This window comes from Phaenicophaeus curvirostris, chromosome 10 (assembly GCF_032191515.1).
Source record: "Phaenicophaeus curvirostris isolate KB17595 chromosome 10, BPBGC_Pcur_1.0, whole genome shotgun sequence".
NCBI classification, from domain to species: domain Eukaryota; kingdom Metazoa; phylum Chordata; class Aves; order Cuculiformes; family Cuculidae; genus Phaenicophaeus; species Phaenicophaeus curvirostris.
Window position 1 is genome coordinate 27,316,361 of NC_091401.1, and position 67,457 is coordinate 27,383,817.

The 67,457-nt window shown below is 50.1% G+C and overlaps 6 protein-coding genes and 1 long non-coding RNA gene across 23 annotated transcripts in view; 4 read left to right on the forward strand and 3 right to left on the reverse strand.

The window, feature by feature from the left end:
• Nucleotides 1-2,598: 2,598 nt before the first annotated feature.
• Nucleotides 2,599-20,444, forward strand: KY (kyphoscoliosis peptidase). Its single transcript, XM_069864736.1, has 12 exons — nucleotides 2,599-2,804; nucleotides 3,825-3,887; nucleotides 5,740-5,802; nucleotides 7,594-7,668; nucleotides 7,829-7,870; nucleotides 8,478-8,528; nucleotides 9,126-9,208; nucleotides 9,837-9,945; nucleotides 12,637-12,754; nucleotides 17,870-18,058; nucleotides 18,644-18,834; nucleotides 19,312-20,444. Exons 1-12 carry the CDS (start codon nucleotides 2,672-2,674, stop codon nucleotides 20,211-20,213), a joined length of 2,019 nt encoding a protein of 672 aa, XP_069720837.1. The 5' UTR covers nucleotides 2,599-2,671; the 3' UTR covers nucleotides 20,214-20,444.
• A 5,378-nt stretch (nucleotides 20,445-25,822) lies between these two features.
• On the reverse strand, nucleotides 25,823-44,748 carry CEP63 (centrosomal protein 63). 6 transcript variants are annotated; one of them, XM_069864720.1, is made up of 13 exons: nucleotides 44,658-44,748; nucleotides 42,268-42,448; nucleotides 41,067-41,162; nucleotides 37,842-37,967; nucleotides 36,865-36,978; nucleotides 34,269-34,502; nucleotides 33,648-33,793; nucleotides 32,904-33,038; nucleotides 32,161-32,275; nucleotides 30,135-30,332; nucleotides 28,423-28,628; nucleotides 27,621-27,885; nucleotides 25,827-26,247 (listed from the first exon to the last, which is right to left on the reverse strand). In XM_069864720.1, exons 1-13 carry the CDS (start codon nucleotides 44,699-44,701, stop codon nucleotides 26,068-26,070), a joined length of 2,040 nt encoding a protein of 679 aa, XP_069720821.1. In that variant the 5' UTR covers nucleotides 44,702-44,748; the 3' UTR covers nucleotides 25,827-26,067. The 6 variants fall into 6 exon arrangements, with proteins under 6 accessions (XP_069720823.1, XP_069720825.1, XP_069720826.1 ...); XM_069864722.1 differs by lacking the exon at nucleotides 32,904-33,038 and having other exon boundaries at nucleotides 25,823-26,247; XM_069864724.1 differs by lacking the exon at nucleotides 34,269-34,502 and having other exon boundaries at nucleotides 25,824-26,247.
• A 1,262-nt stretch (nucleotides 44,749-46,010) lies between these two features.
• Nucleotides 46,011-48,825, forward strand: ANAPC13 (anaphase promoting complex subunit 13). Of its 2 annotated transcripts, none has more exons than XM_069864734.1 (3): nucleotides 46,011-46,050; nucleotides 47,141-47,266; nucleotides 48,420-48,825. In XM_069864734.1, the coding sequence occupies exons 2-3, from the start codon at nucleotides 47,168-47,170 to the stop codon at nucleotides 48,543-48,545; spliced, it is 225 nt and encodes a 74-aa protein (XP_069720835.1). In that variant the 5' UTR covers nucleotides 46,011-46,050; nucleotides 47,141-47,167; the 3' UTR covers nucleotides 48,546-48,825. The 2 variants fall into 2 exon arrangements, with proteins under 2 accessions (XP_069720835.1, XP_069720836.1); XM_069864735.1 differs by lacking the exon at nucleotides 46,011-46,050 and adding an exon at nucleotides 46,326-46,348.
• On the reverse strand, nucleotides 47,633-58,404 carry LOC138724607 (uncharacterized). The gene is made up of 7 exons (XR_011338082.1): nucleotides 58,299-58,404; nucleotides 54,591-54,714; nucleotides 52,189-52,341; nucleotides 51,279-51,597; nucleotides 50,946-51,172; nucleotides 49,410-49,565; nucleotides 47,633-47,973 (listed from the first exon to the last, which is right to left on the reverse strand). It is a non-coding gene; the product is annotated as an uncharacterized lncRNA (long non-coding RNA).
• On the forward strand, nucleotides 51,084-58,372 carry LIPH (lipase H). Of its 7 annotated transcripts, XM_069864729.1 has the most exons (10): nucleotides 51,084-51,194; nucleotides 52,023-52,390; nucleotides 53,098-53,206; nucleotides 53,303-53,404; nucleotides 54,419-54,508; nucleotides 55,671-55,838; nucleotides 56,604-56,699; nucleotides 56,871-56,982; nucleotides 57,212-57,385; nucleotides 58,277-58,372. In XM_069864729.1, the coding sequence occupies exons 1-10, from the start codon at nucleotides 51,143-51,145 to the stop codon at nucleotides 58,347-58,349; spliced, it is 1,344 nt and encodes a 447-aa protein (XP_069720830.1). In that variant the 5' UTR covers nucleotides 51,084-51,142; the 3' UTR covers nucleotides 58,350-58,372. The 7 variants fall into 7 exon arrangements, with proteins under 7 accessions (XP_069720830.1, XP_069720827.1, XP_069720832.1 ...); XM_069864726.1 differs by having other exon boundaries at nucleotides 53,098-53,404; XM_069864731.1 differs by lacking the exon at nucleotides 54,419-54,508.
• Nucleotides 58,405-58,791: 387 nt separating the features above from the next.
• TMEM41A (transmembrane protein 41A) lies at nucleotides 58,792-60,645 on the forward strand. The gene is made up of 5 exons (XM_069864737.1): nucleotides 58,792-58,895; nucleotides 58,946-59,099; nucleotides 59,465-59,626; nucleotides 59,907-60,045; nucleotides 60,130-60,645. The coding sequence occupies exons 1-5, from the start codon at nucleotides 58,792-58,794 to the stop codon at nucleotides 60,348-60,350; spliced, it is 780 nt and encodes a 259-aa protein (XP_069720838.1). The 3' UTR covers nucleotides 60,351-60,645.
• A 1,079-nt stretch (nucleotides 60,646-61,724) lies between these two features.
• MAP3K13 (mitogen-activated protein kinase kinase kinase 13) overlaps nucleotides 61,725-67,457 on the reverse strand; it is a 50,853-nt gene continuing 45,120 nt past the window's right edge. For 4 of the 5 annotated variants that reach the window (XM_069864718.1, XM_069864715.1, XM_069864714.1 and 1 more), the window contains 4 exons: nucleotides 67,219-67,289; nucleotides 65,908-66,205; nucleotides 65,140-65,237; nucleotides 61,725-65,052 (listed from right to left, as the gene is read on the reverse strand). In XM_069864718.1, coding sequence (XP_069720819.1) covers nucleotides 65,016-65,052; nucleotides 65,140-65,237; nucleotides 65,908-66,205; nucleotides 67,219-67,289 — 504 coding nt within the window. In that variant the 3' untranslated portion in view covers nucleotides 61,725-65,015. Of the gene's footprint in view, nucleotides 65,238-65,907; nucleotides 66,206-67,218; nucleotides 67,290-67,457 lie in introns of all 5 variants that reach the window. The other variant, XM_069864719.1, reaches the window with a different exon arrangement.

The following is a 67,457-nucleotide window of genomic DNA, read 5'->3' on the forward strand; positions in this document are numbered from 1 at the left end:
GAAAAAATGCAAAAAAACCTCTCCAAACCCCACTTCCTAATGATCGTTATTTCTAGGAGAGCAACAGCTCCCCACAGATGCTTTCATTGTGCTGGAAACCCATTGTGGCTGAGGGCAGCCAAGGCCGTCGAGGGAAGGCTGCCCACGGGCAGCTGGGCCAGGAGCAGCCAGCTCACCATGAACAGAAAGTGAATAAGACTCTGCTAATTCTTACAGCCCACCAGGAAGGTAAACGCCAGCAGCAACCAAAGCAGCAACTGCCACGTGCTTGGCTGCAGAGGCTCCAGCTCAGAGCTGCCAGGGAAGAAACACATCAGCTTCACATCACCTGGTGCCACCACAACATTCGTTTGGATGCCTGCACCGAGCTCAGCTCATGTTCTAAGCGTGACATGGGTTGTACAAGTAAAACCTTCTTTTATCAATGTCCCCAAACAGATTCTTTTCCTTCTCGCCACTGAGCCATCACCTTTTTGGAACTGGGGAGGAACGAGGTTCAGAGAAGCCCTGGAGGAGGAATGAGCTGCTTGGCTAGAGCAGTGAGGGCCACCACCATCGATGAGAGGCAGCGGCAGAGTGAAGCGGGTCGGTGGGAGGATGCATTGGCCGGAGCAGAGTTTCGTGCAGGACCTGGGCGACACCAGAATTAGTATTTAGCCACATCGATGAGTAGTTCAGGAGATCAGACTGTCCCACCTGGGAAGACGAGGGAGAAGGGACCTGCAGGAACGTGGGCTGCCCCTCGGCCAAGTGGTTGGGGCAGTGAGGAGGAAAGGGTGCTCCTCGCCGCGAGGCAGGCAGGAGCAGAAGGGCTGGGTGACAGGTGAGAGCTGGGTGCTAAAGGCCAACAGGCAGATGGTGAAACTGGGATTAGAAAGTCACTCCAGTCATAAATCTCAGGGACCTGAGCCGGAGACCAGCGAGCCCCAGATGGCTTGGAAAGCCTGCTTGGCAGAGCTGAGCATATCTCAGCGTGCATCCGTCTCTCCTTCCCTCCTCCTCCTCCTCAGGATTAACCACCTCCAGCTTAGCTCCTTGAAGCCAGAGCTGAGACCCTGAACCTAAAACCACTCCAATGCACAAGCTAGAGAGCAAAACCACTACCTGGACCCAACAACATTATCCGTGCCCGGCACAGAATCTTTGCCACGTTACTGGGGGTTACATGCAAGGTCCCACCCCTGACACCCCGACTCTTGTCAAGGATGCTCTGGGCATCTTCCCAGGGTGCAGGACCATGTGGAGGAGCACCAGCAAAGCTGGATGGAGGAAGGCTCCCCACAGCCATGCAAGTTATTTCTGGATCTGCTGAGGGGCTGCTTAGGGCTGGATTTGCAGGCAAGCACAGTGGCATATCGGCTGTCCGTGCTTTGGAAGGGGTTCAGGAACAGAAAAGGAGCAGGAGATTGGGAGGGAGCGGGATTTATATAGAAATCCATGGGGAAAACCCGTGTCTGCAAACACGAGTAACCCAACACTAGGCAGTAGTACCGGCTCCTGCCTGCAGACTCAGCTCAACAGTGTCCCAGCTTGCAGCCAGAGGAGCCCAGTGCTCTCGTGCTCCTGCACAAAAAGTGCTCGTGACACCCACAGAAAGGCACCTTGCCTGTAACAAGCCCCTGACCCCCCTCTGCCAGTCGGTGCCCCCCGCACCCCGCAGCCCTTCCTAATGCTGTTGGAGAGTCCTTGAGCCCACAGGTGCTCTCGCTCCCCTGGGATCACCGGCCAAGCCGGGGCTGGCAGCGCCGCTGGGATGGGGCCAGGGGTAAAATTAGAAAGCGTCTCCCTGCCAGCCCCTTCTCCAAGCTGCAAGGCCAGCTGAGCCCAGTTGCTAACCCGCACTGTAACCCTCCTCGTCCCCCATTTTCTAGGGCTGGGAGAGTTTCTGGAAAGCTGCAGATTTGCTCAGTGTTCCTTTTTGATTCACAGTCTCCATCTCCCTCAGAGAGCCAGGCCCACACGCTGGTGCGGGCAGAGGGAGCTTGGCTCTCTGGGGTCCTCTGGGGCAACCTTGCTGGGTTTTCGGCTCCCTTAGGACAGTCCAGCTTGCACCGTGCAATTCTCTTCGCTACAGTGGCTTTGCACACCAGGCAGCCCCGCAAAGGCTGACTCTCCCCCCCGCAAAGGGCCACTTCTGCCCTGTTTCCAGCCCCTTTTCCTCCGCTGCAGCTGCTGCCCCCCTCTCCCCTCCTCCTGCCCCAGTTATTGTTATTATTTATACTCCTAAGCATCCTCTAAGTTCCCACCAGGGGAGAGGATCAAAAAAGAAAGCCTTTTAAGGATTTCTGCCAGCGCCGGGAAGCGAATCCCCCCCAGCAAACAGCTCTGCTGGGGGATTTGAGTGCAGACAAGTGCTTAAAGCTGAAAAGGGCAGAGCGAGGGGAGGGGGAGCTGGGGGCACACACTGAAACCAGAGCCCCCTGGCCGAAGCGCAGCTCCTTCCTCTGCTTTAGGAAACGGATCCCTCCTGCGGTTTCCTTTCAAAGGTGACTTGTAACCTCTTCATTAGGGTCGGCTTTGGCAGAGCACTCATGGGGCAGTTGGCAGGGCCAGCCCGCTGGTGCTGCGGCTTCGGGAGGAGCGTGCTTGCCTTTCCAAGGGTGGAAAATAAACACGGCAGCTCGCAGCAGCGGCAGCTCCGCAGGAGGATCCGCGCCCTGGCCATGCTCTGATGGGTACTGTGGACTTTAGGACAGATCCCAGCGCAGTAATGATCAATTTGCTGCTTATTGTTCACCCTGAGGAGACAGCAAGCAAGCAGAAAGGGCAGAGCGAGAGGCGGACGTCGAGTGGCCGAGGCGCAGGTAACATCCCACCTGCAGTCGGCGCGAGGGACGGGAGGGCTGCACCTGCACCTGCCCAGTGGACGGTGAAGTGAAGCAGCAGCTTTGAAGCAGGGTTTGGGCTTTATTAATCCTCTCTCTCCTCTTTTCCTTTTGCTGCCAAACCCCCAAACTTCAGATGTGTTGTTGCAAAGCCCAGCGTGCCGCCCCTGCTCCTCCCGGCGCAGCAGAGCCCTGGCTCGTGCAGCACTGCATGCTGCTTGGGGGCCAGCGCTGGTGCACGCAAGCCAGGGTTCAGGAGGAGGTGACACACACGGATACTAATCTGAGGACCATGTTTGCACCTTGCCCTGTCCTGTGGTGGCCCCGAGCTGCGTCCACAGGCGCTCTCGGCTGTGCAAGGGGAGCAGGGGGGAGAGCTCAGCAGTCTCACTCCACACTGGTGCGTACTAGAACGGAGTGCAGGGGCAAAACTGTTTTGTTTGACGCGTGTCTAGGCTTTGTCTCCAGGGATGACTACCCTGAGCCATTTATAGCTACAGTTTGGAACAGTCTCCCTGTCCCAGCTCCTATCCTTCAGGGGATCTTCCAAAGAGCTAAGGCTGTGCTCTGCAACTGTAAAGGGATCTTCCCTGCAGAAGTAAAAGGAGAAAAGAAGAGTATTCTTGCTCTAAAACCTTGGAGAAATAGTAAATTCTCAGACAACCAGTTCCAGGCTACCAATGACAGGCAAAACTAACACAGACGTTGTCTTGATGCTTCACTGGACACAGCACCCAGCACCCACCCAAATACAAGCAAGCCCTATTGAAGCGACTTAGACCTAGAGCACTGCCCCTTCTTCCTCCTGGTAGCTCATACTCCGGCAACAGGGGCTGTAACCAATGCCGCAGGCAAGACAGGGGCAGTGGATCCTGATGCCACCTGGCATCAGCAGAAATGATGGTTTACGTGAAAGGTTTCAGGGAGCCTGGCCTCCAGGCAGTGCCAGAACCCCTCTGCAGGAGGACAGCCTGCCAGACACACATCTGTTTTTTGTAGGTTTGCAGGATGATGGCAATGGCAACAGCAGGCTGCAGCCACCTCACGGGAGAGACCTCAATGGTACGTCACCTTCTCACTCTGCCGATAACTAACCACAGCACACAACCCATCTGCAAGCTTTTGGTGCTCAGCTGTGCCTCTTGAGCATAAACATGCTTGAAATAACCCATCCCTTTCCAGTGCTTTGTGGGGAGACACACGGAGGGCCTGGGGCCACGCACCATGGGAAGCGTCCCCTCCGTGCTCTCCTCTGCCAGGCTGCACATCGGTGGCACTGCAGAGCCCAAGCACAACCACCTGCAGGGGCTTCTCCTCCAAGCTGCTGTGGAGCTCAGCCCTATTTCAGGTGCACAGAGCTCTTACATTTCTCATCCAGCTGATGGCAGGGGGAACTCAGAGCCCCAAATTGCTCAGGTTGCAGACAGAGCTTCCAGAGAGCTCCCCTGCACTGACACGGCTTAAGCATGGCCTGGGGCATGCAAGAAACCTTTCATGTTTCAACCCTTCTGTCCACCAGTGCTTTCTCCATCTCCCCAGCTCAGCACTTAATGAGTGCAAGCAGGTGCGATTGCTGTCCAGGAACAATGTGGCTGCCAGTCCAGACTGTTCCCCTGCCAGTTCCTCACCCTTCTGCCTTTTAGCAGTTCAGAAGGAACATCTGAAGGGCTTACCCCTGCCTGCAGGCAGCCAGGGGAAGGGAATCAGACCATTCAACTCGCTCTCCTGTAGTCTAAGTCTAAGGTGGTATCTATCAGAGAAAAGCAGGGGGCAATGGTAAAGCAAGACACAAGTGATTCTGATGGTACCAGATTGGGGATTCTAGTTACGCCAAACAGGAGCTTTGCTTCCTCAGCCCAAGCAGCAGCCGTACACAAAAGCCATTATGATGCTCGAGAGGAGCCCCGATCCAAGCCCCTGTGAAATCAGTGGGGGCTCACGGACTGTGAGCAAGGAATATTTTGTGGCAAGATACAATTTTGAGTGGCTTGAGTTTTGTGGGTTTGTTGTTTTTTCTTTTTCCACAAATCTAATGGTCTCAGACACCAAATAACAAAAGCCTTGGCTCCGGGAAGCAGATAAATAGCCAATGCCCACTCACTCCTCTATCATGACAGAGACAAGCCAGAGGCTCCATTATGGCTGGTATAGATTATTCACCGCCCTGAGCTAACGGCAGGAGTATTCAGTATGCACACGGGAAACCTTTCCTTGCAGCTCTACCTTAGGCACAATTTAAATCCCCATGAGGATTACTAAGGAATTAAGACAACAGTGGAGCAGGCAGAGCTCTCGCTCCTCCAGCACTGCAGGGGTTAATAAATCCCCCTTTCATCAGCCCGGTTAGCCTCTTGGTGAAGCCTCTGACACTAGAGAGCAGCTGGTGCTGCTGCAATATTTACAAACTGTATTGCATAAGCCTCACCCCAGCCCCATGCCGCACAACCCCACCACACTCAGCCCCGTCCTTGTCACACCACATGGCAGGAACAGCATCCGACCTTCAGGACGAGCTGTGGAAAACAGGTTCCTTGTGCCAGGCTCTGGTGGCTTGCAGGACGGTGATGCCGTGGCAAGGGATTGCCCTGGCAGCCTGGCCAATGTCCACTCCACCTCTGCAAGGTTCGAGCATCCCAAGCTGCCTGGGAGCTGTGGCTCAGGGTCCCCTGGCACTGGCTGACGGCCCTGGCCGACTGCATGAGTGGCAGTGCCTGCTCCAGCCCTTCCCCAGCTTGAAGTATCCCTTGGGATAGGGGGGACCACAGCCAACGGGGGTTTGAAGATGGAGAATGTGGTCAGGCATTTGTGTTGGTACTTACTTCCCAGGTGAGTGAAGGTGCAGTTCTAGTTCACCTCTGTGCCGGGCACCTCTGCTCTCTTCAAGGCACTAAGCTGTTTTCCTTTGTACAACCAGGCCGGCGAGTCTCCAGGGAGCCCTGCGAGAAGACGCAAGCCGTTACTTCTTACACCAACGAAGGTAAGTGGTAACCCAGGGATAATGTTTTTTCAGAGCAGGGCCCCCACTCAAGCTTTCTTTGTAATAAATAATCTCAGAGCACCCCAAAGGAGCAAAAATCCCCACCCCGACCATTTTGTGAGCTTGAGCACAAAAATTTAAGATCCCAGGGGAGCCTAAAGAGTCCTTGGGTCTTTCAGCGTGGCTTCCACCACCCCCCTGACCCCCAGGACACAGTGCAGACGTAGTCAGAAAGCATGGTACAAACCCACTCCTGCCACTATTGGATATTCCATCGCTGATGGAAGGGTACAAGTATTGGAAGAAATAACATTGGCAGGAGTTTTGCTAAAGAGAACTGGTTGCAGAAGCCCTTTCATCCAGCAGATCCTTGCAAGGAGCAATCCCTGCCCTAGAGCTGCGCCCCAGCTCTCACTGGGCAGGGCCTTGTCTCACCACTGAGCACCAGGAGAAACGCAAGCGCTCCTTTGTGGAGGGTGACTCGCTTAGAAATAGTAAAAACATCACAAAACCATCAGTGACCATTTCTTTTTAAAGCAATGGATGCAGCACTTCGAAAAAACCCACCCTCACAGCAAAACATTTCTTCCCAAGATCTCATCTCAACCTCCCGTCTTGCAGCCTCAAACCATTCCCCTCATCCTCTCCCTGCCCTCCCTGACCTAGAGCCCCTCCCCAGCTTTCCAGCAGGCAAATCACCCACAGTTATGCCAGAGATCCCAGAGCTGGAGTCAGGCTTTAGGATTTAAAAGGGGTGGTTGCGGGGGTTACAGGCTTTAGAGTCTTTCTTGCCTTCTGCTTTTGGGCTTTAAAGGACATCAAACTTTTCTGCATAATCACAGGAGAGAAAAACTTTTTAAAAAAGTTAAATTCTGTGGAAAAACTTCTTTGATGAGAGCACAGGCTCCTGCCTAATTAGCTGGTCCCAAGGGCTGGCTCTCAAGGAAAACCTGAGACACCAGGAGACTGGATAAAGCTGTAGGAGGTAGCACGTGCAGTTGGATGGCAGTCCTGAGGTGCGACCTTTGGTCTCCAAAGTAACCACTGGCTGATCCAAAAGGCAGAGCCCGTGAGCTCCAGGGAACCCTGGTGGCTGCAAATCCTTCCCAAATACTCACCCCAAAAAATGCATTCCTAGAAGAGACTCCCTAACTTTTTCCTTTGTCCTTCTCTCTATGAAACTTTAAACATAAGACACCCTCCTCCCCAGATTTCCACCTGAGGTGGTTCTGCAAGCATCACGGCATGCAGAGCACAAGCCCCACGCGCACCTGGACCAGCGCTGGCTCTGCCAGGACACTGCCTCTTCCAGGCAAAGATGTGAATAACACAAGTCAAACCATTTCCATAGCTCTGAGCCTTTTTCTGTTGGATTCCAAGGAAAATCAATGAAAGAAATCGATTCTCTGCTTACTGGATCTCCATCAAGAGCTATTTAATATGGTGATAAGCTTTTTTTTTAAGCTGCCACATAACCCTCACTGAGGGCCTCTGCTTTATTTAAGACCTGCTTTAGCCCCTGATAGGCTGTAACTGCCTGCCTTTTGGGTTTTGAGAGCTACAAATCATGCCAGAGGTGACCAGAGGCTTCCCGGCCATAGAGTTTATCTCAAGGGTGCTTTGTTTTGCCAGGAAAACCAAGTGCTTCGGTACCTTCACAATCACCAGAGCTGCCCCTTCTCTTGCCAAAGTTCAGAGCTCCAGCAATGCCTCAGCAGCCAATCCTGCCCTTCTCCTCTGCATCCTGGTTAGTTTTCCTTCTCTTAGGGAGTTTGTCATTGCTCCTTGCAGGAACCCAAGTGACGGTGGAGATTCATCCCAAGGATTCCACCCCACAACTCTTCAAGAAACTCTCCTTTGGAAAAGGTACAAACTTCAAATCCTGGCAAAGCTGGTCAGGAATCATCTTTCCCTTTATAGAAGTAGGGAAGGCAAGAAGCCCTCTGGGAGCTTGAGGAGATGTTACCCACCCTCAAGCCCGGGCAGGGGTTTGATAACTGCACTGACCACGCCGTGTTTGTTGCAGGTGCCCGGAGGCTGCCCAGCCTCAGAGGTCAGGATAACAAAGGTGAGACTGCTCTGCTGCAGCACGTGTCTCTGAGCTCACCCAGGAGACCAGCTCCCTTCTCCCTCCCGAGACGATGCCAACCCCTGTGGCTGGCAGATGCTGCTGGACCCTGCCAGTGCCTGGGGCTTAAGGATCAAAATCCTCCTGCTTCTGGGGCAAGGGGTCTCCTTCTCCCCGGGCTCTGGGATACGGCAAGTGGTGAGAGCACGGGGCCACAGGCCCCCTCAGAAATCCCCCAGCTGCCGCAGAGCTCTCTGCAGGGTTATCATCTACCAGCTCAGGAGCTCAACGCTCCCTTCTTACGTGCCCGGGAGGTTTGGCAGGACCCAGCCTCAGGCAGCAACAGGAGATGCCCAACTGCCAGGGAACGCAGCTTCTGCCAAGCCGCAGGACACCGGGACACAGAGCACGCTGGAGTCCAGACAGCCCAGCTCACCCCTCCACAGGGTGGTGACACCCGTGTCCACCTGCAAAAGAACGGCCGAAGAAAAGCCTCGATTTCAGGCTTTCCACACCCAGTCCTGCTCCCCAAATTCACTTATTTCTGTTTGTCTTCTTTCTCCCAACAACAACTGCTCACCTCATGCTCCCTTCCACAATTTTCCAGGTTCCCAGAGGACCGAAGCCCCACGGCCACCAGGAGGGAAGGACCTGCACGGTAACTGTCAGCATTCCCTCAGCCCTTGCTGGCGGGGCACAATGCAGGGCAGCCCCAGGCAGGAGAGCCCATCACCACTGGTGGAACGGGGAGCCTGGATCCCCCCCAGACGCAGGCAGGAGGGCAGGCACACCAGTTCAGTCCCACTGCTCCCCATGCAATGTTTCTCAGGCACTTGAATCTGGCCCTTCACCACACAAAACAATCATCGCTTTCAGTAAAGCACTGCAGCAAGACAGCTTTGCTGTTCTTTGGTTTTTAAACAGCCATGTTTTTGCCAGTTTCCACAGCACAGGTCGCTCCCCCACGCCCCCGCTCTCCATACGATATCCCGGGATTTTCTCTGCTGTTATGCAGTGCCAAAGGTACAGGGGCACCTCCCGCCCCAGCTGCCCCGATGACACCAGACTGGACAGGATGGCTCCTGCTCCCCATGCAGCTGGCAGGGACCTTCCAGACTGCCCTCATGTCCTCTGCTCCCTAAGCACCCGCTGATGGATATCTCCACGGGTTGGGCAGGGGCTCTGCAGAGTCCCCTTGTTCAAGCAGATAGCCAGGAACAATATCCCAAGATAACGACAACCCCTTTCTTCCCAGCATATCCATGGGACAAATCCTCTTTGAAATCCATGCCAGTAGATCTGCAGCAATTCGAGAAGCTGGATGCCTACGCATTAAAAGTAAGTCTTGTTGTTGCCTCTGTCCTCCTCCCAGCTCCCCTGCAGGGACATTCCCTGAAACCTGGCTGTCAGCACTAACACCAGCTTTGTCTGAGCTATAGGGGCAAGCACCTCAAAACCTCCAAACAAGCTAAAACTTGCTTCCTTGCAAACATTAACAACAGAGACCCCACTCTAGGAGGGAAACTATGACCAAAAACATTTGCCCAAAAGGTAAAACTACACCCCTGTATTTTGTGATAGGACAAGAGGAAATGACCTCAAGTTGTGCCAGGGCAGGTTTAGATTGGATATTAAGAAAAATTTCTTTACTGAAAAAGTGATGAATCCCTGGCAGAGGCTGCCCAGGGCAGCAGCAGAGTCTCCATCCCTGGAGGAGTTCAAAGAAACACGTAGAGCTGGCACTTTGGGACACGGTTTAGTAGGCATGGTGGGGTTGGGCTGAGCTCAGAGGCCTTTTCCAACCCTAATGATTGTACAGTCCTGTTTTGGCCGAAGCTCGACTTAGAGCAGTCTCCTGGCAGGTGGGGTCTCAGCAGCTTTAGAAGAACAAGGGAGCGGGGAGGAAGGGAGATCTACCACAGCATTTCTCCACCATGACCTTGCAATGCTCCCTCCTCACAAACAGGTAAATGTCACAAACAGTGTAGAGGAACTCGTTAAAGCTCTGCTTAAACAAGCCCGGACCGATCTGGAGAAAGTCCGAGCCATTTGGATGTGGATTTGCCATCACATCGGTAAGTTGAGGAGACAAGGCTGCGCTGTCACCCCTGAACACTGCCAGCACAGTTTACTACATACCTTGAGAGTTAATTTCACACAGCAGGTGGGAGGAAGGCTTTCAGGGTGTGTTGATCCAGACCTGTACTCCAAGGTTCTTTCACTGTCTCTCCGTTTCCCGGCCCCATCTCCGAGCACTGCCAGGCCCTATGAGGTTTGCATGCAGGTGATTTCTATCCATGTGATGAATCTGTAACTCCTACCTGATTTATTCATGCGTGCAATCATACAAGTCTCTATCATCTAAGCAGCTGGAGCATGAACCCAGGCTGCCGAGGCTCAGTTGTCACGTTCAGAGCCATCTAATGCCACCCGAAGTTTCACCTCCATCGCTGTTCTGAATCCCTGCACCCTCGCACAGCCCTTCCCAGTGCGCTCTGCCTCCTGGTGCTGTTGCTCCGGGAAGGTCTCAGCGTAGCTTGGGCACCGCCAGGCCCCATCAAGCTCCATGCCCAGCTCGGTGCCATCACAGCTGCTCCTGCAGCTCCTCTGTTGCTCCCGCTTCAGAGCCAAGCATGGCCTGTCCTGCCCTCTTGCCCTGGACAGTCTCTTGGCTGTTTTCACAGCCAGCTTTTCCTGTGTGTATTGTGGTTACATCCCGTGCTCCAGTTTCGGTGTTTGTCCTACTGAGACGCCCACTAGCTGAGCCAGCGCAGCACACCAGAGAAGCCAACTTCATAAAACGTGCTGGCACCTCCTCGATTGCCGTTCCTACCTGTACGTGCGCCAACCTCCCTGAGAGCTGCAACCACTCAATTTCTGCTGCCCATTTCCACACCCAACCTGAGCAGCACAGGCATTTCATAAATAGCCAAGACATGGAAGAAGACAAGGAAGGAGTGGGAGGAGGCAGCATCTCTAGCCTCTCCAGCCTGGCACATCAGAGGGGACAAAAAGCTCCTTGCATGCCCAGTCTCTTTGTGGGGGGAAACTAAACGTGCAACGTGACTGTATTTTGCACAGCACATGCAGAAATGGTTCTTTCCCAGTGACTGCCAGGGGCAGAAGGGAAGAAGTGCAGCTCTTCCCTCCCTCACCTCAGGCAGCATGAGGGGATCCGGTGCGGCACAGCTCACTGGCTGAACAGCCCAGCTGACCGAGAGCAGAACAGCAATGTAGGAAGTGCTGGCCTAATCTCACACCTACTGAGATCAGCAGAGCTTCACCAGCAACTGCATGGTTAGCATAGTTAGGTCAATACCAAGCAGCTTTAATCTTGCCCTTAAATACGCAGAGTGCTGATTTCACTGCATTTCCTGAAATGCAGCACTTGACTCACCCCAGCAACGAGCTCCTGCTGGCTGCTGATCATTCACTCCTTACGCTATTAACTCACTTCTGCCTGCCCCTGCCTGGGCTGGATCCTGCTCGGGACGGCCAGTCTGCTTTGAGAGAGGCCCTTTACCTTGCAGGACGTCTCTGATCCCCAACAGGTACACCTGATCTTCCCACAAGACTTTTTACACTGTGTGTTGGCCCTGTTTCTCCTTCCCTCCTGCAGAGACTGACCCTTGCTTACAAGCATGGGAGAAAACCACAGTGCTAGGAATTGAAATTAGCTCGCAAAAATGCAATGCAGCTGTGCTTGACGAGCACTGATGATATAAATTCTTTCCATGTCTGGATTTTAAGTGAGAGCACCACTCCCTGGGTACCTTCTTCCCACCCAATTCAGCTCCCTGCCTGTGATCGACTGCTATCCATACAGCAGGAGCACTAAACAGATTATTTTAGCTATCAATTTGAACACTAATCCAGAGCCACGGGCAGCTCTCCATAGCCCTCAAAGTGCTCTGCAGCTTTGCCAGTGGCCCAGGGAACAGCCCAGGTCAAGCAAGCCAGCCCTTCCCAACCGCCTCACGAGGCAGCCGCCAGCTGAGCCCCTTCGATAACAGTCAAGCAGTTGCAGCATTTCATCAAGGCACAAATCCAGCATGTTGCTGGCTTTTTTCCCCTTCTTCCACAGCGTTAAAGTGAGGACAAATCACCTGATGCAGCATTCCTTAGAGCTTTGTCAGAAAAACACGCTCAGATTTTAAGAAAGGGATTATCGACACGGCCAAGGTTAGTCAGTATTGAATTAACCTTCCCAGACCAGTTCCTCAAGCTCTGTCCGAATGAACCCTACTGTGTTGCTGTTCTGCATTCATTCAAACAAAATTAAGGTTTCCTACCCTTCCAGGCATTAATATGATTCACTCACAACAAATCATTTCACATGCTTCCCAGTTACCTACTTTCCAAGTATTTTTAATACAAAGTACTCGTAAAGAGAGCAGAAAGGCCCGCGATTTCCTCTGACAGTAACACGAGTCCGACCTCCTCAAATGCAGAATGCTCTGGTTTTTACTGGGAGCCTTTGGAACTGCAGGTCACCCTTGAGGGCTGCCCCTGTGAAGCCGCTCTCTCTAGAAGAGGCAGATTTTTCCTCCTGTTCAGGTTTGACTGGAGAATCCCAGCTTAGAACAAATGGTGATGAGCGACAGCCTTTGTCCCTCTCTCCCCACCAGCCATCCCCGACATCCTCGTGCAGTGCACACCATGGCTCATTTCTCTTTGCTCGCACTATGGAGATGCAAAGCAACCCAAGCATCGATCCCGTTGCCTCAGGCTTTTGGATGAACTTTCCTCTGTGTTCCTTCCCACAGAATACGACGTAGTGGGCTACCATAACAAAAGCCAGCTGTCGTGCAAACCCATAGATGTGCTTCAGGCGGGAAAGAGCATTTGCGAGGGATACGCTGGGCTCTTCGAACAAATGTGCAGGTAAATTAAGCTCAGAAACATTCAGTGCCAGGGAGAGTTAACGTTCATTGTCATCTCTGTGCCTATTCTGTCTGCATCTGCATTGACTGATGTGACTTTAAGCGGAACGTGGAACTTGAGCTTTCAAACCATGCTGTGGAAAACCAGCAAGTCCTAGAAAGGTCAATTTTGCTTCCTCCTCCGCCCCCTCCACCTCCCCTTCCCAGCATAATTTACTTTGTGCCATCTGCTGAGCTTCGCACTGCATTAACATAATGGCAGACGAAAACACAAAGCTAATTTGGTTAGGAGAGGCTAAGATTTTCCTTTGAGTGTCCGCATGTGAAGGTTAAAAGCATGGCAAGACTTGAACAAGAAGCAGTGTCATCTCTAACGCTCCCAGACAAGAGGTAGGCACAGTCCCAGAAGCAGCTTTCCCAAAACCTTCTGGAGATGCGCTCCCTGCTACAGACACATGGCAGGGACAGTGCCCCACACTGCACCCCTTTCCATGGTCCATCTCAGGGTGCACCACTGTCGAGGCCAATACTGCAATTCCCACTTTATAGCAACGTCGGCATTTAATAACTAAAATCCATTCTCCTGCCAACAAAGCCTTGTTGCCCGCACCAGGAATTAGTTGCATAAATGAGTGGGATTTCCACCACAAAGCAGGATTTTGTTATCACAAAGCCATTTCGCAGAATCATAGAATTGTTAAAGTTGGAAAAGACCTTTAGGATCATCAAGTCCAACTGTAAACACAACACTGCCATTTCACAGCAGAGGCAGCACCTTCCTTAGCAGGGAGCACAGGATAGGAGTGCAGCGTTTTCATTCCCATTTTCTCCAACTCAGTTAAAAAAACCAAAACAATAGTGGGAGGGGGTGGAGAGGGAGATGGCTGTTCTGCCAGGCAACCCTCAAGGACCACAACAAGGAGCAGCACCTCGCTTCTTACAACTCTACCCAATAGTTGGGCCTAGAGGAGTAGTGAAGGATGGCAGTTAAGGTGCCAGCTAAGTTTAGGACCAGCCTTATGTAGGAGGGTTGTTCAAGAGGAGAAAGCTGGACCTGACAACTCCAGGACACACAACGGGAAGGAGTCTCCAGAGGCCAGAAAGCAACGGTGCACTTTCCTAAGAGTGTGGGCTGGCAAGGTGGCTCTCCAGGGAGCTCCCTCTCAGCAGAGTAGCTCCCATATATAAGTTTAGTTTTGGAAATAGTCAACGATTGCTCATTAATTGGCATCTATAAGTAACGATCAGCTTCCCACACTACCAAGAAAGATTTCAGAAGGTTTTCACTGTGAAACAAGCAAAATCTACAGGGAAAAGGAGATTTTAAAAAAACAAAGCCTCCTATGCTGGATGCTAAAGCAGCACATGCTTCCAACCAATGCCACATCCCACAATGGCTGATCCTCCTTTCTAGAGGGTAAAATAAAGAAACAGGAGGATGAAGTATGACTTTATAACTGCATCTTACGGAACAGGTACTAGCAGTTAGCAGTGCAGGAAATTTGCATCTGTTCATTAAAAAGCACATGTCTGGTTCATTAAAAGCATTAATCTTCCCAGTGATAGCTGTTACTATTTAAAACCTCTCTTGATTTACTCTCAATTCCTCAGTTCCAGGCTGATTATTCATTCTGTGATTTGGGAAACCTCCCAGTCATGCAGCCTATGACTTTTGTCAAATATTAGCTAAATGTTCAGCTCTTTTCCTGAAAAACTATAACAAAGACAACAACTCTTTCCTGCAAGGGGATGTCCTCACTCCTTCTTGTGCACCACTCAAGTCTTACGCTGAGTCTAAGCATAAAAGGAAGAGACAAAGAGCAGTCATCTTTTACAAAGGCTTTAAGAGCCAAGTTTTGGGGTAAAAAGCTCCTGTTAAGGGAGCCTTAACAAACAGCCCAATTTGCCAGTCACCTCACCAAGAGTCCCCCCCAAAAGGCCCCACTGAAATCAGCGGCTGACACTGATTGAGTCCTACTTGTGCCAGTGCCAGCAGAGAGAACAGACAGACACAACGCTGCCACCTCCAACCACAGTGCTGGCAGCCAGAACTCTTCCCATCAGCTGAGACTCCTGTCACAGAGGAAAGCTGGCCACAAAACAGCAGTTTCCAAACGTCAGGCATAATAGCAATGAATGGAAACACAGGCTTCTGAGTGATATTCCAGCAGGTTTTATCAAGAACTGGCTCCTCAGCTGACAACCAGACTTGAGGAGGCAGCGTGGCTGAGTGAATCAGGGAGTGTAAAGCCACAAATTCAGCCGAGAGCAAAACTTGGCAGTCAGGACTTGGGGTGAAACTCCCTCATCAGCATTAATGATGAAAGTAAAACAGTCATCTGCACTTGAGAGGTTTCAGCAGTGTCCGGGAGCAGAGCTGACCACAGTCCCTGCAGTGGTTCCAGCCACTTCACTGTTCCTTGTTCAGAATTAGATTGCAAATAATCCAGGTTTCACATCCTCCTACCTTATCTGTTCTCTGTAGCTGTTCCTTCCTTTCAGGTACACCTGCCTACCACAAGTATAAACCATTTCCTCTGGAGAAGCCAGGTTTGCTTCTGTTTTAGGTGAAATCAAAGTCAACCTGAAATCAAGGGGAAGAAGGTGCCGCTGGATTTCAGTGACACCTGTACCAAGATCAGGCTCTTTCCTACTCTTTTTCAAGCAGAAATGCAACTTACCTTTAACTTCCTTGCTGCACCAGGCAGACGTTGCCAACTGCTTCTTTACCCAGTTCCTCCAGTCCACCTCATATTTAGGTCATCTTCTACCATCTAATTTCTGGAGATCTTCTGAACCTTCTCTCTGCCTGGTGAATCTCTCTGTAATCTACATGAGATCAGAGACATCATCACTCTTCTCACCAACACATGATTGCTCTTTTACACAATGTTTTAGCCTGTTTTTTTTTACCGTCCAATATCAGAGAGCACTGTTTAAGGGCTCTAACCTTTCTTTAGGGAAGTTTGAACACATTCAAGCACAAACTCTTCTTGTGGCTTTGCTAATGTTCCCTGTGAGAGCACAGCAGGAACGAAGGGCAGAACTTGTCCCTTAATGTTCCCTCGGAATATCCCAGCTAACAAGAATGTCTAGAGAAGCCTAGAAGGATTAGATGTCAATCCCCATGAAATGAGTGGGAATTTGGTACTTAGCTCCTGTTAGGCCCCTTTGAAACTCCTAGGATCAAATCTTCCTTAAAGTCTCCGGGCCAGCTCGCAGGCTCAGTTACACCATGTAAATCCAAGCTCTCACCAGTCTTGTCAGTGGAGTTGCTCCAGATTTACTGCCCAGCTCCACGTTAGAATTTGGCTCACTGGCGACTGCGGGCTGGCAAAGACTTTACAGACCACCGTGGAGACCAGGTTTCTCAATGGCATTCCTTCTGGGCTTGATACGTTCGTCTGGAATACCTCATGTGACAGGCAGTGCCTTGCTATTGCCGCCTAACAGCCCACACCAAACAAGAGCTGGGTTGCAGGCTCCCTTCCCCTCTGGCCACCTTTAGCAAGGATGGGTACCACCACATTCCTCCCCTCAGTGTAACTTGGCCCTCTTTCTGTAGGCTACCCCTCATGAGCTCCCAGCCCTTTGTAGTTACGATTTTATTTTTGATACTATTTCTTAGATAGTTTAATAGAATCATGGAACAGTTTGGGTTGGAAGGGGCCTTAAAGCCCATACAGTCCCAATCCCCCTGCCATGGGCAGAGGCACCTTCATGTTGCTGGCTCATGTTGAGTTTCTCATTCACCAGTACCCCAAGTCCTTCTCTTCAGGGCTGCTCTCAAGCTATTCTCTGCCCATTCTCTTTCTTCTTTTAATAAAAAAAGTAAGAATTTAACTTGATAACTCTTAAAGAAAGAGAATCGAATAGCCAAGCAACACAAAGACGTTCAGGTCTGAGCTCAGTAGGTCTGTATGAGAAGCTGAAGTGACCACCTTCCCTTTAAACATGCATCAACTCCATGAGAAGAGCTGTCTTCCCTGCAAGCATCACTGCACTGATACCAGCCAGCACTGGTTATCAGATTCTGACTTCTTAAAAACTGTGCTAATTATCTTCCCCATAAATACCACTTTTCTTCTGAGTTGAACCCACATTATGCAGACAATCTTGCTCTTGAAGCATGCACAGTTTATTACTTAAGGTAGCTGCTCCATTTAATGAACTTTTCAATGAAGATGAAGAAGAAAGCAGATGACCCCCAACCTGAAAAACAATCCTCTTGGTGAAGCAGTTTTAGATTGATGCTGAAATAAGATGCCAGTGTTAGGATCCACTGCTATCAACAGGAGAGAGCTTATTAACACCATGCTTATTTAAATCTTATTTACACATCAATACAGGTATTCATCATTTTGTTAAAAAAAAAGACTGTTTTAATCATTTGTATCCTGCGCAAGCACAAGCTCACTCTTCAAGGAAACTAAATCAGCATCCACAATCCCGTGACGTCTAAGATAGCTTAGCTGGTGTCAAATACTGGGGTCTACTGTTACAGAGCAAACACAAGCACGAACAGACACAGTTTTAATTTATAATTACATGTGCTAATTGTGGACAGCACCAAAGGGATTCCACTGAGTAATGAGATAGAGAGCAATTAAGCACTCTTCATCTTTGTCATCCTCCTCTAACAATGCTGAATTGATGGTACATCCGCTGAAAAGAGAGGGAACATGCAAAAATGGGAAGAGACCCTGCCTCCTCCAGTGGGATGCCCTCCCCAGGTGCCTGTGCAAAGGCTGCCAGAAAACCAGCCCTGCCCGGCACCTTGGGCACCATCACCTCAGTTTACTCTCCCACGCCCACCCAGTATGAAACCATTCACTAGCACAGCTCAGAAAAATAGCATCCCAATGAGATGTCAGGGGACAAAGGGGAGAACTCGCCTGTCTCCAGATGCAATAACCTAGGCATTTCCCACAACAGTCTGTCCCCAGGGTCAGATGTTTGAGCTTTCACTTGCACTCTTCACACTTAAAACCCCCAGCTGTGCAGTGTTCAACTGCAGGGAGCTGACAGAGCTGGCCCTTGACTATAGGACTGATGTTCCACAGAAGTGCACTGAAAGGTTTAAACCACACGTCTCCTACTTACTGTTTCCTTTTAGTATTGCAGGAATCCAGTGCATGAAGCTATCAGGATACTCTAAGGGGTATGGGTACAAGATGGGGCAGACCTTTACAGGGGACTCTGACCATGCCTGGAACGCTGTCTACCTTGATGGAAGGTGGCATTTACTCGACAGCACCTGGGGAAGCGGTTCTGTTGATGACTCTTTCACCAAATTCACCTTCAGGTAAAGAACCATCCTCTATGTTCATACAGAAACCTACCCCAAAGGCAGAAGAAAGTGACAGGTGTGATAAGAAACACCAGTGACAATTTTCTGTCCCACAGCAAGACCCAAAGCCCCGAGCAAGACATCTGGGGTGCCCATACAAGGGGTGGAGCACATACCTGTGGGAAGGCAGGGTTCTGAGCAGCAAGCCATGTAACTGCGAAAAGTCAGCTTGTTTGGTTATCACCTCTTCAGTTTATACAATACCATGTGGTGCTTGATTCATAGCTTTCAGCTGCCTGACAGGGGGTGCCTCCACACTTCCAAACAACAAGCAGTGCCTGCCTCTTTCTTCAGGAGCCCACAGCTGCAGGGGGTGATGCTAATACCCCAGGTTTATCCAAAAGCTCAGCATGTGCCCTGGAAATGGAAGAAATGTTCAGGCTCCTTCTCTGCCTGTAGAATTTCAAACCCACACACCCCAGCTCCTGAGCAGGCCAAACACCCTGACTTCCCGATTCCAAAACCACGACCCCTGTGCAGGACAAGAATTAACTGTTTGGAGTTAATGATTTTCCTTTAATCTCTTCCTCCTTCTTCCAGATACAATGAGTTTTATTTTCTGACTCATCCAGCTCTCTTCATTAACAACCACTTCCCCGACAACAGTAACTGGCAGCTTCTTAAACCAACTCTGACGCTGAAAGACTTTGAGAGCAACATGCTGCACAACAGCAATTTCTATATGCTGGGCCTGCTGGCCGCTCACCCGGAGACGGCCGTCATCCAGACAGGTATGGGCTGCCACGGAGACACGGCAGAGCATCCTGCAGTCACAGAAAGGGTTGGGTTTGGAGGGACCTCACAGCCCACCCAGTCCCATCCCCTGCCATGGGCAGGGACACCTCCCACCAGACCAGGCTGCTCCAAGCCCCATCCAGCCTGGCCTTGAACCCCTCCAGGGACGGGGCAGCCACCCCTGCTCTGGGCAACCTGGGCCAGGGCCTCCCCACCCTCACAGCAAAACACTTCTTCTAGGATTTCATCTTAATCTCCCCTCTTTCAGCTTAAAACCATTCCCACTCCTTCACCCTTTTTGAGGGACCCTGGCCTAAGCACACAGCTGACAAGCTACAGCCTCTCAGCTCCAGCTCTTTCTTTTTAGGGGAAACAGCAATTTATTGGGACAGATTAGTCTTCCCAGAACAGTGTGTACATTGAAAAAGTGTACTGGAACTCTTATACGGTCTCTTTTCTTCCGCATTTCATAGTAAACGGAAAAGCCTCTGTCTCAGTGGATTGCCGTTCTGCCACACTATTTACATTTAAGCTGAAGGGAACAGATGAACACGGTTTAATGACTTTGAAAAAACATGGAATGAAGCTGGAAATCTATCCACAGAAGACAGGGAGTCACAAGCTGCAGATCTTTGCCAAGCCCTCCAAAGCCTCCGAAGAGGTCTACAACTGCGTGTTAGAATACATCGTGGAATGCAAGTCTGTGGACAAGACCATGCGTTTCCCAAAGGACCTGCATCAGCCTGTTGGACCAAGCTGGTTCACGGAGCGGCAAGGGTTCCTGAGGCCCTCACACCCCGACCCCATCATCCACACCAACGACGGGCGGTGTTCCGTCACCTTCACGCTGGGAAAAGACATAAGCATCTTAGCCTCGCTGCACTGTGACAACAGCAGCCTGACAGAGGACATGGGAAGGCGGCACATCATGCAAATCCATCGCGGTAACCAAATTGAGTTGAAGATCCATCTCCCCCATGCAGGGAACTTTGTTCTGAAAATCTATGCCAAGAAGAAGTCAGATCCTGGCAATTACGACTACATCTTCAACTACCTCATCACTTGCCTGAACACTGAAGTGAAGTGGCCAGCCTTCCCTCAGAGTTACAGCAAGTGGGCGGAAGACTATGAGATCCTGGAGCCACTCTCCGGCTTGCTGCCGGCAAACCGCAACGTGCAGTTTAAGCTCAAAATGCATGGGATAGCAAAGGTGCTAGTTCAAGCTGAGAACGCGTACCCTCTCACCCAGAGCAAGGGCTACTGGGAGGGAACCTGCAACACCTCAGGGTGCAGAGAGGTGTTTGTGATGGTGCATGAGAACGCAAACCACAGCTTTTACTCACACGTCCTGAAATATGAAGTTGAGACCCAGTAAACGCCCTCTCCTCATTCTTTCACTCACCTGTGTGAACCAACATTTCCAACGCGCCCAAAACCAAGACAGCTTTAGGAGATCACTCGTTCTCTCAATCAAATCTGTTCAACGAATGCAGGGTGACACTTGCAGGCTTTTGCAAGACCAAGGGCTCAAAGAAGTTCAAAGAAGCAGAAAATCCTGTTAAGAAGGGAGCACCAGTGGAAGAAATTAAGTAAACCCCTCACCTACGTTTCATAACACCATCCAAACATTTTGAAGAAAACCGACTGCCTGGCTGTTGGCCATTCAGTGCCAGCAGTGACTGCTGGTTTCCAAGTTATGGACCATAAGAAAAGTCTTACAATGGCTACTTCGAGAAGACTCCACCATTACGGGGCAGGATGCAGAACACACACTCCGGTTTTGAGCAGCAATATTGGACACGAGGAACTTCAGGCTATTTAAACTGAGCTTCTCTGTATCTTTAGTCAAGTTGCACATCCCAGGAGAGAAAAGCATTAGGGAAAAGATGCAATGCGAAGTTCTTGTGCACTTCATGGTCTTACAAATTTAAGCAATACTGCGAAAGGACATTTTACACTGACTCTTAAATACAATAAACAAAATCATTTTTATCTTTTTATATTAGAGTATTTGCATTGTAAACACATTTTCTGCAATGTTAATGTTGTAATCGTATCTCAAGCATATGGGTGTTTCCATAACTAGAACTACAGTAAAATGGAGAATAAAGCTCTCAAAACCCACTCCTCGCCCCAACTTTTCTGTGCGACACCACAGCGAAAGAATTTAAGCGGTTCTGTGGAACAGTGGGCTGAGTGGCATTATTGTTTGGTGCTGCACTCCCGGGAAAACCCTATGCACACAAGGCAAAGGTGGTCTTCTAGAGTCTCTCACCACAAATACACATCAAAAGCAACATTTTCATCAAAGATTCACATGCCCATAGGTGTTAGCGTGACCTAAGAGTTACTCTGAGCTTGAATTTAAAATAAATCTGGTACGGTTTTGTATTTTATTTCCTTGACCAAATGATATGAACTCCTCTCCACAAATCTGCTGTGTTTTCCACACAAAATAGGTGGGTTATTCCCATGCTGCCCCCATCCTCAGCGCTGTGGAGGCAAAAGTTTTCCAGGAGAGCAAAGGAAGTCCAACCCCTCCCATGTGACTCCCTCTGCCCCAGCAACCAGGCTTAGGTCCCAATTTTAATGACATTCACTGAGTGCCTAGGGTACTGGGAGCCACGGGCATGGAGCAGAACTCTCCACAAGGACGCTGGCTGCTGCAGACATGAGCTGCAAGTGTCAACATGCAGTGTAAGCTAACAAAGCTTCCTCTGGGATGCACAGCAGTGCTTTGGGGTCTCTCTGCCTGGAAACAAGGAGGCTCCCTATGTGACATAAAAATAGGTTTTGAGCCCTCCCCCAAACAGCTGAGTGCTTTTGCCCTCAAAACCTGTCAGCAGCAGCAGCTCCTCTCTGCAGGAACACAGACAAGCCTTGCAGCCCAGCAGGTTCCATTCCCAGGACAGAACCCATACTGAACCTCACAGATGCAACAAAGACCCAGGGGTTTTTTGATTGCCTCAGACCTTGAAGGCTAAGGTGAACCTTGTCTGTAAGCACAGATAGCCCTGGTTTATTTTTGTGCCTAACAGAATAGGTTTTTTTCTTAGATCCCATTTTTCAGACCAAGGCAGCCACATTTCAGCAGCTTTCCTTTCACAGGTCAAGCCAATCCAGTCAAATCCGTCACTTCTTACAAAGGGAGCATAAGCAGGTGTCCCTGACAGCTTAGGAACTACAGAGAATGACTTACTTCCAGGGTAATAATAGGGTCAAGGATACCAAACTACACAGAGCCTTCATGCAACCAAACACCCGATGCCCACTCGCCCGTGCGCACACAGGCACAGAGACGGGCAGCGGCGGCAAAGCCTCTCGCAGGGCGACACGTGTGGATGCTGCCCCTGCTCCTCACCCTAAAGGCTCCCTCTCACAAGATCTCTCTCCAACCCCACATACTCTGCTTCTGTCTCAGGATGGTGGGGGTGTGGGATTATCTCACAGGAGTATAGAGGACAGTTTAGACATCATTAGCCCCTACCTAGCAAGGTCTCAGAGAGCACTCTGAGAATGGATGGACAGCAGCCCTGAAGAGCAGGACTTGGGGTGCTGGGGGAGGAGAAGCTCAACATGAGCCAGCAATGTGCACTTACAGCCCAGAAACCAAGCATGTCCTGGGCTGCATCCAGAGCTGTGGGACCAGCAGGGAGGGAGGGGATCCTGCCCCTCTGCTCCACTCTGAGAGACCCGCCTGGAGCCCTGGGCCCAGCTCTGGAGTCCTCAGTACAGGGAGGACATGGAGCTGTTGGAGCGAAACCAGAGGAGGCCACAGAGATGATCTGAGGGCTGGAGCACCTCCCGTACAAGGACAGGCTGGGAGGGTTGGGGTTGTTCAGCCTGGAGAAGAGAAGGCTGTGGGGAGACCTTACAGCAGCTTCCAGTGCTGAAAGGGGCTCCAGGAAAGCTGGGGAGGGGCTCCTGATTAGTGAAAGGCGTCTCTACCCACGGCAGGGAGTTGGAACTAGACAAGCTTTAAGGTCCCTTACAACCCAAACCATTGCACGATTCTGTGATTCCCACCTCTTCCTGCCCAACACTGCAAAACCCAGGCATATGCAATTACACGCACATTTACAGGCACAAACACACTTATTTAATCCCTCAGAGTATTGAGTGACCCAAAGCACCATCACATCCACGGAAAGAAAGGCAGAGCTTGCCACAGCTTCCCACCAATGCTCAGCTGGGACAAACAAAAGTACCACAAATACATTTCCACATCTTTGTTTCAAACACAAAACAAACATCTAGCTCAGCCCTGCAAATGTGTAAGAAATTCTTTGGTGCTATCGAAGGCAGGAGTTCAAAGACACAAGAAAACCCTCTCCAGCTTCGTTAATTATAAGGCTGCCAGGGCCAGATTATTATTCCAAGGGATGTTTGACACTGCAAAGGCACAGAATGCCTGAGCAGCCCTGCAGCCCCAGATAAAAGCACCTCAGAATGCTGTGCTTGCTGTGACATCTCCCTCCAGGATAAACAAGACTTTCTCCTCCCCCCTCCACAAAAAATGCACATTCTTCAGCGCAGCCAAGACTACAAAACCAGGAGAACAGCTCTGGAACAAGCTTCTCTGTTATCTCAGAACTACCAGCTCTCCCACTTCAGTCCAAGTTCTCTCCTGGCAGGCCTCAGAATCAAAGAATCACAGAATCATTAAGGTTGGAGATGACCCGTAGGATCATCCAGTGTACCCATCAACCCAAGCTCACTGTGGCCATTAGACCATGTCCCCAGAGTGCCACAGCCACATGCTTTTTGAACTCCCCCTGGGATGGAGACTCCACCTCTGCCCTGGGCAGCCTACGCCAGGGCTTCACCACTCCGTCAGTGAAGAAATTGTTCCTAGTATGCAATCTAAACCTCCCCTGGTGCAACTTGAGGCCATTTCCGCACGTCCTATCCCTTGTTACTTTGCAGAAGAGCCCAAAACTGAACACTAACACCCAGCTCACTGAACAGTCCTATAATCCCTGTGCCACCAAAAGGTACAATTACTTAACACTGAGTGCAGATCACTCAGTTTTGCAAACTTATTTAATTTACCTGCACTGAGAAATATGTGAGGAACAAGTTTCTCTCCCTGGTAAGGGTATCTGTATACCTCTTCCCTCACACGCAGCATGCCACACAGGGAAGGCATCAAACGTTCTGCTGTTTCCATGCCTGCTGTTAGAAAGGCACACACTTAAAAACAAGAGCAGGAAATCGTTCAACTCACCACCCTGCCTTGCTGAACCCTTGTTCTCCTCTCTGCTGTCCATGCACAGCAACTCTAGAAACAGCAGCCTCCCCAGAACCAACAGCACTGCCCAAAGAGAGGGTGGGAAAGACAGAACGTACACCAGCACAGAGGAGTCATCCAGCAGTTCCCCTCTCTCTAATGTTGCTCTTTTGATTAAATCTTTACAGCCCACTCCCTGACAGGAGCTGCTGATTACATGTATTAGAAACCGATAAATACTATAGGATTATAGCTGCTAATTAAACTAATGGATCATCTTCAGTTTCCCAGTTCTTCTCTGCCAACATGAACTGCCAAATATCTCTAAAGAAAAGGGATATGGAAGCAAACATCACAAACGAGCCAGTGTCTTCTAAACTTCTGAAAACACTTAGTAGATGATATAGCTCACTGCAAAAATCTTCAGGAAACAGATTGAGATGAGATCTTAGTGGGAGGTGTCCCTGCCCATGGCAGGGGGTGGGACTGGTGGTCCCTTCCAGCCCAAACCATTCTGTGATATAAAAATTGCTATTGCTGTCCCCATGGAAGGGCACAAGGAATCTGTAAGAGTTCTGGCATCCCACATACCTGGTGGATCTATCGGCTCCTGCAGGAAGGGGTAACAATCATTTGTTCTATTTGGTCGGACAGTTTTTGTCTAAACACTCCATCAACAACAAGTCCTTACCCAAGATCTGGATAGTCAAGGCAGATGTTCAAGGTGGATGTTATGAAAATGCCAACCTGTGGCCAGCTCAGAGCAGGACCCAGGGCCAGTGCTGACTGCACAAAACGTCCAACTGCAGTTCTCCCCACATGTGGGCAGCTCAAACACTTCATCACTGCACAATCAGAATCCAGAAAAGGTTTGAAGGTTTTATCCTTGTTTAAAGAACTCTGGAAGAAAGCCAAAACAGAAGGACTTGTTGATCTAAGTGTTTTTCAACTCTGGAATGTAGTATGGCTTGACCAAGGGCAGTCTCATTTATGGGAGGACAGAGGCTGCAGACAGGCACCACCTCGGCTGGGCTCATCTGCCTCATGTGAGCGCTGGCTTTTGCACGTGTACGTTGCTTATGAATCCTTGTTTCTCAATAGCCTTAACCTGCTCTAGGACAAAGTGAAGCTGACGGGAAGGAATGCAAAAGTTAGAGACGGGCAGGGGATGTCTCCATCCCTCAGTCTGCCTGTACAAAAGCTGTAAAGGCTCAGTCCCAGAAGAACCACAGAGCACCCCAGGAAGAAAGGCAAGCCTGTAGGAAACCAGTCCTGTTCACTCATTTACAACTTACTTTCCTTGAGGAAGGACTAAATATATTCCTCCAAACAGGTCACAGATGTGTTCATCCAGCAGTCCAGCCTGACTGGGTAGTGTCCAATGCTGTCCAGGCTCGAACCAGGCTGATCCTGGCTTACACAGCAGCTGCAAATCTGCCTGCCATGCAGATGAATCACAGTTGTGGCTTCTCCTCCCATATAATTTCATTTCCAGTTCCAGCTGCTTTCCTTCCTTTCTCAAGAAGCTGTGGCCACAATCAGAACACAGCCGTTCATCCCTCAGCTATTGTGCAGTGCTTCAAGCACCAGGCAAGGCAAGATAAAGACACCAGATCCTGCACAAATTGGAAAGGGCAGAGGTTGCAAGAATCAGGAAATACAAAGAAAATCCACTAAGGGAAAAATGCAGGCAGCCTAAATGAAGAAGAATTATTATCCTTATTGCTGTAAGAACACAGCTACCTTGGGAGGGAAAGGATGGAAAAGGCATCAAAGTTCCTGGTGTGAAGGCAAGATAAGCACCAAGGGATTTACTCTGCATATTTGCATGAAGAAGAGGTGGGTTTCCATTTTGTTTTATTTCAAGGCTTTTACATGTATAAAATAAACTTAAAATACTCTCAAAGTGAGAGATGTGGCCTGTAGTCGAGCTGCGATGGCAACAGGTTTGTAGGTACCTCCCCAGCCACAGCAGGGGACCGTGTCAGTAATCCAGCATTCAAGTCCCATAAGAAACATTCGGCTCACAGTGTCCGAATTTCCTCACTAACTTTGCACTCTCTCTTTTCAGTTCCTCAATGTGAGCATTCAGGCTCTCCAGGACGTGCTGGGATCTCAATTCTTCCTCTTCCAGGTACCTTGCAGCTATGGATCCAACTGAAGCTGTAGGCAGGGGGCTCTAAAGGGAAACAAAGGGATATCAGGTATCCTTCAATCCAAGTTTCAGCTTCTGAAAGGCTCTTGTGTCACTTGCCTATTCAGGCAGACTAAGCATTTGGCTCTCCCAACAGGCTCCAGCCAACAGCAAGAGCCTCCCAAGCCTTTGCCAATGCTACAGGGAGTACTGTTGGTTGCTCAGCACACACAACACTCCTACTCCAGCCGCTTCCCTCTTCAAGGCACTGGGGATAGAGCTGAACAGAAACAAGCTCTCCATGTGCCTACACAACAGCTGCACTTCACAGGTGGAGCTCCAACCCCAGAGGTATCAACAGGAATTAACCATTTCCTCAAGGGAACTGGGGCCTCACTTCGATTACAGCCCCTCCACGTCAAACACTGAGGGGAACATGCAATCACAGTGACTCTGGAGAAGGGCATTAGAAAATACCAGGGGTTCTGTCCTGCATGCGCCAGTGCAGCCTCACACTTCAGGTCTACATCTGGCTCTTTGTCTTCATAAAAAATCTGTGAGCGGATCCTCTTACAATATGGGTTCCAGGGAAGGCAATGAAGGGCCAGACCAGGCCCACGCTAGGGATCTCTCTGTTATCCTTTATGTACTTCCACTGCTTCCCAACCATGTCCCCAAGTGCCACAGTCACATTTTTTTCACTGCTCCAGGGATGGAGACTCCACCACTGCCCTGGGCAGCCTCTGCCACAGCTTCATCACTCTGTCAGTTATTTTTTTTTTAATATCCAATCTAACCCTTCCCTGGTGCAATTCGAGGCCATTTCCTCTTGTCCTATCACTCACTACCTGGGAGAACAGCCCAGCACCCACCTCACCACAACTCGCTTTCTGGGAGCTGCAGAAAGCGATGAGGTTGCCCCTCAGCCTCCTCTTCTCCAGGCTAAACAGCCCCAGGTCCCTCAGCCACTCACAGAATCCCTGGGATCCAGACCTTTCACATATCCGTCGCCTTCCTCTGGATATGTTCCAGCTCCCCAGTGTCCTTCTTACTCAGCCCTCTACTACAGACCCACGCCAAAAGGCAGGGCAGAGCTCTAACATAACAGCAGCAATTCATGGCGCACACTGAAGCACAGCACCAGGTGGAGAGCACCCTGAGCCTGTGGGATTAGCTCACCAGTTACACCGCACACAAGCCCTTCCCCAGAGCTATGAAGAATAACTACACGGTTCCCATTGTCCAGGTATGAACCATCAGCAGCGGTTTTGCTCCGTTTCACATTCACTGTTTGCCTAAAGAATCACATGCACCATGCAGCCAGACCACACATTCAAAATCCTGTGTCCTTTGCCAGATGAGATGCCAGCTGCATCCTCAGCTGTTGAACTGCCACCAGTAACTATACCCCTGCTTACCAAAGGGGACTGCTTAGATGCTTCATCTGCAAAATCTTTGTTGTTATCCAGCACATGGAGCACAGAGTCCGTTCCCAGCAAGGCACCCAAAGCAAGTGACTCCGAGCAGTTCTCCCTGCCGGTCTGAGTGGGCTGCTCATCCCTCTCAGGAGTCACAGTTCCCATTTCAGCAGCGCCGCATCTCTGGGGCTCTCCTGGATGATGCTGAAGAGCCCCATCAGGCTTGTGATGTTCATCGTGTCTGAGCTGTGCTTCCTGAGTTGTCCTGAAAGGCAGTTTTGAATACAATGCTTTGACAGCTGGCCTCTTAGACATTGAACTTCAGCAAAATCTCACAGGGCTAACAATTAACAGGTTACTAATGGTCCTGGCCATCCAAGCTGGCTCCTGTTTCCATAGGACTTCCAGATGCACATCCAGTCCCTAGGGAATTCCCTCACTATCCTGCTGATGTAGATACTAAAGACTACAGTACCTCATTGCACAGAAGTGCAGCCACCTGTGATAACTCTACTCCCCACACTGACAAGAACACACTCTGATGCTCAATCAGAGAAAAAGGCAATGGCAGTCAAAAGACAGTCATGCTCGCTGGCTTCGCAGAATGCAAACCAGCTGGGACTACAAGCTATTGCAGCATTAAGGCAGGTTCCAAAAGGGTCCTTTGTGTTCTCCCACACATACTACATGCTGGAGACAGATACTATACACGAAGCATGCCATTAAAAACCCACACAACCCCATGCCTTCTGCTCCCCTTCACCATAAGAGGGCAGTATCCTTGGAGTAACGCAGCACTTACCTGCACTGCACATCTTTGGCCTTGGGCTCTCTGTTTTCCATCAGTAGAGCAGGGCGCTCAGGTCCATCCCGGCAGTCCTGTTGACTGAGCTCCAGCTCCGCTCTGGCCTCCGCTAGATCCTTCCGCAATTGCCAGTTCTCCAACTTTAATTTATTGAGCTCGATAGCAGCGTCTTCACCATGAGTTCTTGGGGTGACATCTTTTCCCTAGAAGGCAGAGAAGGGCTAAAGTCAAAACTTCTGATTTGCGAGTCCCCATAGTCAAACCCAGAGCAAAGGCTGGCAAGCAGTTCCTCAAGGCATATCCACTCATCCCAAATTTCACTGGCAAAATCCTCAAGGCTTTTAGAAGAGCAAATCAATTCTATACACCTTATTGTGTCCTCATCCAGACACGCCATGCTGATCTGCCTCTCTCACCACTGGATGCTTCTGAAGGCAGGAACATACAGACAAGGAATAGTTCAGATGTATCTGCCTCTGGCTTTGGGACAACAAGGACTGTGTGACCTTGAGTTGTCCTCTAGCTGTATATCCTGAGATTCCCTCACTCATCTCGGCTGAGTCTAGGCACGCTCAGACAGCACCCAGTACCCTGTCTCTGTCCGAGCAACTCTCTGGCTATCGGAGCAGTCGGCTCCACCAGACACTGCCTGCAGGCATAAGGGAACACAGTACAGTGGCTCAGCTTAGGATGAGAAGCAACCGTGCTTCCCAAGAAACTACCTTTCACGGGATCTACCAGCAAAGCTGTTAGCAAGAACACTTCTAGATCCCCTCACTCCAATTAGCAATGGTAATGACTACAAAAGGCTGTGCATATGCCTCCCCACCCACCTTCTCCATACTACGTTGGATATCGTTTGCATCATTCCTGCTCCTGTGACATTCCCACTTCTTTTTGCCCATTCTATTAAATTTAGATGCTTAAGTCGTTCTCATCACTGCTGTCTCTAAAATGGAAATGCAACAAAACGTACCAAAGACTGTGGGCCAGACCCCATGGAGAAGAAGCCTACGTAAGGGCTCCGATTCCATAGTTCCCCTCACTACTTTATGACTGAACACGATGCTCACTCTTTCTGGCCCTGTTTCCCCACTAATTGCCTCTTTTGCTTCGATTTTAAGTTCATTGAACTCTACCTAGCACTGTGAGAGGCCTGGGCAAAGACGATTCCTGCTCCCAGGTAGGGAAAAATGGGGGTCCCTTTCCGTCTCTAACACACATCTCTAGCGCATCACATTATGCTTTTTCCAGCATCTCAGAGAGATGGCAGTTTTCCAGCTTCAAGGTTCCCAGCTGGGCCAGAATTATTTGACGAAACTGAGGCAAACAGCAAGCTCAGAAGAAAGAATACAACACAACGCCCACAACACCCTACAGGCATTTTCCACCCTCAATTCAAGTCTGTGGCCATGAGTCCTGCAGAGACCCTACAGAGACCTTGCAGAGCTGTTTACTTTTGTTTTAAACCATATTAGCATGGGTGATCTCAAAGAATTCTACGGGATGCCAGTTACAGGTTTGAAAAGAAGCAGGAAGAGAGATGTGGCGAACACCATCAATTAGAAGACTTCATCAGAAGGGTCGCAAAGTTGTTTTTCAGAAGCTGAAGAGAGAAGAAAACTATTAATGTAGCTAAAAACTAGCGAGGTATCCCGAGCCTTCAGATCCCTTAGAGACACAGCAGAAGAGCCTCCTTCCTTTTTTACCCTGTGCTCCACCGCTTTCCTCTCTGCTCCTCCCAGCTCTGCTCTCAGGCGTTGCTCTAGGTACGATGTGCTGACGCTTGTAGATGCAATTGCGACGTCCCGCTGGAGTAACTCGTGTGTCAACCTGGAGATTTCCCTTTTCATCCCTTCCAGCTCATTGCTGTAAGTTTTTTCAGCTTGAGAGAGCTGCTCTTTCAGCTGAAGGAAGATATGCACACACCACCCACAAGCTTTAGAAGAGGTTTCAGCAAAGATGCAGAAGTTTTGTACACAGTAACATGAAGTCTGAGTACAGGAAAACAAAAAGCTCTATCTAACTAGCCCTCTGTGCATGCTTGTCCTTCTTGATTGAAAACCACCTCATACCAATCCTTTTCCACACCATAAATTGCTGACAAGGCACAAGTTACGTGCTGTAGAGAGCTCCAGAAAGAGCCATAACCAATCAAATCGCAGTCCCTGTAGTTCACCTCTCTACCTCCATGTCCAACAACAGATTCCCAAGGGTTTACCAAGGTAACACTTCCATAACATAACCTTGCAATCTGCCACTCCACCTTCCTGAGCCAGAGAGGGAATCTTTAAATAGCTCCAGCCAGCCTTTGCTCCCATGAATTTGCCCTAAGTCTTTTGAATAGCTGTCAGCTTGTAGCAACTGAAGCTATCCATGGCAAGCTTCCACAAGCACAGGGTAAAAATACACCTCTTTGTTTTCATAACTCCATTTGATGACCACAAGACCCTGGATTATGAGAGAATAATTGCTCCCTATTGACTTTCAACATGACAGGCACAGTTTTATTTTTAGTACATTCAATCTCATTTATCCCTTCTCCATTTTGATAACTCTATTCCATTCAGCTGTTCCTTGTATTAAAAACACTCCATCCTTCTGGTCATCTTTTCCCATATCTTATCTTGTTTTATTCCACCCTTTTTGAGCTGATAGACCTAAACCACATATAATATTCCAGGAGGCGCACTGTGTTTATTCAGTGACATAACAGAACACCACCACAGCATCATCTCTCCCCTAGCATTCCGTTCCATCAGCTGGATACATTAACCACCCAAACCGCCAGGATTTTTCTGCGAATTACAAGCATTTTAGAAAATTGAACCAGATGATCTCTGCCTGGCCATGCAAATATTACAGGAATGGTGATTTATCTCCGTGTCACCTCCATGCCTCCCAAGTATACAAAATAGAAACAACCATAATAAATCTCTCTTTCCTCCCCAACTGCAGGAGATTCATTTATTGTGTAGCTGTTTAAATGTGTAACCAAGCACACATTTCTGGCAAGACCTGCACCTCTGTACGTTGAGAATAAAGGATGAAGAGTTTTCATAGGAGGGAGGATTTTCACTCAATCCCAATAAGGTTTTTCTTCTAACAAGGCTCCAGTGAGAGCTCTCACAATAACTGATTTACACCACTATTAAAAGCCAAGCCTTTTGGAAGGTCGGTCTCCCTTGGGCGCACAGAATCTTGCTAGGGTGAGGTCCTCGTGGCAGATAAGCTGCCTCCTTTCTTCTAGCCCCTGAGCTCGTCTCAGTAACAAGCCAGAAACAAACTCCCTTATTCACAAAAGGACTAGAACACATTTGAAGCCCTGTCTGAAGTGTGACAGGATATAGTACAGCAAAACCCATTCCCTCCTTGTCCTTCATCCTGTTGGAAACCTGTATTAAGCTTAAACTCTGGATCCCAGGCCTTAATTTCCGTGCATATTTGCCCCTCCAGCATCAATTCAAGTATCTCCACACCATAAAATCCTGCATGAAGCCAGGGTAGGTGTAAGAGAAGCTCACGAAGTCAATCACAGCCATGTGCAGAAACCTGCAAACCCATCCTCTCAGCTCCTTCCTGCCCTTCAGCACTGCCTCCCCAACACCCCTGGCTTTGATCCCACACCCAGCTTTGCTAACTGTGCACCGGCAGTCTCTGCAGAGGAACGAGACACGCGGGAACGGCTGACTCCATAGGGATCTTTCTTTCCTTGCAGGAACAAAGGGGAATTACCTTTTTAATCTCTGCCTTTGACTCAGTGTGGTGTTCTTCTACTGACTGTAGCTCTTTGATACTCGCATTCAGCTCTTCACTCAGCTGTACACACAACGCATTTGAGGACACCAGTCTGGGCAAGAAAGGTAAAAGTACAGATTAGAACACCCCAGGGAGGAAGACACAGTCAGAGAAACTCTGACCTTCCAAGCAGTCTTCCATGTCTGTCACAACAGAAACCAGACTCTCAACATGGGTAAGCTCCTTACCAATCCTTTGTCTTTTTTTACCAAAACCATTCCAAGAGACCAGGAAGCTGATCCTAGCAGACAATAGCTGTGTCTTCTTTGCTTCTTTACCACAGTAAGGCCACAAACGTCCCACGCAAACATTAGTTTGGAAACCATAAACCAGGAGAGGAAGACTTGTTTATACTCCTTACTTCACAGTAAGGTCCAGATCTGGTTCCTACTCACTGACTGCAAAGGCTCCGTAGTCTGCTCCCAGTGAGGGTGCTGAGCCTCAGCAAGCTACAACACCGAGAACACCCACAGTGTGCAGTGAAAAGCAGCCACCAATTAGCAAAACGCTCTCACTAATAAACTGCAAAATGAACAGCACTCAATTGCTTCAGCCCTTTGATATTTCAAACAAGCCTACAAAAAACAGTGGGACCAGTTAACTTGATGAATACGATCTAGCAGGTATTGTACTGTTATCCCAGTTTCACTGCACATGCAGGGAATGAAGCAGTTGGCTACCTGTTCTCCAGGTGAGTCACCTCTGACTGCAAGTGCTGTTCGTTCTTCTGAGCATTTTGCAGCTGCAGCAGCGCATGCTCCAGCTCCAACCCTGCAGAAGACAACTGCTTCTCCCGCAAGCGATCCTCCAGAGCCCTAAGCAGAAACACCAACTTTAAACTCAATTCACTAATGCAGGGAACAGCCACCACCTTCTTGAGGTAACAGTTGTGTGTGCACTGTGAACATGCAAACCAGTTTCATGTGGGATGACAGACCATGCTCAAGTTCAGGCTGACTGAAAAAGCCAACCTGAACTAGAATCACAGAATGGTTTGGGTTGGAAGGCACTTCAAAGCCCACCCAGTCCCACCGCCTGCCATGGGCAGGGACACCTGCCACTGGACCAGGGGGCTCCAAGCCCCATCCAGCCTGGCCTTGAACACATCTAGGGAGGGGGCAGCCACAGCTTCCCTGGACAACCTGGGCCAGGACCTCCCCACCCTCACAGTAAAACATTTCTCCCTAAGATGTCACCTCCATCTCCCCTCTTTCAGCTGGAAACCATTCCCCTCGTACTATCCCTGCACTCCCTGATCAAGAGTGCACTTGTACACAGCACTTGGGAGGAACCACAGGTACCATTCTAAGTATCAACAAACGCTGATCCAGATGCATGAAAACACTTCTACCATCTTCAGTGGAAGAACATGGAATACCAGTATGGATTCAAGAGCATAAGTACTGGTGAGGCACGGGTGCTACCTGATAAGGACTTCTTTTGTGAGAAGAGATTCTGTCACCCTGGCCAGCTCTTTCTGTAACTGTTCCTGGTGCAGTTTGGAGCTGTCACTGAAATCTTCCTGAGACTGCAAGGTGGCTTTAAGTTCCATCTTCTCATCCTGTAGCACCTGCACAGGAAGGAGAGAGAATGACTGCTGCAAGATGGATCAAATTCATTTGTTGTAACATGATGAGAGGTTAATCAGACTTTTAAGAGACCCTTGGAAATGCTGCAGAGCACCTCATGGGTACAAATCTCAGAATCCCAGAATGGTTGGGGTTGGAAGGGCCCTCTAGAGCTCATCCAGTCCAACCACCTGCTAAAGCAGTGTCACTTCAAGCAGGTTGCACAGAAGTGTGTCCAGGTGGGTTTTAGCATGTCCAGAAAAGGAGACTCCATACCCTCTCTGGGCAGCCTGTTCCAATGCTCCATCAACCTCACAGGAAAGAAGTGTCTTCTCATGTTCAGAAACCAGAAAGCCAGCTTTGAAGCCAATGGGAAACTTTACAAAGGCTCTAGATGAGCTCTGGGATGAAGAGCCTTCCTGCTACTTATCACAAGCACTGCTTTACCTTCAGTTTCCTAACAGGTCCTCCACTGACCTCTAACATTTTCTTGGACTGCCTTAATTCTTCCTGAACTCTCTGCTGATCTTCCAGAATTATCCGATTGTTTTCAGTCAGGTCATCCACTCTCATGTGAAGCCTCTCCACCTCCAACTCGTTGGCACAGATGGTATTGTTGGCCCTCTCAAGCCTGCTGGTTAAGTGCTGGATTTCGGAGCGGTTAGCCAGCTCCACCGACTCCAGAAGCTGCTTCCGATTGGCAAGCTGAGTCTGCCAAAAGCAATCAGTGTGCATAATGCTACACTACAGAAAACACCGTTATCAAAACTACATTCAAACCAACTGGTGATTTCTTTGTGTAAGAAGCCACGTTCTCAAAGGAAGCAATACTACCTTCCAGGGAATTTGGAAAAGGATTGTTCCAGGGTTACATGATGGATAAAATTTCTGAAGGCAAACAGAACTAAAAAGCCTCAAGGGCCCTGTGATTGCAAAACAGAATCTAGGCAATGAGGCTCTCAAACCACTCTGAGTGTGAACTGCCTAAGGACAAAGCTCCCTACGATTTTTGCTCATTAACCTCAGGGTACACCAGGAGAAACAGCAGTGTGCAAGGTTTGCAGATATCACACAAGCAAGAGAGCACCCAGTCGCTAATCTCCCCACCAGGACATAAAGCAGCTCTTAGTGCAAAATGGAAAACACACACAACCCCCAAACAGATCAAAAAATGACCTGGTTGCAGCAGTCAATTATGGTTTGCTTTATGTAGCCAATACCTGGTTCTGACGGCCTGCGAGAATGCTCGCTTTGAATGTCCCTTTGTTTGAGTGACAGACAAAGAGAGTTATAAGAAGCACACAAGTAGCAAGCACTATATGGGCTATAATTTATAGGCACAATACTTTATTTCACACCATTTCTTTCTACCTTGCTAGCTGGTGAAATTTAACAAGCCAGCTCTCCTATAAGCTTCTAAGAATACTCATTTTATCTATTCCCTTTTTGTACAGCACCTTATAATCTTTAAAGGCTGAAACAAAATATTTCAGCAGTCCTTTACTTGCAGCTTCTCAAAGTAGCAATTCCTGCCAGCTTCAGGGTCACCACATGCCTTGATTTGCCACCTGACGCATAATGCCTCGTAACTGAGAGCACTCCAGGAACTGTGCGTTTGGGAGACCATGGTATAATTTTGATTACAGCCTTTTCATTATTTCAATTGTCCTGACAGAAAATGTAATCAGGAGGGGCAAGAGTTTAAAGCACAGCCTTTTTCCACCCAAGACAACAGAGTACCACACTGCCTGAATATTTAATTGCTGCTTTAAGAAAGTATTTAAGCCATCTCTTATTTCCAGCCACAGAACATGCAGGAGAGCACAGAATTCCAAGTTTCACCTGTTGACTTTAAAGGCTGCAGGAAGGTGCTCACCCTGGGTAAGAATGCCAGGCTTCCCTGTGCTGCACGGGAAGATAGGAGGGGACACCCGCTGAAAGAACAGAAAGGGGAAGCACCCCATGGTCACAGATCTTGGCTTGACCTTGTACCAGAGAAACAACCAAGCACACAAAAATACACAGACACACCCAAGGCAAAAATCTAGCACTTTTGTGCTGGGCATTTTAAATAAATTGAGGCTTTGGGCACTCTGTTCACAGCACCCATGCACTGAACGCATCCGCACCGCTTAGGAAAAATCTCCACACATTCCTGTTTCTCTGCTGCGCATAATCGGAGTCCCCTGCGATCCGGCTGCTAGTCTGCACTCCAAGGACACAGCTGCTCCCAGACAATGGAGCCATCAATGATAACAAAGACAGCAGAGAAGCAAGACCTTCTGCTCAGTGACTCTCACTGCATTTGTAGATATACCAGTGTCAGCCTCTCACACAGCCCCCGTAGGAGCCAGCTTCAATCCTATCATCACAAGCTTCCTCCTTGCAGGAGCTTCCACTCAAGAGCGACTCAGGAGCCCATTAAGTGTAAAGTCCCCAGCAAGAGCTTCTTATCAGTGTCTGCTGTGATTGTGTCAGTGTGACTTCACGGCTGTGCTCTGGGTCAATTCATCTGCTGTGGTGCTGCTCACTCCCCGAGCGACTGGCTGCTCAGGAGCAACAGCCCCACCACTTGTCAGCTTTAAGAGACTTTTTTTTAAATAAAAATGGGGGGAGAGCTGAAAACTGGTGTTACTTCAGCGCTTCGCAGAAATGTCTGTTGTAGAGGAAAGCTGTTTCCCAACATCGTCCTTGGGGCTGGACCTACAGAGCAGATCTTAGCTACAGGCAGGTACACAGCTCTGAACTAGACAACACCACGTAACAGCAACTTTAAAGCGTCATATGCTGTGGGCTCTGCCTCTAAGGGAAAGTTGCACCCTACTACTTCTCTACTAATTAGAGGGGTAGAGGGGGGCCGGGGGGAACCGCACGAGGTACATCCAACCTCTGCTGATAGACTACAGATCTTTTTTTCCACACAAGTACGCATTACTCCACTAGGACGTTAAAAGTCCTTCCAATAACAACCTGAGCTAGATTTGAGCCTGAGTGATTCCATCAGCCTCTCCCTTCCTCCCCTCCCACCTACTGCCACAAATACAACAAAACTTTCAGCAGGCATTAATGGTACCTGAAGGATCTCAGACTGCTTCACCAGCGCCTTCCTCTGCGACTCCAGCGATGCCACCTGCTGCTGGTAAAGCAAACGCTGCTTCTCCCAGTCAAGTGATTTTTGTCGGAACTCCTGCAAGGACAGCAGGGGTGGCTGGGAGCGATACGTCTGCACATCTGACAACTCTAGTTCCTATCCCTGTCTGCTTTCCCTCCCCACCATATCCTCGTGCACCCTTCCCCGCAGCAGGGAAACCATTAGCCAGTCATCGGATGCACCAGCTCAGCAGTGTAAAACCCCTCACGCACTGTGTCCACTGTATTTCTTTCCCTCGCGAGTTAAAACGCGTCAATTACTGCTGTTTACAAATGCTAAGTGCTAACAGGTTCATGGCTGGTTGCATGGATTTGCTGTCAGAGGTTTAACAGTTCAGAATGGCTTTAGCTTCCAAACATACTGCCACCACAATCACTAGGATGGCAGGTATGAGCTACACAATTTTAATGCTAATCTCTGCTCCAGAAATCAGACACTGCATCGGTCAGGTGTGTTTGCTAACTGCATCTTCAGGGGACAGCAGAAGAAAACAGAGTGCAGTTGAGCTCAGCACAGCAGAAAGATTAAAAGATGAGACAGGTTTGAGAAGTTGCTTGACACACCGCTCCCTCCTCCTCAAAGAAATGAGATGACAGCCTCACCGCACTGGAATCTGTTCCATTCACATAATTGATTACCCTTCTAGCACCTTCTTCCTTTCATTTAGTCAAAGAACAAAAACAGCCGCATAATTTACCCTCCGTCCTAACGTACTAACGAAGGAAACTGCCTTCATTACACAAGCGGTTGAGATGAGCTACACCTGGAGAGCAGATGGAAAGTGCTTTTTAAGCAGGATTCATAGCCCATTTCCTACTTCACTATTCAGTCACCAGTGAAGCCCAGAAAGGCAGTAATACATCCAAACTCAGATTAGCACTTGCTTTCTCGCTACATACCTCCAGCTTCCTGGTCAGTCGGCTCATCTCAAATTGGTCCTCCCCTTGCCTCTTGCCGGCTTCTCCTCGAGCTTCTCTTAGATGTTTCTTCTGCAGCTTCTCATAGCTCCTCTTCAGCTTAGACAACTGCAAGGGATACAGCAAAAAGACAGTTTTGTCCAAGGTTCAAGGCAAGAATTACACACCTTTGAAAGAAGGTACACAAAATGGCTTCACACAAGCAATTCTCTTCATCAAGGCCACACAGCTTACAAGCAAACTCTTCCAGTTGTATGATGAGCCCATTGTGCCAACAGGATTACAAAATACAGCTAGTTGTGTGAGAGTAGCAAGACACCACTGAAGGCTGGGGAAAGGTCTGGGGTCCAGGGGTTCTGGGGGTGGCTGAGAGACCTGGGGCTGTTCAGCCCAGAGAAGAGGAAGGGGAGGCCTCATTTCTCTCTGCAGCTCCTGGAAAGGAGATTGTGGCGAGGTGGGTGCTGGGCTCTTCTCCCAAATAACAGCTGGTAGGATGAGAGGAAATGGCCTCGGATTGTACCGGGGGGGGATTTAGAGTGGGGGATATCAGGAAAAATTCCCTTATTCAAAGCCATGGCAGAGGCTGCCCAGGGCAGCGGTGGAGTCACCATCCCTGGAGGGGTTCAAAAAACATGCAGACGTGGCACTTGGGGACATGGTTTAGCAGGCATGGCAGGGTTTGGCTGATGGTTGGATTGGATGAGCTTAGAGGTCTTTTCCAGCCTTAGTGATTCTATGATCAGTGGCTCGAGTTAGACCTTTGCCTTATGACTATTACAACACAACTGCAATATTGATAAGATGGAGATCATGAGCATAAGAGCATGGCATCCGTCCCATGGGTGGCTCCCAAAGTAGGAGCAGGCAATGCCCCTGGCCACTCTCCTCACGCAGAGGGGCACACTGCCCCTCCACCGGGTGGCTCTACACATAAGCAAAATTTCTTATCCGATTACAACCGTAAAGCTCAGGTGGGAACAGGAACCCTTCTGCTTAGTGACAGAAGGAAAATTTGAGAGTTGCCACTACACATAATATCAACACTACTTCATCTGTCATTTTCTGCTTAGATACACTGCGTATTTCACAATGAGTGGAGAATGCCAGCAGAAAATATCACTCCTACGCCTACTGCTAGAATGCTAAAGTTGTATCAGAAACAGGAATGAGGAAAAAACCCTTGACATTTAAATGACCCTCAGTGCAAATAGTCACCTGCCGCTCACACAGGATTTTACATTTGATGAGCTCCCCTCGACTCAACAGTTAAATAAAAAGTTCCCAAACAGCCACATGAATTTCAGCAGTCATCATTCCCACTTTAGTGACAGAGAAAGCTGAGCCCACAGATGAACAGAAGGACTGCGAGAGTTAAAACTGTCTGATTCAAGACCTCATGTGCTGGTCACAGAAGGTTCTCCAGGGCCCAGAGTCAGCGGAGCACTCGAATGTGGAATTGTTCTTAGAGCCAATGAACACACAGCTTTTGCCAAACAAGTCGGAAGATTACAAGTTCTCACAACAATCTCAGTGAGTTGGACACTTTATCTGTAATTTTACTGGTAATGGTGGTCAACTGAGACAGAAAGACTTCCCCAAGAAAACTGACAGATATTGGAGCTTAATGTCCTTGTATTAACACTGTGTGGGTCAGACACAAACACAGAGAGGCTCTGGCCACAACGCTGTATTTCAGCCTCAGCAACTTAGGCCGATCTGGCAACAAAGCACAGCTCTGCTTTGCAGCTCATCCACAGTTCCAGTGGGAACATCTCATGAATGGAGACTGTTAGTCATACTGAATAGTAAGGTGTTTCAAATGAGGACAGATGCCTTCTGTCGTCAAAGTGGAGCCTACTGAATTAACTGGTGGCTTACAGTGAGCAGGAACTAAGCTCATCCCTCCAGAGAAGACAGGTCAAGGCTCTGCTAGTTGTTCACACCATTTAATACCCTGCTGCCAACAAGTGGAGGCAGGCTAAGAGTTAAGGCATAAAGGTGGAATGCTGTTACACCACCTGCAGGACATGGCACACGTACCACCTTGTGGTGAAAGAGAAGCATAGAATCAGAGAATGGTTCTCAAGAGGGAAGCTCTCATTTGTGAGATGAAAGCCCTGCAAATACTTTCAAAAAGTGTTTTCTCAGTAAACTTAGTTTTTATTATGTGCACTAAGAACAACACTCCCCTGCCATGGGCAGAGACAACTCCCACCAGACCAGGCTGCTCCAAGCCCCATCCAACCTGGCCCTGATCACCTCCAGGGATGGGGCAACCACCACTGCTCTGGGCAACCTGGGCCAGGGCCTCCCCACACTCACAGCAAAACCATTTCTTCCTAAGACCTCAGCTCAATCTCTCCTCTTTCAGCTGAAAACCGTTCCCCTCATCCTGTCCCTGCACTCCCTGATCCAGAGCCCCTCCCCAGCTTTCCTGGAGCCCTTTTCAGCACTGGTAGCTGCTCTAAGGTCTCCCAACAGCCTTCTCTTCTCCAGGCTGAACAACCCCAACCCTCCCAGCCTGTCCTTGTACAGGAGGTGCTCCAGCCCTCAGATCATCTCCGTGGCCTCCTCTGGTTTCGCTCCAACAGCTCCATGTCCTTCCCATGCTGAGGACTCCAGAACTGGACCCAAGACTCCAGATGGGGTTTCACCAGAGCAGAGCAGAGGGGCAGAATCCCCTCTCTGCTGGTCCCACTGCCTTGGATGCAGCCCAGGGTACACTTGGCTTTCTGGGCTGTGAGTGTACATTGCCAGTGCCCATTCCCATCTCTTGACCTCCTACAATTCAAGTCAGTCACACCACTGCCCTTTTATAATTTCACAGATGCTGAAGAAGCAAATTGCTGTCTGTATCCACGGCGTCTTCAGCACAAGCACTGTGTTGGCCAGGACGGGTGAACCCATGAAATCTTTGGAGGAAACTTCTGTCAAGGTCTAATACATGAAAACTGCAACCATGCCTGTATAACACATCTCCAATCCAACAGTTCTCAGTCATCAAGCTCCTCTGAACTGCCAAAACCAGGCCTTGTGAAGCATAAAAATATTATTTTGTCTACACCCAATGCTCTTTTTTGTAAGAATATGAGGAACAGAAGGTTTTAAAATCGCAGCATTTAAAGAAAAGCAAAGAAGCAAAGTATTTCACCCATCAGACCATGTGCCAACGGGGGACTGAAAATCAATCTTTGCTTTTGGACTCACCTCCTCCTGAAATTTCTTCAGCTGCTGTTCGTATTCTCTAACCATCTCCTGTTTGGCTTTTTCCACATCTTCTAGCTGCTGACGCAACATGGCAACCTGAACCAAGAGTTAAAAAGCAACCAAATAAAAGTGGACTTTACTGTCGGCAGGCACTGGCATTAGCTCTCATTTCATCACTACACACTGCTATAAAGTGGTAAATGGCTACTAAAGGATCATAATCTTGAATGTTTCAGCAGGGTCACTCGCTATGAATCAGGTTAAGTCTATGTCTCAATCCCTGGTTGGTGGGGCCAGAGTTGTTTCTGTTCTGGTCTCGTGTTTGGAGCCAGTTTCTGGCTTTCATTTTTGGGGATGAAGCTGACAGTGTGGGCTAATGTCAAAAGGCTATTTCTACCCAGTCCTGCATCAAAATCTCCACAAGAATCATTGTGATCCCAAGCCACCTACCAAGGGAAAGAAGGGCCATGCCATTATCCTACTGTGCTTGGTGAAGCAGAGACTCCAAATAATGCATGGAGATGAGAGGGATAAAGAAACAGGGCTTTGTAACCCACGATGAAGACTGACCTTACATTGATGCAACTACTCTCATGACTCTGGCTTTTCTCTTTCCCCCCTCCCTCCCTGCCCCGCCACCTTTTTCCCATGCCCAGGCCAGAGTGGCCACCCTTCTAACTGCAGGTCTGAGGACAGCAAGCCGACAAATCAAAATCACCACAGAAAATCATGAATAAACCAAAAGCGTGAATGTCCCAGAGTGACTACAGCCTCAGTTTACAGCTCAGTTTTGAAATAAACGTTCACTTGTGGTGGTAGGAAATATTTCAAAAGTGTTTTGAGAGAACATAACCGATAACAACGATAACTTCATGATAAAAACGACTGCTCTGTGGCTCAGACTCCAGATTTACTGACTTGGTTACAAAGACATTACTTCCAAAGTTCTGTGGACCAGCAGAAGCACCTGACCACATGAACAAGAAGATGCAGAGTTCTTGCCCCACTGCTGCTTCAGCCTGTCACGTCTCAAATTTGCTACATTTCACACCAAATTACCAAAAATTACAGCAGTACTTGAGTAATTTTAAGGATGTAGTACAGTTGAACAGGCATCCAAAAAACCCAACTGATGGCTTTTGACCCAAAAAGTCAAAGCAATTTCTTCAGAGAGCTGGCAAAACAAAATTTGAGGCGGTACCTCCTCATTTTTCTCCTGTAGAGCAGCCCTGACAGAAGAAAGCTCCTGCTCTTGAATGCTTAGACAAGCTTCCAAAGCCTGCGTCTGTCCTTCCCACTCAGACTTCTTCTGAGCCACCATGATGTCGATTTGCTTCATCAGCTCCTGCAGCTCAGCCTCGCAGGAAGTCAGGAATCCACCACTGGAAAGGAAAGAGCTTCATGTTGCAAAGTAGGAACAAGCCAGTGTGGATACAGCACCCCACACCAACACATCCAGAGCAGCACAAAGGGACCCGCTCACAGAATCATGGAAGGATTTGAGTTTGAACAGACCTCAAATCCCATCCAGCTCCACCCCCTGCCATGGGGACACCTCCCACTGCATCCGGGAGCTCCAAGCCCCATCCAACCTGGCCCTGATCACCTCCAGGGATGGGGCAACCACCACTGCTCTGGGCAACCTGGGCCAGGGCCTCCCCACACTCACAGCAAAACCATTTATTTCTAAAATCTCATCTCAGATCTCCCCTCTTTCAGCTGAAAACCGTTCTCCTCATCCTCTCCCTGCACTCCCTGATCCAGAGCCCCTCCCCAGCTTTCCTGGAGCCCTTTTCAGCACTGGTAGCTGCTCTAAGGTCTCCCCACAGCCTTCTTTTCTCCAGGCTGAACAACCCCAACCCTCCCAGCCTGTCCTTGTACAGGAGGTGCTCCAGCCCTCAGATCATCTCCGTGGCCTCCTCTGGTTTCGCTCCAACAGCCCCATGTCCTTCCCATGCTGAAGACTCCAAAACTGGACACAGGGCTCCAGGTGAGCTTTCACCAGAGCGGAGCAGAGGGGCAGAATTTCCTCCCTCGCCCTGCTGGTCCCACAGCTCTGGATGCAACCTGCATACACAGTGCTATGCTTGCAGAGAAAGGCACTGGACATGTACACGTTCACCCTGCTCTAACACAGCATCTCAGAAGCAATACGCTCCCAGCACCTGGCACAGACCTAGACCAATGAAGGATAGTTTTGAAATCCCAGTGGGAATAAGTGATCTACACACGTTAAGTGCAGGGATTGTCTTCTATTCAGAGATAAACATGAGCACTTATCCCTTTGTCTCTGCTATCTAAATAAGCATGTCTCATCCCTATTTTGTATTTGCCTTAATTGCTCTCCAGGCAGAGTTACTTTATACCAAGTTTCAGTCACCAGAGAAATTTTACAGCCAAGCCATCCGCTCCTGAAAACAGAAGTTTATCACAAATGCAGACAAACCCCTAAGTGGAGGGGGCTGGATGACAAAGTGATAATGAAGAATAAAACATTCGCAATCCATCAGGGAGAGTGTGCTCCCTAGCGACATTGCCGTTTCTAATTTGGTGCAGTAATTATTGAAGCCAATTCAACCAACTCCTCTAAAACTTCACAAGCTGCTAAGCTGGGGACAACACAAAGGCTCACAAGAGACAGCCTGAGAGGGCAGTGAACTCCACGGTGATCTTTACCCCTTTAATTCGCCTGTCAAATGGGAAGCACTGAAAAGAAATGGAAATCAATAGGTTAAGGGACTGAAATTTGTCAGTTCCCCCAGAGCATATCCACACTTCACAACTTGGCACATTTTCTATAGGGAAAGAAATACTTCTTAAAGGAGCCAAAATCCGTTAAATTTGAAGTTCACTCTGTCCTGTGACTTAACCAAAAATTAGCAATTCTTACGGAGAGCAAGAACATTTCCTACACAGCATCTGCTGATCTAAAGCTAAGTCTAGATGTGACTTTTGCAATCGGTTATCTGTAGAAGAGGTGGTACCAGTAAACCAGAGTCACATTCTCACAGATGACTATGCAAGTGGCATCAGTGACCTTCCCTTTATGCTTGTTTAACACATAAACCACTTCTTTCCAATATTGACACCACAGTCTCTCTGGGATCCAAAAGTCCAGATATTTTCACCTAAGACCGAGCACGAGGGATTCTTCAGAGATGGATGGGACTGCATTTTCAAAATGAGGAGAAAACTATGTTTCCAATGAAATAGATAACAAAGTCTCATTAACTTAGCAAGGCTGCTACAAAAAACATATTTATCCACACCTTTAATTACTACTGCTCCTGAGGCTAGAAAGCAAGAAAGGCTTACAACAACAAGGTAAGGTTTTCAGGAAGATGCAAAATTAAAATTTTAACAACTTTAAGACCCAACAAGGGATTACTGTGAGGCCAGCTCAGCCAGTCACTGTGGCTGCACCAGCTGATGGCCAATGAACACTGCAGCTGTCCACCAGCAAACAGACTCTAAAGCCCTTAATAAGGCAAGGGAAGCTTTGTCTGAGACCAGAAGATTTGATTCTGACTAAGAGGAAAGAGTAGAACTTCACCTGTTTCACATGTTGCCTGTATTCTGTTGCATACGTACCTCCCCTGCTTGTTCCTCTGCATTCCTTCCAGCAAGGCCTCCATCCCCAAATCCTGGTGGCTTTCACATCAAGGGAATGGCACAAAAGCAGCTGCAGAACAAGCATAAGTTAAAAAAATTACAATTAGCACACAAACACAGGTAAGGAAAACAGCAGCCACCTTTGCAAAATTAAGAGCCAAATACCCGTCAAGAAAAGGAAAACAGATTTTCTATAATGACACCATCTGAGCTCTCGATCAGCAGCTCCTTCTGGGAGAGGCCAGGATCAGCTCAACGCTGGCAGCTCCGGTGCCATAACGAGCCAGGCAGCGCCTGCTCCTGCTTCTCTGAGCCCTCAAGCAGGGACCCCAAGGCAAGACACCTAAAGCTGCCAGCTTGGTGCATTTCCTAACCTACCAAGGTTTGGGAGAAGAGCCTTAAAATCAGACACCTCTCGACAGGCTAACTTAGTGTCACAATTCTGACCCACTGAGCTTGCATGATCTGCAAGTTACAGGCACCTCTCTTGATCAGAGAGTGTGGGTACAGGGGAACGGTTTTCAGCTGAAAGAGGGGAGATGGGTGGGAGGCCCTGGCCCAGGCTGCCCAGAGCAGGGGTGGCTGCCCCATCCCTGGAGGGGTTCAAGGCCAGGCTGGATGGGGCTGGGAGCCCCTGATCCAGTGGGAGGTGTCCCTGCCCACGGCAGGGGTGGGACTGGATGGGCTTTGAGGTCCCTTCCAACCCAAACCACTCTGTGTTTCTATGAGCTCAAGAGCAAAGCCCCACAGGGAGGGCACAAGGGGGATAATCGCTGCCAAAGCCGCCAGAGCCGGCCCATCGCTTCTGACACTGAAGAAAAAAAACCAAGTATTTGTAAAAAGAGAAGTAAAACTTCTACAAATCAACACGGTTGAGCATCACAACTCAGGAAAGAGCGGCAGCAGCGAGGTGAAGCGGAGCACACCCGTTAGCGCGGGAGGACCGGAGCGCCCTGCCCGGAGCGAGGCGCCCTCCGCCCGGCCCCCGCAGCGGGCGGAGCGCGGGCTGCTCTCGCGGAATGAGGGAAGCGTTAAGGTTGGACAAGCCCACCCAGACCGAGCACAGCCGCACACGCCCTCCTCTAAACCAGATCCCCGAGCGCCTCGTCCGCCCGCGCCTCAAACCCGCCAGGCAGCCCCTGCCCGAGAGCCCTTACAGCGAAGGAGCCGTTTCTACACCCACCCTAAACCTCCCCCGGTGAAGCCGAGGCCCTTCCCTGCTGCCCCGGGAGCAGAGCCGAGCCCCGCTCCGCACTGCCTGCCCTCCCCTCCCCGCCCGCACCTGCGCTCCCGGCGCGCTCGGCCGGCCGGGCGGATGTTTACGCGCCGTTGGGGGCGGGAGCGGCGCCTGCGCGGGGAGCGGCCGCGGCCGGTACGGAGAGGGGGCTCGGGGCGGGCAGCGCCCGGGGGCCTCTCCAGGCCCAGCGGGAGCGGTGGGGGGAACGGGGTGGTCTTGAAGGTCCCTTCCGACCCAACCGATCTGTGGCTGGAAAGCTGCTCGGAGGAGAGGGACCTGGGGGTGCTGGTTGAAAACGAGCCGGCAGGGGCCCAGGGGGCCAAGAAGGCCAAGGGCATCTTGGCTTGGATCAGACACGGCGTGGCCAGCAGGGCCAGGGAGGTTCTTCTCCCTCTGGCCTCGGCCCTGGGGAGACCGCTCCTCCAATCCTGGGGTCAGTTCTGGCCCCTCACCACAAGAAGGATGTTGAGGCTCTGGAGCGAGTCCAGAGAAGAGCAACAAAGCTGGTGAAGGGGCTGGAGAACAAGAGGAGCGGCTGAGAGAGCTGGGGTTGTTTAACCTGGAGAAGAGGAGGCTGAGGGGAGACCTCATTGCTCTCTACAACTCCCTGAAAGGAGGTTGTGGAGAGGAGGGAGGTGGGCTCTTCTCCCAAGTGACAGGGGGACAGGACGAGAGGGAATGGACTCGAGCTCCGCCAGGGGAGGTTCAGGCTGAACATCAAGAAAAAATTTTTCACAGAAAGGGTGATTGGTCCCTGGCAGAGGCTGCCCAGGGAGGGGGTTGAGTCCCCTTCCCTGGAGGGGTTTAAGGGACGGGTAGATGAGGTACTCAGGGACATAGTTTAGTGGCAGATAGGAATGGTTGGACTCGATTATCTAAGAGATCTTTTCCAACCTAGTGATTCTATGATTGTGTGCAGATTAGCTTGGACCTATGGCCCCCGTCCCGCACAACAGATTTCCAATGGCCAGTAGTCATAAACACATGGAATAATGGGCTAGTTTCAGGGATTCATCTATTTGCAGTTTAGTTCAACATTGCTCGTTTTAGATGAAGGAGCTCTGTGCCTGTCACCCCATTTTGAGTGGATTGCAAAAGTAAAGGTTTTCCATAGAAGTTAAAGTTTACCATAAATTGGATCAAAACTGGAGCAATCTCACAGCCTGGACTCCGACTGCCTGGCTGGGATGCGGGCGTTACAGACAGGCTCTATTTTGTGCCCCAGGTTTAGCTGTGAGCACCCACCCCAGCAATGGACAGCGAAGTGCAAAGGGATGGCAGAATCCTGGATCTGATCGATGATGCGTGGAGGGAAGATAAACTGCCTTATGAGGATGTGGCCATCCCACTGGTAGGTGAACTGCTAATATCAATCCTACTCAGAACCGGGTTGGAAGGGACCTCAAAGCCCATCCAGTTCTGCGTCCTGCCACTGGCAGGGACACCTCTCACTGGATTAGGTTGCTCCAAGACCCATCCACCTTGGCCTTGAACACCTCCAGGGAGGGGGCAGCCACCCTGCTCTGGGCAACCTGGACCAGGGTCTCCCCACCCGCACAGGAAAACATTTCTTCCTAAGATCTTATCCTAATCTCCCTTATTTGAGCTGAAAACCATTCCCCTGTACTGTCTGATCAAGAGCCCCTTCCCAGCTTTCCTGGAGCCCCTCTCAGACCTGGAAGCTGCTCTAAGGTCTCTGTAGAGCCTTTTCTTCTCCAGGCTGAACAACCCCAACACTTCCAGCCTGAATCATACGCTGTTTTCAAAAGAACAAAGTTGTATTTACCTCACTCTGGGATTTCCAGAGATCTAGAACATGGAATTCCTGCCCAAAAGGTGTCTGACAGAATAACATGCACTCAGTGTGACTGCAGCAATACAGCAACACAGAGAACAAGTCATATAAGGAAGGAAAATGAAATCTCAGTTAAACTATACTGCTTACCATGTGGTGAGCAGCCCTGCGTCACACCGAGCAGGGGGGTCTGACTGGTGCAGTCGATCCAGCCCAGCCAGACCCGAGTTCAGGATGCAGAAAGAGGAAGGATTTCTCGCCTGCTATAGGAAAGTAACCTGTTTCAGACCAGTTGTCTTAATAACAGCTATAATAAATGAAGTACGTGTGTTCTTGGCAACAGCAAAAGAAACACATTGCAAACAAGCAATGAAGTAATTGCATCGTGCTATTATTTACTTATTTTGCATTGCTCTGTGTTCTCCTTCCTCGCTGCCTGCACAGGCAGAGTGCATAGTGAGGCTCCAGGGTCCTGGAAAGCCAATTTACCTTTCCAATTAAGCACCACAGTTATGTGAAAAGAATATTGTTCTTAATTGGGCTTTGGAATATTTTCTGGTGGATCGGTGTACAGGATATATATTGTTCAGGTGTTCCCTCTGGGCTCGTTGGCAGACCTCTGTATTTATCCACATGAAGTCTTAGTAACCTGCTCCCTTCAGAAAGCATATTACATGTGGAATGGATTGTCCCTCTGTTTTGTTCTCAGAATGAGCTTCCTGAACCAGAGCAAGACAATGGTGGCACAACCGAGTCTGTCAAAGAGCAAGAAATGAAGTGGACAGATTTGGCGCTCCAGTATCTCCATGAAAACGTTCCACCCACAGGAAGCTAGTGCATCAGTGAGAATTCATGCAGTGGATGCATGAAAGCAATATAAAAAGTATTTTTCAGCTGACTGTCACTGTCATAAGCTTTGCCGAAGAGGAAACATTTCTGGAAAAGGCTGGGATTCAGCCAGTGGTTCTGATCACCGTGACCACACACAGTTTAAAATGAGCATGAAATAACAATCGCTATCTGACGCCCCAGCGTTGGTATCAGAATGTTTCTCTTATGTCCGATTATTTCATGTCTTTTGTTAAATTATTCTTCAATTAAATTGTTAAATTTTTCTTAAGTGCCAGTGATGATCTTACACATTTTCTGCATGTGATAGAAGAATTAGTTTTTACTGTCTTAAGTTGTTGCTGATGCCAAAGCTCATGATGGGATCATTTCAGCTCTGAAGGTGTATGCCCTAAAAACTATTCCTGTGTATTCTGTGGTTAGAGTTCAGCGTACCAAAACAAGTAACCGCAGTTGACTGTCACCATCTTTAGCTCGTGTGCACCTGAGGGAGGTTGTGTGGGGCAGGCATGGAAGACTGGTCAATAGGATTCCAGTGAACATGGGTGGATACTGGAACCCCTCATCTCTGGATCTGATGGTGGAGAGCATTTCCAGTGCTGACATCCTGGGCATGTTTGAAATTTGCATACTGCAAACAGACAGTCTAGCTTATGCTAAAATGGGAGTTACTCCAAATCATTGTCTTTTGAGGGATGACTGAGAGTCAAGGAAGAGCCTGCCAGTCCCCATGTACCAGCTGCAGCACCGATAGCCACTTGGATGAGCTGTCTCGGTGGGAAATGGCAATCCAAGGAAAGTGATGGGGAAGAAAAACAAGTGGGGTTAGCTTCAGGCCATAAATCATTACCTTGTTCTGTGCTGAGAAGAAAGGCAAGGCCCTCTTGATCCCTCCATCTCATTTTATCTCTGATTCTCAAATATCTTTTGCAATAGGTAAAAGCCTTCTGTTCATCTTGTGTGTTTCACTGTTGGACTGGTTCCTTCACACCACTGGCAGAACTTGCTACGGAGAAAATATTTTGACAGAGTTTAGGATTACTAGTAGAGGCGGGAAAGGAACTACAAGGAAAACTTTCAAATTATTTCCTTTTGCCAGTGCATCAGAAAAAAAAAAGCCTTTTCCTAGAGCTCGCAGCTTCCAGACTCCACAGAAGTTTTTTGGTGTCTTTTCTCAATGTTTGTCCTCTTCAAAATAACAACACCCAACTTTTGCCTGTGTGGTTACCAAACAGAATCACAGCACGGCACACGTCCTGCAAGACTGATTGCTGGGCTGTGTGGGGTTGGGGAGCTCAAGGTGTTTGTGAGAAACCCTGTGCACTGCTGATTGCAATCCTCTCTCTGAGGCATGAGCTGAGCCTGCACTGGCATGCAGCACCTGCTTATCTAAACAAGAAGGAGCTGTAGAAGGCCGGCAGACAAAGCTGAGGATTAACCAAAGAGTTAGCAAAGTTAAAAAGCTTAGTGGGTGCAGCATGGACCATAGAAATAGCTATACAGGTGGGGGCTGGAATAGTTCAGCTCCTCCTTTTGAGGGAGGATAATCACCAGGGGAAAAGCAGAGCCTGTCCTTAATGAAGTCTTTCTGAACCTCCCCATGTTCCCTTTCCTTGGCCCTACGTTAGAAGGATTTGCTAAGAAAACATTAGGCAAAGCTACCACACAACTTTCATCCAGCAGCTGCTCCTGCTCTCTTCCCCTCCCATCTCTCACCCTTTTACAAACTCCCCACCATCCTCCTCTTTCCTTGTTGCCACTCAGTCTTCCAGTTCTGATTTCAGGCTTCCTTTCCTGCCCCTGACAGTCATCTTTGCATCAGCTCTTTTCTTCCTCCTGTCCAGCAGTGGGAAAAAAGCCTTTCTTACTTAAAATAGTTCCAGCAGTGATGCGAGGAAGCATGGTGGGAACGGCAGATGTACAAGTGTCATCCAAGAAAGCAGTTGCTTGGCAGTTCAGTTGAGACCCAGATTGACTCAGACTGGGACCTTCCCTTCATCACAACAGTCTTGTGTCTCCGCCTCCTCCACCTGAGATGATGGGATCTGAGGGCTAGAAAGGATCCTGGGTTACAGTGCTCAAGAGAGCTGAAGGGACACAGGAAAGTAGGGATTATCATGAATGCTGCCAACTTAGGGCCCTGGGAAACCAAGCACTGGTCCTGCCCAGATGCTTATCAGCCGTGCTGTGACACCTACGCTCCTCACTGCCTTTCCACATTCTTTGCAAAAGACAAATAGACAGGCACTCATTGCCTTAGTTTCAACACATGAAGTGAAATTGCTGCTTACAGCATGATACCGAACCATTTGTGCATTTGGTTAGTCACCCTGAGGGCAAACTATATTTGAAATACGGAAACCTGGTGGAATAGAACGTGCCCCACCTTTTTAAGAAGAAGGTGTAGTTGTATAACTAAAGACTGGTCTTCATTCCTTGGCTGGTAACTTCCTCCTTTCACCACACCTACAGTCACCAGGAGAAATAAGGGAGCACACCGCTGTCACACACAGTGGACATACGCCAAAGGAACAGTGGGGTCCTGAAGATCTTGACCTGTAGCAGTTCCATGCGGAAGTCCATATGCTGAGGCTATGCGTCGTGTTCATCTGCCTTTGGTACGGGGTGAGAACAGGTAAGAAATCAGCCTTTTGTTTTGAATGTTTCTGTCAAATCTAACACACCTTCTCTGCTTTGTGGAAACGTGACTGTTATTGACCATTTGCATTACAGCTGCTGCACGGGGGGGGTTCACCAGCACAACGTGTTCTGGCAGTGCAAATCATACCGGTTACACAAGCGCAGTCAGCTCAGAGTTCCAGTGTAAAACCAGAAGTAATTTTTATTAGCTTTTCTTGACTTTGCAAACATGTATTTTGTGTAAGTACCATCCATCGACACTGAAAATGTCATCTGGAATCTTCAAAAAAGAATGATTTCTTTGCAGCAGTGTCTTGTACAGCAGCCATCCAGGATGAACTGCTGTTGATGAACAATAAGCGCCATTTGATATCCTCACAGCCCCATTGAGCACCAACCTGCGTAACAATAAAGAAATGTACCGCCTTGTGTTAGCGTACTCGTGGGAGTGAGTCAAGTTATAGCTCTCTGCTTTGTAGGGACAACAAACAGCATTAAAAAAACCCAGTATTCTTATAAACACTAACTTGTATTTCATCAGATTCTCTGGAGTAATCTTGGGGTCGAGTTTTGCTTAGTTTGTTCAATATGAAAATGTCAAAATAGCGGAAAAGGAAAATTGTATGAAAAGGCACCAAGGAAACCCAGTGAGATGCTGTAAAGCAGCACTTACAGAAAATTCAGCTACTCTTCAGCTTTGTATAAAGTGGTATTGGTAACATCCCTCGCACAGTCAAAGGGCCCTCAAGCAAATCAAGGTAGAAGAGGTCAAAGCAAACGCCTTGGTGTTAACCTCAGGATCGCCCCTCTGTGCTCTTTCCAGATTCCAGGGAGGCATGCCCTGCATTCACAGTGCTCAGCCTCAGCGATGCTTTGAAAGGGACAGACCTGAAAGTGAAGCTGCTGCTCTACACCAGGCAGAATCCAAACTGTGCTGTAGAGCTTGATTCAACACCCTCCAAGTATCTAGATGTGACCAAGAAAACTACCTTCATCATCCATGGATATCGACTCACAGGCTCTGCCCCAGTCTGGATCCCTGACTTGGTACAACTCCTGCTTTCTGTAGAAGACATGAACGTCATCGTGGTGGACTGGAACCAGGGGGCAACAACCCTCATCTACAGCCATGCTGCTGGAAACTGCAAAAGAGTTGCCGAGGTTCTGAAGAAACTCATTGATGAGATGTTGGTAAGTGAAACGCTCATACTGCGACATCATCATTAATGCACACTACATAAAGGGCACAAAGGAAGTGCTTAAAACCAGCAGGATATCTGGGAAAAGAAACTCCTAAAATGGAATACATTAATTTTTGGAAGTACAGCTATACTACAGTGCCAAATTCCACCCTCAGACTTGGTATGATGGTATCTTGTTGCAATATTCTGTCTACATTCTAAGTCTCTACATTTCTGCACACAAAACTCTACGGACGTGTTTTCTCATACGCAGAAACTCCAATTTCCAATTTCCGTATGTCCCAAAGTCAGCTTATGGAGATCAGCTACAGTTTGGGGCTCCTCAAAGCTGTTGCACACACAATGACACCACCAGATCATTAGGATCATTAGTGTCTGCTAATGCCTTGCAAGAACCCCATGTGGGCAACAGGAGTTGCAGTTGCAGGGCTCACAACCACTCACTCCTGTCCATCCCGCAGCCGCTGCCCGGGACAACACAACCATTACCTGAAGTGTTCTCACCACAGCTCTCTCACACAGGTGCCTTCTCAGTGAGTGATGGGTGTACGGTGGGAATACCAGAGGGGAAATATTTATACAGAGCCAAACACACTCAGGTAGAAGTAGGGAGACACATTTACATTCCTCCTTCTGCTATTTTTTATGCCTTTGATGCACCTAAAATCTGCGGCCACGAGTACTTTTAACTCTCAGGTTGACGGAGCATCACTTGACTCCTTGCACATGATCGGAGTGAGCCTGGGAGCGCACATCTCTGGCTTTGTGGGGCAGATGTTTGATGGGGCACTTGGAAGAATCACAGGTAAGCCCTTCCTCCTGTCAGCCCTTTTCCTTTGGGGACAGCTGCTCCACGTGAGCTGCACTGGAGGGATGCCACGTGCACGGCTCTGTGTTGCAGGCCTTGACCCAGCAGGCCCCTTGTACAGAGGAAAGCCACCCAGCGAGAGGCTGGACCCTACGGATGCACAGTTTGTGGATGTGATTCATTCAGACATTGATGGTACATGATGTGACCTTTCTGCTCTTTGCCACTGCAAGGAAACCTAGAGACTGATGGGGAGCAGGGAAAGCAGGCACTCAGGCAGGCAGCAGTCCTGGGGGATCCCTGCTCCTTTGGCCCTGGACGACAGCAGTTTGTTTCACTGGTGCTCTAGGGTCCTGGGTTGCCCACACCGTCATCACTGCTCCCTCAGGAGCTGCTGGTTTATTTGCATTTCCAAACATGATGCTGTTTTATAGCAATTATAGCTCCATGGCCCATGAAGTATGAGGATGTCAGCATTGGTGCAGACAGAGCCCAGTCCCACGGGAGCAGTGCCACACAAACACTGCACTGCAAGGCAGGCAGTGTCTCAAAAGCTCGTCACACAGCTCAACGCTGTCCTTGCACAGCAGATCAGTTGTCCTCAACCCTGTGGCTCCCTGCATGATGCTTCCAGTCTTCATCCCACCTCCTGCAGGCAAAATTTTCCTGTGGGGAGATCTGGCCTCTCCCTCAGCCCTCTCCTCTCCCAACCAGTGTGCAGCAAATCTCCCAATCCACCAGCCAGGCCAGCAGCGTGATCCAACCCTCCGCTCCCATTAGCATTTGGCTTTCCCACTTCATTGCTGCCTCTCCTCTTCTCCCAGCCCTTCCAAGAACTCACTCATCAGCAACACCCAGTGTTTCACATACTTTTTATAAATTTTGTACTGTCACACACACAGTTATTTTATTTTAGGTATTCAATACCATTGCTAAAATAATAGAATCATAGAATGGTTTGGGTTGGAAGGGACCTTAAAGGCCATCCAGTTCCAACCCCCTACCACAGAAAGGAATATTTCCCACTGGATCAGTTGCTCAAAGCCTCCTCCAACCTGGCCTTGAATAAATGACATTAATATTCCTGCACAGGCTGGCATCCTGGAGCTAAATAACTATCGTTTTTTCCGCTTAGTTTCTTCTGTTTCTTCCTTCTGCATTCTACAATTCAGTATTCCCTCCCTCAACCCTGGTGTTTTCTTTTACCAGGACTAGGTTACGGAGAAGCACTAGGCCACATAGACTTCTACCCCAACGGCGGGGATGACCAGCCTGGCTGTCCACTGACAATATTTTCTGGTAACTAATTCTGCCTTGAATTGCACAAGCACTGACAAAAAGTTCCCAATCAGAAAAGAGAAGAAGCATGATTACCACTTACAAAATATTCTGGGAAAGCCAGGACGGCAGCCTCTTCCCAGCACTGATGCGGCACTCTGACGTAACAGGAGTTTAGCCGACGGGCACCAGGCAGACAAATGAGTCAGGGGTGATCCTTCTGCTCCCTGTCACAAAGGCAAAGGAGATTAATTTTCCATGCAATAAGTCAGCAGGTAGATTTGAGCCTTCATTTTTGTGATGATGTTTAGAAAACCTGTGGGATTCTAAGTAATTACTTAGAACACACATAAAAGCCCAAAGACCATCAATGGCAAAAGCCTGTTCAGAAACAGGGAATGAACCTGTTTAGTAAACACTTCAGGTTGAACGTGGGGTAGGCTATTATATATAGAATCATAGAATGGTTGGGAGGGACCTTAAAGATCACGCAGTTCCAACTTGATCATCTAATCCAACACGCTCTTCTTGGCAGTGGCAGACAGTGCAGTTGGGCAGGCTGAGATCCGGAATGCAAGTTTTTTTCCTTCCCAGCCCAGCAGCAGAACTGGTTTTATGAAAGCTGGGTGAAGAAGACACCTCACAGAAAAAGAGGCAGTGATGTGAACTGACCTCTTATCAGACCCAAGAGAATCAACATAGGAAACCAGCTCGAAACAAAATTCCGTAACAAATAAGCCTTCACTCATTGCACTGCTCATGCAACAACTCATTTTATTACTTCTGTCTTTCTAAAGAGTATTTTACACCAAAAGGAGAGGCCATGTGCAAAATAGCAGTATCCATGTGTCAGGCCAGTGCTCTGAGAGGAGAACACCTGTTGGAATAGGATCCATAGCTGGATCCCCTGGACCTACAGTAACAACAGGAAACAGTATGTTTTTAAAACCAAAAAGGACAAGAAGGAAAGTAAAACAGGCATCGGCAGTGCTAAGCGTGCTCTATGGGAGAGGCTGGTGTTCACTTACTGTCCCGCCACAGCTCAGTGCTCCCCAATTCAATCTCTATGTTCAGACCGGTCAGGGCTGTCTACCGTTGTGTCCCTTCTCACCTGTGCATTAATCCGGTTTTCCTGAAGGATGAGGCTTGCTAACAAACTGTTTCTTCCTTGTGTATGATTAAGGGTTGCAGTATTTTAAGTGTGACCACCAGAGGTCTGTTCTCCTGTTCATGTCATCCCTGAAACAGAGCTGCAACATCACTGCCTACCCCTGTGGCTCCTACCGCAACTACAGGCACGGCAAATGTACGAGCTGCGAACCCTTTCGGCCTCTGCCATGCCCCGTCCTAGGTGAGGATCCAGGGAAGGTAAACAGACCTTGCTGACAGAGCTGCCCATCGTTACTGTTCCTTTGTGTGTGACAAATATTTCGCTAAAGGACTGACATGATGAGTGACTTTGTGAAAGCACAGAGAAGTTACACTGAGGCTTTTGAGGTCTCTCCTTCACTTCTGCAGGGGTACAAGCCTCTGCTGCAGCCAAAAGAGGGCCAAGAAACGTCCCTTCTCTTTGTACAGTCACATCATGTTACAATCTGTAACACAAATCCTCACACATAAAAGATCCAGAACGAGAAAAGCCAAACAAAGACTTGGGACCTTTACCCTGAAGTCACAGAAACAATAACTTAAACTCCATCACCTGGAGGGATCGAGGCACATTCTTGCTAAAACGTAGTCTTTTCTAAGACATTGTCAGCACTACAAACCCCTCCTGCCTCTAGAAGGAATGGCAGAGATGGGTGAACAAAGGGTATTCTGCCTTTCTGCTCAACACACAGAGGGGTCTCAGCCTGGACATGACAGCCCAGCTCCAGGCTGCTGTCTCTGAAATGCTGATGCTTTGACACCTCCTGAAATAACTTGCAAAGCTGAGGGGCTGGTTTGCATTCTGCACTGCAAAATTAAATCCTTCTGGACTACGGAGAGCAGATGTGGATACAGTTGCTGGCCAGCAACAGGCTATTGCTTAAACACTTGCTTTATTTTGAGCAATTTAATTGTTTGTATACCTGTGCACTAACCCTCTGTTCCACCTCCAAACCATCGTCTGTAGGTTATTACGCCCACGAGTGGAAGAGCTACCTAATACAACAGAGCCATCCAGGGTCAAGCATGTTTTTCAATACAGCAGACAAGGAGCCATTCTGCAGTAAGTGACTAAGAATGCTGAGGTGATTTTCTTTGTGTGTTGCCTCCTTCAGCAACAACCAAGCAGAGATAGATGGTTTGCTGCTATTGGCATCATAGCCAGCATTTAATAACAAAACCAGTGGCTGCCGTGTGCCCAGACTAACCGCTCTCACATTCTTTCTCACTCCAGTTTACCACTACTTTGTGGACATTATTACATGGAACAAAGACACCAGGAGAGGCACCCTCAGCATTGTATTAGTGGATGAAACTGGGAAAAAGGCAGAATCCAAAGTTAACCCGTAAGTCTTGCCGACCCAGTGATCCGTAAGCCACTGGGTACAACTGCATCTGGGAGTTGAGCAGGTCACACCTGGAGACCTGAATCCATACCCATTCCCTGCAAATCAGGAACCAGTCGTAAGCTTGGGCCTCCTCCTCCCCAGTACAGTTCCTAATATTAGACTGAGCACGTTGAAACTGGTGCTGTTCCCTCAGCGACTCCCCGACGCCTTGTCTGCTTTATCTTAGGGAAGCTGCAGCCTTCCAGCAGTTCAACCAAATCACTTTGCTAATCGGATTCGACCAGGACTTTGAAAACGTGCAAAGAATTTCCTTGACATTTTCCACGGGATCTGTCATTGGCCCGAAGTTCAAACTCAGGATTCTCCAAATCAGGCTGCGGTCACTTACAAATCCAGGAAGGTAAGCAGGGGCTTAAAAATCATTTCTGTCCTTGCACACTGGACAGAAGTACCTGGGTGGAGCCCTGGGCAGCCTGATCTAGTGGGATGTCCGTGCCCATGGCAGGGGGCTGGAAGCAGATGATCTTTAAGGTCCCTTCCATCCCAAACTATTCTATGATTCCCCCTGACTCTCCCAGGTGCTTTTCCATAAGGCAAAGCGAATGATACTGTAGAACAGCACAAATGTGATCAGGGCATCCCTGATGCCAGCAGGGCTTTAAGTCATAGAATGGCAGAACCAGCGAGGCTGGAAAAGCCGTCTCAGCTCCTCCAGCCAACCACCAGCCCAACTCCAACATGCCTGTTGAACCGTGTCCCCAGGTGCCACCTCCACAGGTTTTTGAACCCCCTCCCCAGCGATCCAGCCTTCACCACTGCCCTGCGCAGCCTCTGCCAGGGCTTGACAACCCTTTCCATGAAGGAATACTTCCCGATATCCCATCTAACCCTCTCCTGGCACAACTTGAGGCCATCACCATCACTTTTGCTAGCCTCTTCTCCCAAGTGACTGGTGACAGGACAAGGTAGGGGGGCCTCAAGCTGGACCAGGGGAGGTTCAGACTGGGCAGCAGGAAAAAAGATTTCACAGAAAGTTCTCAGGCCCAGTCAGAGGCTGTGGGGGAGCCAGGGCCTGGAGGGGCCTCACGGACGGGGGGGAGGTGCTCAGGGACAGGGTTCAGTGGCAGACAGGAGGGGTCGGAGTCGCCGAGGCCTTTTGTAACCTGGTGACTCTATGACCGCAGGATTCACTGGTTCCCTGTGAGCAGCGCCCCCCACCCCGCCCTCCCTCCGGCTCCTCTCCGGACCCCCGGCCCTCCCAGCCCTCCTCCCCGGCCTCCTCTCCCCGCAGGGCTCAGCTGTGCCGCTTCGACCTGGTGCTGCCCGAGGGCTCCGCGCGGACCTTCCGGCCCGTCCCGTGCTGAGCGGCCGGGGCCTCCTTCGTGGCGCGGAGCGGCACGCGGCCGAAACCCTGGATCGCTCCGCGGTCGCAGCACCGCCCCGGACCGCCCCTGGCCCCGCCCGCAGCCCCTCACAGCCCCGCCCAGCCACCCACAGCCCCGCCCACAGCCCCTCACAGCCAATCACAGCCCCTCACAGCCCCGCCCAGCCAACCACAGCCCCGCCCACAGCCCCTCACGGCCCCTCACAGCCCCGCCCACGGCCCCGCCCAGCCAATCACAGCCCCTCACAGTCCCGCCCATAGTCCCGCCCACAACCAGTCACCGCCCCGCCCACAGCCAATCACAGTCCCGCCTTCGACCCCGCCCCCCGCCCCTCAGCCCCGCCCGCGGCTCCCGCCGCCGCCATTGGCCGCTCGGCCCGGCCCCGCCCGCCCCCCGGTCCCCGCTCCGCTCGGCCGGCGGGATGTGGCGGCGGCTGCCGGCGCTGGCGCTGCTGTTCGCGGCCGCCACGGCGGCGCTGTGGGCGCTGTCGGCGCGTCTGGGCGCGGGCAGGTGGGTGCCGGGGCGGCGGGGGGGCGCGGGGCGGCCCGGGGCGCCGTGACCGCCGCTCCCCGCAGGGCGCTGCGCTTCCCGAGCGACGCGGCGGAGCTGCGGGAGCTGGCGGCGGCGCTGCGGGACTTCCAGCGGCAGCACCGCGGCGCGGCCCTCGCGCTCTTCTGCGCCGCCTACCTCTACAAGCAGAGCTTCGCCATCCCCGGCTCCGGCGTCCTGGTACGGGGGCTCCGGCGGCTCCGGGCGGGGGGTCGGGGGGAACCGGCCGGAACCGGACGGGGTGGGGGGAACTGACCGGTATGGGGCGGGGGGGGAAGGGAGGGGGAACCGACTGGTTCCGGGGGGGAAGGGGGTGAACACCGGCCGGTACCGGACGGGACTGGGGGGGATCCGATTAGTGGGGGCGAGGGAAGAGGGGGAAAACACCGACCGGTACGGGGGCGGAGGGAGGGAGGGAGGGAGTACCGGGCGGGGTTGGGGGGGGCACCGACCAGGACGGGAGGGGGAGGAGGGACGCTGACCGGTACCGGCCCGGGTGGGGGGGGCACCGGCCGGTACCGAGGAGCCCCGGGCGGTGCCCGCAGAACGTGCTGGCCGGGGCGCTGTTCGGGCCCTGGGCCGCCCTCGCGCTGTGCTCGGCGCTGGCCGCGCTGGGGGCCACGTTCTGCTACCTGCTGGCCGGCGCCTTCGGCAAGAGGCTCCTCCTGCGCTGGTTCCCGGAGCGCGTGGAGCGGCTGCAGCGCAAGGTGAGCGGGGCCGGGGGGCGAGGACGGCGGGGGGGACCGGCTGGGGCCCGGAATGGGGGAGCCCTTTGGGTCGGGAGGGACCTCGCAGCTGATCCCCCCCTGCTGCCCGCACCCGCTAGGCCGCTGGGCAGGAATAAAGGTGCTGGGTTTGACCCGGTTCCGAACCGAGGTTACATCGCAGCCTGACAGAAGAAAACTGAAATCCGCTTTAGTCTGGTGGACGCGCAGCGGCCGCGGCCCCGCACAGAGCGGAAAGCGCTTGGAGTGTTTCTTTTGGCAGGTGGAAGAAAACAGGAGCTGCTTATTTTTCTTCCTGCTGTTCCTGAGGCTGTTCCCCATGACGCCAAACTGGTTTCTGAATATCTCTGCCCCCATTTTAAACATCCCCCTGTCCCAGTTCTTCTTCTCCGTTCTCATCGGTGAGGCCCGGGGAGACCAAGGGGACAGCGCGACATTTACATGGGGGATGCTAACGGGCTGGGGTTTTGCTCTGACTCTTTCAGGTCTTACCCCGTATAATTTCATCTGCGTGCAGACAGGAGCCATTCTGTCAGAACTCACCTCTTTGGATGCCGTTTTCTCCTGGGACGTGGTGCTCAAGCTGCTCGCCCTGGCCGTGGCAGCTTTGATACCAGGCGTCCTCATCAAGAAATACAGCAAGAAGCACTTGAAGCTGGATGACGATAAGCGCGCTCCAGTCTTCAACGGCAAAAAGAACTCGTGATGGCTCAGGTGCCCCAGACGCTGGGGGCTGCCTCACAGAAGCTGCAGGTTTTTCATCTTGTGGGGCTTTGCACTGCATGTTCTGTGCCACCATGGACCAAGGACAATTGCAGTTTACCATTGTTCCTCTCATCTAAGAGGAGGCGTAGGGTTCTTGCTTTTAATGAATGTTTGGCTGTGCGTGTATCTGCACGGAGAGTGGTGTCTATATGGGAGCTCTGCGAAGGCTTCTTTCGTTTGCCTTTAAATCAGCCTGGCTCTGGTGTGTGCTGGCCCACGGGGCCTGTGGAGCCCCAGCAGCTGCTTCTCGGCTCCAGCAGTGGCTCCTGCGCTTTCCCAGCTCCAAACCCACCCACGCTCACTGAGCGCTTCTGGCCTAAAGTGACGAGCCCCGCCCTGCTCTGCTGGTGGGTGCAGTAGGACGCGTATTTAGTTGAGAAACAGTAATGATGTTTCAGGGCCCTGGCACCTTCCATAGAAGAGCAGGCACAGGATTTGGGACCAGCTGCGAGCTGCCTGTATGGATCATGCACATGTCAGCAAACACAAGGTCACTTCTGGGGACTGGCAGTGGCTGCTGCTCCCCACAAAGACTACAGAGGGGAAAAAAAAAGAATGGACGTGCCTGGCTGACAGGAATTTGTCCTTGAGAAGCACCTTTAGACCTACACGTTTGCTAACATATAACTAGAAGGTTTCCAAATGGGGGGTAGGCCCTGTCCCAGCTGCTGGAGAACAGCAGCCCCTAGAGATGACGCTGCGCTCCTGGATTTTTGGTGTTTGCACCTCCATGCTCTGCTCTCTGGGAGTTCTGCCCTCCACTTGGAGGATAAAATAAATTTTCTGGCACAGAAGGGGACACCTGGGAGACCCCAGAGCAGTTGAGAATCCCAAAATAGTTGGGGTTGGAAGAGCCCTGAGGAGCTAATCTAGTCCAACGGCCCTGCTAAAGCAGGTTGGACAGGAACACATTGAGATGGGTTTGAGCATCTCCAGAGAAGGAGACTCCAAGGGAAGCTGACAGACCAAGCGCTTCATCCATTTTAGCACCTTCCCTGCCAGCAGGGCTTGAACCGAGTGGGACAGCAAGGCTCCCAGGATGAGAAGTCACAGTTGCACATTCAATCCCCCAGCTGACATTGCACACATGGCTCGTTTGCCCAAGAGCAAAGGCTGACACTGGGTGGGCTCCACGTGTCCCACACCAAGACTGCCCTGCCACTCAGAGCTCCCAGTGGTTCCCGTTCAGCTGTGCTGAGAGACAGGTAACAACAGGCTGCTCGGTAACATCACGTTAGTTATTAAAAGGCTTCGTGACATGATGCAAAAGCACACAAAAAATCATTTCCGGATCACCAGACCAGTCCCATAAGCATTGAAGTACACTGGCTTTTTATTCCATGCATTGTTTGCTTTGATAGTCATTCTGGTTTCCATCACTGTACACTGTTCAATACAAAAAAAATCAAGTTTGTATCAGGAATCTGCAGAGCAGGGAAGAGGGAGATGGACACTACCAGACAGGGCCAAGATGAAATGGTTAACACGACAGTGGGGAAGGCGACATTCAGCTCTGGGAGAAAGTCTAGGCTAGTGTTCAGGAGCTGTCAGCAGCCGCGAGAACCGGAATGGGGTAGCTGGAATGCTGGAAAGGGAACCCACGCTTTACTTCTGTCCTGCAAAGGCGGTTTTACCGCAAGGAGGAAGCCAATTTATACCCCTCAGCCCCATACCCTGCCAGGAGAGAAAGTGCAAGGAACCACGGCAGAGGTGCCCGTACAGCAGCGTGGAGACCACATCTGGCTATGGTTCCAGGGAGGTTTCTCTAAGGAAAACGCTTGTACAGCAGCCCACAAGGGCAAGGGCTGTGTGGGGGGGGAGGGCGGGATTACATCTCTACAGGGCCAGGGCTCCATGTCTGAGCGAGGGAAGCAGCCCTAGAGGCAGCCCTGAAGAGACACAGCAGCTCCGGGGAGCGACACTGAACCCTAACAGTGCAGTGGCCCAGGCGCGTAAAGAAACCAGAGCGAAGTGGGGCAGCAGGCAGCCTGCAGGGCTCAGCTCTGCTTTTCCAGGCATCGCCCTGCCCACAGGCAGCGAACAGCTCGGGAAGCCTGACCCATCGGGACAGAAGAGTCTGGGCACCCTCTGCCGTGGGGGACATCCGATGGTGGTTCTCGGCCTCCCTCTATGCAATCACTGGGTATTCCTCGTGTGCGTATGGTAGGTGCACATAGTTCTCCACTGATGAATTCCTGCACCCTCTCCTCCAGCCTCCTAAGCAACCATCGGCACCACCACCTTCCACACCAAAACCCATCCCACACCACAACAGCAAAGCCATCTCTGGCCTTGCCACCTCCTCCGGCCACTGGCCAGAGACACAGAACATTTGGGAGGAGGAAAGAGAGACAGGAAGAGAGAGGAAAGACAAAACAAGCCAGAAAAGAACTTCCTGCCCCTTTGCATTCTGCCTCTACCCAGAGCTGAGTATTGCTGCTGCAGTTAGGGCTGAGCTGCTCGCCCCCTCTCCTCTCCAGCAGCCTGTTTGATCCACCATGGGGATCCAGCTGCTCGCCACCCCTGATCTCGTACCTGCTGCCCAGTGACTCCCCACTTATCCTTTTGAATGCTCTTGCCAGGGGATCTCATGATGGTTAATCACTTTGTGATCAATTCAAAAGCCACCCGCTTCCCGGTCACCATTCCCACCAGCTCCGGGGCCGCCAACTCTACTGGCAAGAGGAGCAAAACTGCAGCATCGACCACCAAGAACATGGCAGGGCCCACGGCGCTGACTGTACCCGTCCCTCAGAGCAGCCCTGGCAGCTGTCTGCCCCGGTGTAACGGCGTCCTTGGAAACCATGAGAGGCAGCAACCGCTGACAGCGGCCGAGACTAGCTCTGCTCCCACCCCGCGGTCAGGGAGAAGGTAACATCACACAAACAGATTACAATTGTGCTAGCGGTGAAGCCAACCTTCTGATCTACAGAAATGATAATAAATAATAAAATAACATCATAACTTAAGATCTGTGTGTAGTCCAGCTACAGAAATTTAAAAATACGGGATAATATAACTCATACAATACTGCTCTCTGTATAAGTAAGACATTTTCCTTCGCTTTGCCGTGAGGCTATAAGTTACCAAAGTTAAATTCAAACCAATATTTTAACATAAAATGTAAACAAACAAAGCAACAGAAGTACCTGTCCATGGTCCATTCCTGCCGTTCACCTCTGGCCGGTGTGCCAGCCTGCGGAGCAGCACCCGGCAGCGCGGCAGATGCGTGGCACAGCCGCGCCACCCAGCACGCTAAGAAGGGCGGAGGGAAAGCTCTTGCAGGGGGACATCAACTAAGGTGTGGGGGGGAAACGTACTCTATTGTTTTGTTCTCTTTCAATATGGATTTAGAAGAGTAGTGTTTTAAGGGAAGGCACTATGAGTTCTAATCAGAAAACAAATTTTTCCTATCTGCCAATGCCTCAGCCTGTCACATACCGGTAAGACCCTCGCTTTCACCTGCCGAGTTTCAGCTTGACGGAGAAACACAGGCCTCCGGGCCACAGCCACCATCAAGATTCCCTGTGCAAGCCGTTTGCACACAGCCCGACGTGAAGGGTAGGCAGCTGTTAGTGCTTTCAAGAACGTATAGCGAGTAAGGAGACAGAGCAGGGCTGATGCTCTTGCCTAGGCCAGTGATTCCCAGTCTTCCCCCTCCACACACAGCTCTCTGCTGGTTATCGATGCTGCTGTAGGTGAGAGGCTGTTTCTCCAGGTCCAGTACTGGCATCTCCAGTTTCCTCCCCAGCGCTCCAGCTCTGCAGGATGTGGTTTCCGCAGTTTGCAAGTTCTGGCCTTTCCCACACCGCTGCAATTGACTTCTTGGACCAAAACAGACAGGAGGTCAGAGGAGGAAGCACCCTGGGAAATGGCACGCTGCGTCTCAAAGAGGTTCCCCTGCTCAGCTGGAGGTCAGCACTGCCAGAGTGAAGCAAGGACGATGTTAACAAGTGCTCTTATACCAATTCTTGAGAGGACGAGGTTAGAATACATTTGCAGGATCGCACAAAAAAATGCCGATTAAAAAAAGGAACTAAAAATCCTTAAAATAAACCCCACTATTACATTCCTGGGGATGTATCCGCTCAGAAGATCCTGGATGTTAGCACCTCAGTACCACTTTTCTCCAGGAATGCGTCCACCTTCTGATTAAAAACGACCCGGCTGGTTATACTGAATATGCTTTGTTCACAGGTTACCCTACAGTAAAGTCTTTTTATGCTTCCTCACTTCATAAGACTGAGTGATTTCGTTTTCTTGATCTGTTCTTCAATCTTCAGGGCCACGAGGCCTGGTCCCCTGTGAAAGCAGCAAGAGAATCCCTCCGTGTCTGCACACAAAGCTGTCCAGGCAGGAGCCAGGATGTTTCTCTGTAATGTGCTTGCTTTCTGAACTGGTTTGTGTTTTTTTTTGCAACAAGTCTGTGTTTCTATAAATACAATCCACTCTTTACAGTAAAAAGTGTTAAAATGTCAAAAAAATAAATATCCATGTTACAGTAACTAGATTATTCAATAAAATACATCCCTGCCATTCTTGATTGAAATGCTCAAAGAGAATTAATTTCATTTGGACATTTTCCAGAGATTCAGGTTATTGCAAATCACTCCTGGGGTGGGAAGGAGAAGCATCTTCTCTTCCTGTAAAGTGTGATGAAGGGGAATGAAGTGGAATCTCAGGGAAATCAAAATGCCAGTATCGGGAAGCTGTGGGGAGATCTGTATTACCAAGTAGCAGAGCTGCAGGGCTTATTGGTCCTGACTGTGGCATCAGAACACTCCCCTTCAGAAGAGTCACAGTCTGATTCTCCAAACTGTGCTGGGTTCTGCAAAGCAAGAGGAAAGGGGAAGAGGTGAGAAACATTCCTGCACTGCGGATCAGCCACACCATCCCAGCCTGTAAGGGCAGACAGCAAACGTCACCACCAGAGAAAAAGACTGGCAGCACACAGGAGACAGCAACAACACAGGCACCCTGCTAAAGGTCGCTCACCTCCCGTCAACACGGGGACGACAGAAAAATATCTAGTCAGGCACCACAAACACTGATGGAGTTACAGGTAGACAGCGCAGCACATTCTGCCCTCCCTCTCCCAGACAACTGAGGGACAGCAAAAGGAAGAAAATCTTTCCAGCTTCATCAGCAAGGCTGTCAATGGGTAAGTTTGAGGAAAGCAGATTTATCATTTCCATTTCTTTATTTACTTTATGTGCTGTTTTTTATTATCCTACTCAATGCAAAACCGATGGTCTCCTGACATTATGCTCATCCTTACCAGCAAATTATGTTCAGCTTTGTTAGTGCTGCTTTCCCCTGTCCACTCATCGGGCACAGTGTGAGAAAGAGTTGGAATGTAAGCAGTTGCTTTGCTGCAGGGTATTTACCATAGCGTCTCCTAAGCCGTCATCCAACTTTCTGGCCCACGGATTCCTTTCCATAGCATCTTTTTTATTTTTTTTTACTCAACAGAAGGAAAAGGGCATTGCTAAACTTACCTCACAGCCGTGTTCGTCTGCACAAAGCTTGCCCAGAGACATCTGAGTCTTGACTCTCCGCACGGCACACTCTTTGTCTGAAAGCCCATCGGACTGGGTGGAGATTTCAATGGGGATCTCTGGAGTCTGGGACAGCATGTCCTCCAGCTTCTCAGCCAGCTCATCTTCCAGCTTGGTGGCCAGCTCATCTGGGCTGTTTGAATGATCACTTGTGTTCCCCTCCTCTCCATCTGACACAGAGAAGTTCTCCGAGCTGAAGGTTGAGTAGGACTGGCAGCTACTAATGCAGCGGTGAGGTCTGCAAACCAGGAGAGATCAGGGTTCAGCTGGTACCACAGTGCCTCTGATTGCAATGGAAAAGCCATTTCCCAGGTGCTGTGTCCAGCTACTCTGCCGTGCCCAGCCTCAACAGACCCCACCGAGCCCACTCCTGACAGGGAAGTTACGGCTCCTCAGTGGACAGGCTCTCGCTGCCAGAGCAGTGCTACAGTTCGAACAGATCCAAGCAGATTTTCACACCTGTACTTTCATCTAGCATCTTCAGCACAATATGAATGGGGCTTGCTCGCTGTAACGGGCAGCCCAGGCTGCTCAGCCCTGTTCCCCTAGCAGATATTGCTCAGGTACAGCACACGCAACACCTCCTGCTCGCTTCTCCACACTGGGCCGAGGGCTTGAACATTCAAAAAGAGTCTTTGAGCAAAAGACAGAGCCCACAGGAAAGCTGCGGGGGGAGCTCTTGATCAAGGAGTGCAGAAACAAGATGAGGGGGACAGTGAGCTGAAAGAGGGGAGATTGAGATGAGATCTTAGGGAGAAATGTTTTGCTGTGAGGGTGGGGAGGCCCTGGCCCAGGCTGCCCAGAGCAGGGGTGGCTGCCCCATCCCTGGAGGGGTTCAAGGCCAGGTTGGATGGGGCTTGGAGCCCCTGATCCAGTGGGAGGTGTCCCTGCCCATGGCAGGGGTGGAACTGGATGGATGGGCTTTGAGGTCCCTTCCAACCCAAACCATTCTGTGATTCTGTGACAATAGGAACTACCCCTAGGAAAGGCTTCACATCAACCCTCCAAGAGCCTCTTACCACCCCAAGAACAACATCTCCAGCTGAGTCATAACCAATCTGCAAGGCTGGCAGCAAGAGCTCTGCAAAGCGTTGGGCTGCCTTTCACATCTTGGAGCAGACAGGATGCACTGGACACGATGCTGTTCTCTTGCCAGCACCTCCCACAGTTTCCATGCTGGTGGGTGCTGCTACAACAGTTCTCCTGAGTTTTGCCCCAAAAAAGAGAGATTGGAGTGAGTTTGCCCTTTACCTTTGTCTACGTGGAAACTCCACTTCACTGTCTACTTCACCCTCCTCCTCTTCTGAAGAGTCATCACCACTCTGGTAGAAAACAAGGACAAGAACTGTGTCACGTGTGTGAAAGCACAAGCATGAACCAACGGCTGCCCCTTGGTCCTCCAGGACAAAGTGTCAACGGGCTCCAACAATCCAGACAAGAAAATAACGCACAAGTCAGCAAAAGCTGGTTCAAACACCTTCTAACCAGGA

Bases quoted from the DNA above. Each gene is read 5' to 3' on its own strand.
- CEP63 (XM_069864720.1), bottom strand. From the start codon at position 44,701: ATGGAGGCCTTGCTGGAAGGAATGCAGAGGAACAAGCAGGGGAG. The intron at 32,276-32,903 runs GTAGCCAACTGC...TTTCTTGCCCAG, and splicing joins GTGACTCACCTGGAGAACAG to ACTGGTGTCCTCAAATGCGT. The intron at 28,629-30,134 runs GTAAAAAAGGAA...TCTGCCTTCTAG, and splicing joins GGAAAGCGGTGGAGCACAGG to GGAAAAGATGTCACCCCAAG.
- ANAPC13 (XM_069864734.1), top strand. From the start codon at position 47,168: ATGGACAGCGAAGTGCAAAGGGATGGCAGAATCCTGGATCTGATCGAT. The intron at 47,267-48,419 runs GTAGGTGAACTG...TTTTGTTCTCAG, and splicing joins AGGATGTGGCCATCCCACTG to AATGAGCTTCCTGAACCAGA.
- TMEM41A (XM_069864737.1), top strand. From the start codon at position 58,792: ATGTGGCGGCGGCTGCCGGCGCTGGCGCTGCTGTTCGCGGCCGCCACG. The intron at 58,896-58,945 runs GCGGGGGGGCGC...CGCTCCCCGCAG, and splicing joins GGCAGGTGGGTGCCGGGGCG to GGCGCTGCGCTTCCCGAGCG. The intron at 59,627-59,906 runs GTGAGCGGGGCC...TTCTTTTGGCAG, and splicing joins TGGAGCGGCTGCAGCGCAAG to GTGGAAGAAAACAGGAGCTG.
- LIPH (XM_069864726.1), top strand. From the start codon at position 51,143: ATGCTGAGGCTATGCGTCGTGTTCATCTGCCTTTGGTACGGGGTGAGA. The intron at 52,391-53,097 runs GTAAGTGAAACG...TTTAACTCTCAG, and splicing joins AACTCATTGATGAGATGTTG to GTTGACGGAGCATCACTTGA. The intron at 56,983-57,211 runs GTAAGTCTTGCC...GCTTTATCTTAG, and splicing joins GCAGAATCCAAAGTTAACCC to GGAAGCTGCAGCCTTCCAGC.
- KY (XM_069864736.1), top strand. From the start codon at position 2,672: ATGGGTACTGTGGACTTTAGGACAGATCCCAGCGCAGTAATGATCAAT. The intron at 8,529-9,125 runs GTAACTGTCAGC...CTTTCTTCCCAG, and splicing joins AGGAGGGAAGGACCTGCACG to CATATCCATGGGACAAATCC. The intron at 18,059-18,643 runs GTAAAGAACCAT...TCCTTCTTCCAG, and splicing joins TTCACCAAATTCACCTTCAG to ATACAATGAGTTTTATTTTC.